Source organism: Cupressus sempervirens, chromosome 4 (assembly GCF_028749045.1).
Source record: "Cupressus sempervirens isolate cs-2001-9-10 chromosome 4, ASM2874904v1, whole genome shotgun sequence".
Taxonomy (NCBI): Eukaryota; Viridiplantae; Streptophyta; class Pinopsida; order Cupressales; family Cupressaceae; genus Cupressus; species Cupressus sempervirens.
Window position 1 is genome coordinate 188,239,290 of NC_143121.1, and position 72,089 is coordinate 188,311,378.

Below are 72,089 nucleotides of genomic sequence, written 5' to 3' on the forward strand. Positions count from 1 at the left end.
CGATTTCCAATGGATAACTACAACAAGCTAAAGATGAAGAAATTTGGCCCCTGCAAAATTTTGAAGAAACGTGATTCAAGGAATGCATATGAGGTGGAGTTGACAAATGGGATTCACATTTCTCATACTTTCAATATTGCAGACTTAACAGAATATCATGATGATGGTGCAAATGAGGAGTTGATGCTGGAGCCATGTCCAATTCCTACTTCTAAGAAAGAAGTGATAAAAGAAATTATGGATAGTCGTGTGGGCCAGAGTACCAGAAACAGGCAGTATGAAGAATACCTAGTGAAGTGGAAAAGATGATCAATAGAAGATTCAACTTGGATATCCATAATGGAGGTTGCCCATTTGGGTTTTCCTCTACTAGCTATAAAGTGGCAGGATCACTTTTCAATCTACCTTGGGTGTCTGATGTAGGAGCATGCAGTAGTGTAAGGGCAATCTTGTATCACCCAAAAATATGCTTAGTGTTAATTTCTATTTAAAGTGTTTTCATTTCTGGATACCCATTTGGGTCAAATAAAGATTCCAACTCTCATAGTTCCTCTACTAGCTATAAAGTGGCAGGATCACATTTCAATCTACCCTGGGTGTCTGATGTAGGAGCATGCAGTAGTGTAAGGGCAATCTTGTATCACCCAAAAATGTGCTTAGTGTTAATTTATATTTAAAGTGTTTTCATTTCTGGATACCCATTTGGGTCAAATAAAGATTCCAACTCTCATAGTTCCACCATTGGTTTTCTAAGTTAGAATTTTTGAGCACCTTGGGATGTGCAAATGCAGAAAATAGATTATTTTGTAATTGAGTCATAATTATGATGAGTTCGAGGGTGTAAGTTGGAGGGATGATTATAATTGTAATTTAAAGAACTAAAAAAAAAGAATCAGGTCAAAAGGCTTTACAGTTTGAAAGTTATTGCAATTTCAAGTTGCCTGGAGACCCCTAAAAGCACTTCAAAGTCATATTTGAGGCACTAAACAGCCTCATACGAGCCCAAAAAATGAGGGACGAAAAAAGCTAGTCCACAGGCCTATAGAGCGCTTGGAGAGCTTTTCGAAAATGTAAACGATTCATCAATCTAAGTCCCGGATCAAAAGTTATGCCTCCCGGAAGTTGGACTACCATTTCTGGATTCTTCTAATTTTACATCAACTTCTAACATGATTTCTAGAACCTTCTATTTTGGCGATGGATGCCAAATGGCATATTCTAAAATGTATTCCTAACCCTAAACCTAATTGGGGGTTATTTAAGAACATTTTTGGCATTGTAAAGGCAGTTTTTGGTGGAGTTTGGGAGAAGGTACTAGAGGAAGATTTTTCTCCAGGATCAGACTACATTGTAAGCCCATAGGGCACGTCTTTGAGTTTATCCTCATTGTACTGAATGTAATAGCATATCACTTATGATAATAGTATTCTCATTTTCCTGTTGTGTTCATTTTGGTCTTGGATTGTGCCCTCATCAACAAGAGGGAAATTTTAAAGAAAAAAGAAGACAGTGTAACCATAGAGCCTAATTTTTCCGCTATTACAATTAGTGCAACCAAGCTTTAAGGTCTGTCTTAAATTTATAATTTGTTTTAGATGTTCTTATTGCCTAACATTGGATAACATCACTAGTTGATGATGTCACAATGTCATAAATGGTATGATAGCTAATACTCTTGTTGCAAGTTGTCTCCATCTTTATCTTTAATTTTCACATTTTCCATTTACAATTGGATATATGATAATCTTAGACCATCTTAGGATATCAATTAAACGCAGCTCATTGTAGACCATCTGAGGATTGTCACTTAATTTATTTTGTGTATTCAGATCTAAGAATTAATTTCCATGGGTTTTGTTTTATGTTTTAGTGTTAGGATAAAGACATATATGAAAGTACTATCTCTTCAAAGAGACAATAAAGTAGGTTCTGAACATACAAATTAGTAAATAGCAAAAGTTTGTTTGTTGAATATCAAAATCCATAAGATTAAGAAAAACATCAACAATCCACTCAGAATCTTGATGAATTCCATCAATGATGATTGGCTAATCTTCTCAATGATACCTAATTTTCTCCATACATTTTAAGAAATTAAAATTGTAAACAAATTGTAAGAAACAAGAGAGTAAAGAAAACTGAAATACTGACCACAGTATCCTTCATTCTTGACAGCAGTGACAACACCCTTTTTCCTCCTTGATCGTTTAATGGATCTCGCTAATGATATAGAAGTTCAAGGTAACATTGTTAGGAAGATCATGCTCTTGTTTGTACTTACTATTTTGCTTGCCAGCCAAGCAGTATTCACAGTTCGTGCTCCGAGGACCCATGTGTAGGGGTACATTGTTACAGTTGTGTGTACCATTGCCTTAGTGGTCAAGCACATTCAAGACACTAGTTATTCATATAAGGTCCATCACCAACACCGGCCTCTGGTGTTTTGGTGTTTGGGTAATACTTTACCACTGATAAGTCTCAAGTTCAAAGCTCATTAGTTAAAGATGCTACAATACATAGACGCAAGCAAAGAAGAGTTGCATGTCCTTTCTATAAAGTATTATACATTCCAATGAGATGGGTTGCCATGATCAAATACGCATATGTAGAGGAGCTTTCTTCAAACTTGCCAATATTCTGAGGGAGAAAGGGAGCATTAAACATACAATAAACATGAAATTGGTATAACAACTAGTCATGTTCCTCCATACCCTTGCCAACAATGTAAGGAATCGTAAGATTGGCCATAACTTTAGTCACTCATGAGAGACAATTAATCGCTACTTCCAAAAGGTCGAAGGCTATAATATCACCTCATACCAATTACTTTTTGCCCCCTTCTCTAGCTACTCCTCCAGAAAATGTTGTGAAGGACCATTTTGTTCCATACTTCAAGGTAAATCTCTTAATGACACATATTTTGTTGCTTCAATCTATTCCTACATATTTGACAATAATATCTCTTGTGCTAGGACTATATTGGAGCAATTGATGGAGCCCATATACTAGTTACCATTGATGTGGACAACCAAGCAAAATATTGTAATAGAAAAGGAAACTTGTCTTTGAAACCTGCTCAACTGTCCCTGTGTCCATACTGACTATCGACCCTTCCAATACTGTTGAGAAAAACGAGTGTAGTTCTAGCAAGGATGGATGTAGAACATATTCCAAAGAACCAACTGTCTCCTCGAATAACAAAGGGACCTCCTACAACTGTTGTACATAAGGATCCACAATCATATCAACCTAGTAAGATTGATCATGTAGAGAATGAACAAGAGGGTGAGAGTGAGCCCTTGTAACAACTGAAGAAGGATCTTCTTCATCAAAGAGAAGATGTATATCATCAATAATGTCTCCCAAATCTGCTATGTGTGACTCCACAAACAGACCTGAAATATCTACTATGTAGTCATCCCCTGATGCTGGAGCTGGAAGACAAGGTGTACCCAACTATACTGAATTACACGGACCTATCACTGTAGCAATGTATGCATGTGGAATGTGTTCATGTTGTGACCTCATTTTGCATCTGTCAATAGGATCCCACATTTCTAAATCTATTGAATCACTATCACTGTTGTCACTATCAGTTTCCACAATGTATGAAGTATGGAGAGGATTAGAGGATAAGCTTGGTGAACTTTCCTCAAAGTGAACATTCCTCTCTATAAATATCTCATGAGTCTCAGGATTCATAAGTCTATATGCCTTAACACTGTCTTCATATCTAATGAAAGTACAAGGCCTTGGTGATAGTGCATTGTATTCCCTTGAAGATATGTTTGCCCATGTTGGATAGCCAAAAACTTTGAAGTGTTTCACAACTAGTTTTTGTCCGCACCATGCCTCAACAGGAGTCATTCCATCTAAGACATAATGAGGAGACCGATTAAGTATGTGATTGGCATTGCTTATAGCTTCGACTTCAAGTGATGGATCAAGAGACTTAGCTTTTATCATGCAACTTGCCATTGAGTTAAGAGTTCTAATCCTCATTGTTGCAACATTTATCTTTTGCGGACTAAATGCTATTGGATTCTGAAGATGAATACCCTCAAGTGCACAAAAGTCTCTAAGTCTTGAGTTCACATAATTGCTTTTATTGTCCATACGAAGAACCTTGATGGCTTTCCTTGATTGCTTCTCAACATGACTCTTGAAGGCTAGAAACTTATCAAACACTTCATTCTTGTGATCAAGAAAGTAGACCCATGTGTAGCGCGAAAAGTCATCAATGAAAGTGAGAATATAGCGACCTTTGCTAACTGATGTCACTACAAAAGGACCTTCTAGAACTGTGTGAACTAACTCAAGAACAATTGATGCTCTCCAAGACCCACCTTTGTCAATCTTCTCTTCGAGATGCATATCCATTGAACAAGTTGAACATTTACCCTTAGAAAAGTTGATTGTAGGTAGACCTTTGACTATTTTTTTTAGCTAAGTTGATGAAGATAGCAAAAGGCAACATGTCCATATCGCTCATGCCATAATTTTCTCTGTGATTGAGAATATTCAACAAGGCATGTGAAGGAAACTTAGGCACAAAGTGGGAGAAGGAATAAAGCCTTGTGTCAAGATTGACTTTACCCACTGCAACCAATGAATCATCTTTATGATTTCGCACCATTACTGAATCAGGAAGGAACTCAACTTTATTGCCACCTCCATAGTGAGTGATTTGGTAAATTGAAAGGAGATTACAGCTAAGATTAGGAATGTAGAGAATGTCTTTGAACTCTCAATTTTCCATCTCAACTTGTCCTTTCCCTTCAACTTCCATTTTTGTATCATCTCCTACAAAGATGTGAGGTACCTTAGACTGCTTCAATGAAGAAAAGTGTACTTTTGAAGAACCCATATGATATAAGGCCCCTAAGTCAAGAATCCATTCCCCTGAAGAACTTGAACTTGCCATAAATGCTTACCCTTTTTCCTTTGAAGTGGATGGATTTGAATGCTTGGAAGCATTTGGCACATTGATTTTGTTCTTCCTAAGTAAGTCTTCCAACTCATCTATTCTCTTAGTCTTGCAATGATGCTCATCATGATCCGGTTTCTTGCAATATGCACAAAATAGTTTGTCCTTCTCATTGTTGTTTCCCTTCTTGTTGGAAGAAGAATTGCCTTGTTGTGAGGAGGAAGATTGTTGTGTCTCAGATTGTGATTTTTGTGTCCACTACTTTTTCTTGTCGTTTGTAGAACTTTTTCCGCCTTTATGTAATTGGTTCTCATTACTCGCCACCAATGCTTTGGTCTTTGATGACGTTAGAATTCTCATATCTATCAACTTGGATAGTTCCAACATCAACATTTCTACAAATGCATCAAATGACAGCTTAGTGAAGGCACTTCCCGTGGTCAACTTGTGATTGTTGTAACTCAAAACAAAAGATGCATACTCTAAAGGTAGCCTCTTCAAGATGTGATAAATCAATCTATCATCCTTCATGGGATTACCACAATCTTTAAATAGTGCTCTCAATTCATTGGCTTTGTTGACATAGTCTTGAATTGTGTCAAAAATTTTAGGATCCAATAGAAGTAGGTCATCCTCAATTTGGAATCCCTTTTCCTTGTCCACTTTACCATACAACTCTTCAAATTTGTCCCAAGCACCCTTGGAATCCTTAAAGCTGAGAATGTGGAAGAAGAGATCTCTATGAACACAACTCCAAATGATTCCTAAAGCCTAATTGTCTATAATTTGCCAATCTACTAGTGATGTAGCATCAATGGGTTTCGTAATTGTAACATCAACATATAGATTTAAACCTTTTTCCATTAGTCTACTCCATACAATATATTTCCATGTAGTATAATTGTGTGAAGTTAGAAATGGAGTTTTAAGTGAGCCCATGATGCAGAAAATTAACATGATGCAGAAAATTAAAAAGAGCACAAGAGAGAAAGAGAGACACAAGAACACAAGACACACACCCCCTATTCATTCAATCAAAGAACCCCCCAAAAATGATGCTTTTGGCACTTTATATGTAGTGCGTTTACAATGGGCCACTTGTCAAAATGGACAAAAGTGGACTTTTGATTATGCTATTTACAACCTCCTTTTGGAGTTCAAATCTGGTACTTAGCAATGTAGCTCAGATGTACAACAATTTTGAAGTTTCATCAAAGCAATACAATGCAAAAAAAGACCTATTTCTGAAGGTGGTATTTCTATCCACAAAAGCCTATAATCTGATTGTTGATCTAGAAAGTAGACGAAAAATTAAGCACTTCCAAAAAAAATGGAACCTGATTATATGTCCAAATGAGCCCGTACTAAGCCTTTGAAGTTGCAAAAATCAGAAATTGTAATTTGCAGAAAAATTTAGGAACAGAGATCTCAAACATCCTACACCAATGTGTAGATCATGAAATTCTACCCCAAAACAAAAAAAATTGCTCGAAAAAAAGAGTTTGTATGAGGGGGATATCATTGTTTGTAAATCATCTCTATAATTATTTTTCCTAAATCACCGTCGTTGCACCTCCAAAAATCAAATGACTCTAGATTTCACCTCAGACGTCCAATTTTGATGAAACAAAAGTCAATTTGGGGGTTTTTTGACCTTCTGAATTGGATGTCAATAACTGATTTGCACTAGCAAGCTCCAATTTTTTCCTGCAAAAAATCTCTCTTACTAGCCTAAAAGGCCAATTTGTTCGCAGAATTTTGGAAATAAACTGCAAATCCGAAAAGAACAAATGTGGAAATGCAAAAAAAATTCAAATCTGAAAAATGAAATGCACAAATCTGAAGAGATCATACCAATTTCACAAATTGGGTCTTCGGGTGTCAGTTTACAAACAAAAATTGCTTCAATTTTGACTATGGCCTAGCGTAGGCAAATTTATAGTCAAAATTCACTGAATCGATGCTTCGGACGCAATGGTGAGGTCCGCTTTGGCTCTAGACGCTCCCAATGAATGCAATACTTTAGATCTGAATCATGGTCCTCCGAGAGGTGAAGCAAAAATGGTCTCCAATGGCTATGTGAAGAGAAATTCCCTCAGCTCTGATAGCATGTAAGAATTTGCCTTGGGACAAAATCACCCAAGATCAAGGAACTCAAGCACAAGCACAAAATGGACGAATAAAGTATGATCAGAATAACAATATCAAATTGAATTGATGTGTTGTATGTCATGTACATACACACTAGGAGTGCATGTATATAAAGGCCTCTAAGATGCATCTAGAATGTCTCTAGAATGAGCTAGGAGATAAGCATTACAACTAAAGCACACGTCCACCAGAAGTGGATTATCCTCCATTGAGCATGAATGTACATGCATCAATGAGAGGATAAATATGAAAAGGTGTATCTCATGTAGAGATGTTATAGACACCATGTGCATAAATTAGATGTTAACTCATGTGTTGTCAACAAGACAACTCATAAGAGTACGCATACTATTAGGTGTCTAACTAATAAATAATAAAATAATGCATTAACCTAAGTAAACTTAAGTAAAGTGTAAATAGTAAATACTAGTTTACACCAACAGTATGCTTGACATTTGGTTACTCTATTTGAACATTTGTATTTAATCTTTGAAGTAGTATATGATTCATCAATTGTAAACCAATAGTATTACAAAATTAACGTTTACCAATAGTTTGCTGGAATTTCTTCGAGCTGTTGGAAATTTTATGTTGTCTAATAGTGTTTATACATTAACCTAGAAACGAACTAGTCATACAAATAAAAAGAGACAAAGGATTAACTAAATCGTTAGCAGCATATATTTAGACAGTCATCCATATCTCATTCCTCCCTTGCTTTAGATGGCTATTCAAGCTTGACAAGCTCACTGTTTCTCCTCTCCCAACATTTTGTATAAAATGCATACCCACAGGAAAAACAAAGAGATCCCCTTCACTAAGAATCTCTACAAACAATTTGTTTTGGGTATCAATGAATCCTGCCTGAAGAGTCCCCTTCAATACAAACAAGACCTCAGATTCCCTAGGATGGTAATGGGGTTGCATTGTTCCTCCCTGGTCATAATCTATTCTTGCAAATAAGAGGTCTTCAGTGATGATGCCATGAAAGCTTCAAGTTGTACCAGTTGTGATTAATAACAACTGAGTCATGTCATTTTTTCAAAAAAATAGATATCATATGCCCCATTACTGTCATTTCATAATGTGGATTGATGGTTTCCACTCATTTTGTTGTCATTCCTTGATTTCTAGTCACCACCCACTAAAACAAAGTAGATGTGGATAATGTAAACAATTTAGCTAATTCTATTTTTATTCTACTAGTACCCAAACAAGAAATCTTCTTTTCTAAACATGGTTTAAACACATCAATACAACTAGCAAAAACAGATTCAGTTTGGCATTACAATGCATTCAAAACATGAATAAATTATGATATTTAAGCATGTCGTTGAGTTTATGGCAAGACACAACATTGATCTTTCTAGGAAAAGAGAAGCGAATATGACAACCAACTATAGTTTTTTTTTTTGTTAAGCTTAGTTGATATACTATGAATCAATCATCTATCGTGTACTTCATCTTATTAGGATTTATTTAGCACATGCATGAGTTTCAAGAATATGATGTCATGGAAGATCAAAATTCTGACACAAGCTAAATTCAATAAAATGTTTCACTTGTTTTGGACCAATATAACAACTACATATCTCAAGACCAACTCCGACTCCTGTGTCCAGTTTCCGCGTCCCGCTTTGGCTCCCACATTCGACTCCTAAATAACATAGGTGTCTGGCTTTGGCTCCTATGTCTGGCTCCCACATCTTCTACGTCCAACTTTGGCTCCCACGTTCGGCTTTTGCATCCGACTTCAACTCTTGCATTGAGCTCTGGCTCCTGCGTCTAGCTTCGGCTCTTGTGTCTGGCTCCCACTCCTGCGTCCGGCTTTGGCTCCTGCGTCCGACTTTATGGCGACCACTCTGGCTTCTACTTTTCAAGCTAGGGCTTCTCCTGATCCTGGTGGGGATATTCGTTCCCCAGGAGCTATTGGTGGTTTGACCATTTCCTATGTTGATGTGGTTGCCTATGAGGCTGGTCTTGGTGGTCAAGGTGTGCGTCCAGGGCCCCATGTTGCTAGACTTTTTGCAAAAAGTAACCCTTTGATCAATCTTGACTCTAATCTTGTCGATGAGATTTCTACTCTAGTGGAGGACTTCTCCTCTACTACTACCATTTTTTGTTTTAGGGGTTTCTAGCCCTTTCTTTTGAATTTGCATGCCTAGATTTTCAAATTTTGAGAGCCTATAGTTTTAGATATTATCCAGATTTTCCCTGTGGCAAGGGGCTTTTTCATTATGAAATTTTCTTCTAAGGAGGATTGAAATGCCATCCTAAGGCGTGAATTCTCTTGGGAGGAAAGGTTCCCCTTGATGGCCAAACCTTGGTATGTGGATTTTGATATGTCTATTGAATCCTTTAACAAGATTCCTCTGTGGGTAAGGTTGCCTAACCTTTCCCTTCACTTATGGCTGGATTTGGTCTTGGAGGCCGTGGGGAGGCCCTAGGGTATTTTTTGTTGGTTGACTCCATATCTTCCAATGTGTTTCGGACGACGTATGCATGCATTCTTGCGGAGATAGACATCTATAAAGGGCTTCCATAAATGATTAAATTGGCCTCTCCCAATGGCTCTTGGATTCAACTTCTTGATTATGAGGGCATTCCATTCAGATGTTGGAAATGCCAAAAGACTAGCCATCTCATTAGGCATGTAGTGTCTGCCCCTAGGTCGCATTTTTGTTATCATTGTCGAACTCTTTTAGGGCTAGTTTTATGTTGATGGTTAGCAGCATTGTTTTAAGACTATCAGATATTGTGCTATGGATTCAATTGATATGTGATGAGATTACTTAGACTCTACATTTCATGTATGCATGATGATTATTACATTATTTTCAATTGTTGTTTAGTTAGATGGTTTATTATCACATGTGTTTTCTTATGGATACTTACCCCATACTTGCATGTGTATGGTGTGCGTATTTGTTTTCTTTTTGTATGGCGTTTCTAATGTGGTTAAGAAAGGGAGTCATAGTCACCTGCTAGTCGGGATCTACACGATGCACCACTTCCTGCCATTACCTATTTAGCTTAGCATATATATATATATATATATATGTACATGCATGGATTTTATGCAGATTGCAGGTACCGAGTATCCACTTCCCTGAATTGCCAGGATGAGCGTACCCTATCGCATTATCTCCTCAACACGGTGGGAGTGGACCATTTAGGTTCCACGCGGTCGGGCGGTAGTGTTTTATCACTCTTATCATTTGAGATCCGTCTGTGACACCGTGGCTGATGTATTCTTTGTTGGCATCTATCTTCATGGATTATGATGGTGGACATGTATCCTCACATTGATGATTTGCATATGTTAGATGATGTTATCTTATACTTTGCATGTTAGATTATTTTCTGCATATGATGTAGTATGATTTAGGAGTGACATTCCTACTATGTTAATACCAATGATCTCTTCGGTGATTTGGAATGTTACGCACGGAGGGATGGCTAGGATCCATGATGGTCTAATGATGCTAGTTACGATTGGGAGGAACCATGCACTTAGTTAATTATGTTTGTAATTTATAGTTATCTCCTATGATGGTGTATCATGTATGATTTGTGGTTTCATTTATGTTATTGCATCATGGATTAGAATTAGTAAGATGATGTACTTTATTTACATGGATGTATATTCTTTTAAGCCTTTCATACCCTATGACATGTGCATTAGATGATTGAGCATTCGGAAATGTAATTATTGAACATTGGACTTTTCATTATTATTTCATGAGGATGTGATGTTAGATGAATAGATAATTTAAATGTGATTCAACGTTAAAGGATCCTTAAGAATGTAACTAGTTATGTATGTATGTTTATGTTTACTTTCAATTGGATATTGTCATTGCTTTCGCTACTATGTTATGAATGGTTTTACTTTCATGTTTTAAAAAAAAAAATGCTACCAAACTTAGTGAAACTTTAGGTTAATTCTTTGGATCTCTTGGCAGGGCATTACAAGGCAATGCTCCTTTGGAAAGGTTAGATGGAAAAAGTCACCTACTTGGTGGAAGGGGGTTTTGGATGATCACTACACTGATCAAAGAGCTTCCTTAAGGGGGTGGGTTGGTTGATTCTTCTCACGATTCTTTGGATGTGGATTTTGTTGCTGCTCCACATGATTTAAATGTTTCTCCTGCAGTGATGGCCAATATTGTTGTCCCTCCTTCGAATGCTACTATTTCTAATTTGGTTGATGCTCCTCATGTAGTCCAAAGCCAAAGTTTGAAATGCACAGGCAGGAGCAGAAGTTTGAAACGCACGGGCAAGAGCCATCGGGCTGAATGATCCTACTTTGTTGTCATATCCCCATTTTAAGATAGAATTTTAATAATAATTAGACAATACAATGTTATTAAATAAATAATGATAATAAAGTTATATTAAAACTAATACTAAAATATAAAACTAAGAAATTATTATTATTTAATTTATATTGTTAATGAAATAATATTTAGTATGATATTTTAAATAATGAAAAAATAATAAAATTTCAATGATTAAATAATGAAATAAAATTAAATACAAGAGATAATATTGTAGAAAGTATGCCAACTTTCTAAATAAAATTTAATAATGAATGATGATAAAGACAAATAAGTAAGTAAATAAATAATATAACATAAAATAATATAAATTAACTAAATCCAATGAAAATTCAAGAGATGTTTAACAAATATAAATGACTCCTTAAAATTAAGATATAAAAGAGAAGAGAGTTTATTTTAGAGAGGAGAAAAAGAAGAGGAGAATAAAGGAGTTCAAAAAGGAAAAATGAAAGAGGAAAGTAATATGAAGAAAATAAGGAAGTGACTTTCTAAAATGGTATCAATGATGTTGAAAGGATGTAAACCTTCGAAAGGGTCATAACTATGAATAGTTGTGCGACTCTTCAAAAATATTGTGATTATAAAGTATTGGGACTTTTGCAAATGATTTTATTTATAAAGTGTTGTGACTTTTTGAAAGAATTATAACTATGAAGTGTTGTGACTTTTCAAAAGATTTGTATTATGAATGGTTGCGACTCTTGGAAAAGAAGAAACAAAAAAGTATATTTTGTTCTTTCCTTATAATTAAAAAAGGAAGAATTTTAGAAAGTAAGTAAAGAGTTTAGATAATTCTAGAAGGAATAATTCATTGAAGGCCAACTAAGGATAGAGCCACATGGACCAAGAAAAGAAGAAAAGAAGAAAGGTATGTTTATAGATTATATTTGTTTAAATATATTTTTGAATTTATTTATATTAATGAATCATACTATTGTTTATTCTTATATTATTTTGAATCTATCAAATCCTAACATAGAGTTGTTCATCAATAATCATGATCTCCTCAATAGTTATATGTTTGAACTTACCCTACTTCTCATTGACAATAAAGACATCTTTCCCTTTCGTTGACCATCTTTGTGTGCTTGATGTCAATGTTGTATTTCATTATCTTAATTGTCTAGATTTTTTGTTCAAATAATTCCTTGATATGTTTGTTTTCAATAAGAGATTTTTTTGATTCAATTTTGAGTTCTAAAATGTGACTTCAAAAGCAAAAGTCAAAATGGTCATATAAAAGATTTAGTTGAGATCATTATCATTTTAAAAATTAGATTCTTCTATAATGAATGTATGTAAAAATAATATCTTGCTAATTGAATGTTTTATTTGTGGTGTATTCGTTCATATTTTATATAGGGTTGATGACTATTTTAATGTGTATTCATGTTCATGCTTGTGTCTAAATTTTAGAAATAAAAAAGATTCCGATAATTTAACTTCACTCAAAAAAAAAGGAAAAAAAAAAAACTATCTACGAAAAAAACTAGAAAAAGCATATTTCCTATCAAATTTCAGGTGAACCAAACAGAGAAGAGGAATATGTATTCCCATTTTCTAGTAATCCTATTCCTGTTGCCAAATGGGGCCTTAGGGAATACCATCATTGGTGCAATCTTATGGTTCTCTCTCTCTCTCTCTCTCTCTCTCTCTCTCTCTCTCTCTCTCTCACACACACACACACAAATCATGAAGTTATGTTATTAATGATGTTTCTCTTTCATTTCTTATGTCATCACTTACTGTAATGCCCCGCCCGGAGATCCTTGGAACAAGGATGAAAAACAAGCCAGAATATTTTTTTTTTTTACAAGTGTAAGTGCACATGACAACAACATACACGGATTATACAGATCGCAACGGAAAACTTAACGATCATCCTAACACCCAACAGATCTCCAAACGTCTCCACTAACCAAAACACAAACAAAAAAACATAAGAGATTGACCAAGCTTAAAAGATCAAAACAGACTCCTGAAAAATGGCTAAGTCTAAATTCTGAAGCCCTGAAATTTCCTAGAATCTTTATCTAAGCCCGTAGAGGTCTGAAACCCATCTCAAATGAATCGTCACATATATTAAAATATATCTTTAGTTAAACGATATATTTTAAACCCCTAAGGACTAAAACAAAAATCCGAAAACTGGATTTCAAGAGAAACCATCTGAAATCAAAATGCAACAACATAGGGTCGAAGAACGCCCAAAAGGGTATCCAGATCAACTCTTAAAAAGTTCGAATCACAACGAAAAGTGCCCGATGTCCGCCCGCGCAAGTTTTTACAAAAACTGTGCGATACTTTAATGCAGCATAGATAAGTGTTGCGCGACATTTCTCAAGGAGGAGTGCGACACTTTCAGGGACTGGGCGATACTTTTCCTTAAGACGTGCGACACTTTAACAGTGTTGTACGACATTTCTCTAAGACGCGTGCGATACTGGAAAGTGTCGCGCGACACTTCTCTAAGAGGTGTGCGATACTTTACAGTATCGTACGATACAATTTTGTATGGGCATGCGATACATTTTTAATGTCGCACATTGCTGAACAAATGTCGCCCATAGAAAACAAAGACACTAAGGAGAACACAAAAAGGGAAAAACAAAGAATAAAACCTCCACACCGGGGAGTACCGGATCCACATCTCGAGGCATGAACACTCGAACTATAACTGAATAATTAAAAGACAAAAAGCCGAAATCTAACCATCTATCAAACAATGAAGGGAAAGTACGAAAAGGGAAAACATCACAAAGAGCAAAACAACCACTAAGTACGCGGTTCCTCCCAACCATCAATGGCATCATAAGACCATCGTGGGCCCTAGCCATCCCCCGCGCGTAACATCCCAAGCCACCGATCAGATCATTGGTGCTATTGTGATAGGGACATCACTACTAAACATGCTACAATATAAGTAAATGAAATCTAACATGCTAGTAGTAGCATAAGATAACCCTGTAATCAGATAACATCATCTACTATATGCTAAACATCATAATAAGGAATGCGTAAAACCAACATCATGTAAACATGGAACACAACATCCCAATGAAAGCATAAATCACTAGAAAGTATACTCCGCAAATCAAAATACCAAATGACACATCTAGCAATGATCACGCTAGAACAATAGACCGTCTCTGTACACCGGTCCCTAGCAGTGGTGAAGGTAGCTACGCCTCCCAACCACATGGCACCCGTAGGTCCACACCCGCCGTGCTGATGGGGACAATGATCCAACCACACACACACAAAACAACCACCATGGCTAACACACACGCCAAGCAATATGATGACTGAATCCAAGACATAGACAATGCATAAACTACAGGTCCTAGTCAGACACCTCAATGGGATACTATGTAGGGACTGACATCATGGAGAGTCGCTTGGCATCAACAAGCCCAAGCTCAAATCATGCATTTCAACTCCTCAACGGAGGGCCCCGCATATACTTTTTATTATCTTAAATTTTATTACCACCCAATGTTTTATTTAATTATCTTTTACTTAAAACTTCCTCTGCCAACCCTGTGGAACTAAGGTCACCAGGTTGCGAGATAGAAGCCCCCTCCATATGCTACCCTACCCTACCCATGCTCATCCAGCGATGAGTGCCCGTAGGCATGCAAACTCCCAACCCAACCCCAATGATCACAACTTTCGGAAGTACCACGGAAGATCGGGCCCCGCAAGTCACCCGACAGATGTACATGTGTGTGGCGCACCACCATCACAGAGATCATACACAAGGACAGGATGAGAATGCAAACAGAAGTCAATCAACCGAACCAAAATCGGGATGACGAATGCTACACGCATCCCAATGCAACAAAAGATGCAAAAGTGTTCCGATTGGTATCCAAATGGATCATCCAGGTCCACGAACCACAATGTGCCGAGAAAACTCGAGAAAACAGGGTGGCATGCAAAACGAGGTAAAAACCCCAAATTTTGAAAAGATTCCAAAATTAAAACCCATTTGGCCTTTGGGTTCAAAAACCCCAAAAGTCCAAAAATAAAAGAAATCGGACACCGTATGCAAAAACGACCAACATAACGGCCCAAAAACCCAAACCCCCACTCCAAAAATAGGGAAAACGTCCATACCCGACTAACCGGGCAGAACTAGCAAACAGAAACGAAAGGAAACACTAGTTCACAGCCTCCTAACATATTGCTACAAGAAACGGAAGCAGAAACAGAGCAAAAACATTAAAACGGGAAGGCCCTACCTGACAGCAAAAAGGGCCGAAACTGAAACCCGTAGAATAAAATAAATACTCCGTCGAAACTGCTGAAACTGACGGCAAAGCGAGAACTCCTCGAGCTGAATCCAACGAGACCAACTTCGCACAGATCCCACGCTCACAGCTCCCACAACGAGCAAAACAATAATCCTTCAGAAGAGGATTTCCAAATTTGCTCTCCAAATTCAATTTTCCAAAATGTGAGAAGTGAATAATGAATTCACTTTTCCAATACTTATTCATTTTGAGTGAATAGTTGATTATGGAAATTAGCTAGCTGGAGTAGTTAAACTCCGAATCGACCCAAACGAAAACAGGTTATTATCCGTAATGGAATTTCACCTAAGGCAAAGCTGCCAGAAATTAAATCCAAAAAGATTGAAAACCAGAAAACCCAAAATTACAGAAAATCACTTAACACTTTCGCGACGAATGCGAACTTCTAAATGCACAGACATGCTCACTGGTCTAATCACATAATGCAAATGAGTTCGGATTTACTAATCACCGAAAGATTTTAATTTAAAACAACTAAATAAGGATACGTCGACCATACCGGAGCGACATTGGCAAAATATGAACAGCTAGATCACTAACTCCATAGGCCACTGCCAGGGATATAATTCCTACACACTAAAACACGATCAAGTGCAATTGCATATAACATAATAGCCGAAGCAATTAAAGCATTAAATAACTCATTAATCCATTTACACCACTCACATTCGCATTAATCATAAAAGACGAGAATGAAGTAAATAACCAAAGCATAAGATCCATCACATCACAAAAACCACAGATGTGACCAATACATCATATAACTAGATAATCAGATATCATAGATCTACTGTCATTTCAAAATAGCATCAACATGCAAGAATGATAAACTGAACAGCATAGCAACAAAGCATCTATGGTACGGAAATCAAAGTATAACATTCGACCCTTAGGTCGTCTCAAGGTACAAATATCAAAAAGAGTAACAAGTATCTCTCAAATCAAAAATAGACAAGGTATAGACTGCAAACACGAAGGCACTACACTTACTCTCTTCTAATACCTTTCCAAACATGATATTAGTGGGTGATATGTTGGTCAAGGTCTCTCCACTAGTTGATTTGGGTTTTAGTACTAGTTGATTTGGGTATTAGTACTAACCCCTTTTGTATCTTTGTCTTTTTGTCTTTTGTTTTGTGTTGCACCAATGTACATGGATGTGGAGCTAGGACCCTTTGTCTTCGCGGCTTACTCCATTTGACCAAGTGATGTTCTATCTCACTGCAATTCGTCAAAGTCTTTATCACAAGTTTCGCTTGAGCCCATACTCTCGCTAAAGTGAGGGCTAGATTTACCATCTTAAATTAAAAGCACTTTAATTTAATGATGGTTTAGCACTTATTTAGAGAGGGGATTGCATTTAATTTGCATTCTCCTATTTCTTCTCAGCTCTCTTTGTTTCTTCTAAGCAGAATTAGGGTTGCACCTAATGGATCCTCCTTGGTATTCTTCTTTCATGGTGCAAAGCTCAAGGTAGGACCTATTTACTTGGATCCTCCCTTCCCTTTCTCCAATCACTTGGAATCTCTTTTCTGTACCAAAACTGAGTTTTCTTGAAATCTGAATCTGATTTCCCAAAACCCAAAACTTGTTTTGGAACCTCGAGGGATTCTTAGACATTACGGGACCTACTTAGCACAGACACACTACATCCCTGCCAGGGAACCATTTTTTGGTCTCCCTCTTGGGCCCTCTAGCGAGATTTGATCAACGAATTAATTAACAGTCCAATCGGCCACCGAAAATCACGACTTCAATCATAATATAATTTATAGAAAATCATGTAAAACTGTAAGCCCATTATCAGCAGACTAAAATCATCTAGACTTGTTTATATTTCCACTCTCCCTCCCTCTAGATTTCAGAACTATATAATAGCTTCCGATAAGAGGAAGGAAAACAATACATCATTACCCAACATAACAGGTCAATCCATAATTGAGAAGGAACACATAGGTAGTTCAATACACTTCAGATTTGGACTACAATTGAAATCCAAGAAGATCAATAAAATAATCTTTCAAATATGATAACTAAATATTGAACACAGTAAAGTGCTAGAAACATGTACTCAATTCTTTTTAAAACCTCAAATTCCCTCCATCTTCAAAATGATTGCAGAAATAAATGAAAGAACTAATAACATATGTTAGCTTCTTATATTAGATTATTATTAGCTTTCAACTGTAATATTTTACTATTGAAACTAAATTGATGGTTGTGGTATCTAGCACATAGCCATATAAATGCAACTACTAAATTTGTTTTAGTCATCTCTTTGAAAGCATTTGCATCCTTATTTCTTATTTTTCAATTTCAACCAAAACACAGGGGAGAAACAAAAGAAATAGGAGTGATGAATACCAATTAATTTCAATCTGAATTTATATGGGTTTGTGCTAGTATACTACCGATACAAGAGAAAGGCTGATTGAAGCAAAAACCCATGGTTTTCTTAGATAAACGTGTATGCTTTAGAAAATATATAGGCTTAAGCATAAAAAGAGTCTACATGCAAGTAGTGTAAATTTGAAGTTGACAGAGGTAGGATAGGAATGGGCATAAGAACAAAAAATTCACCTAAATTCTAATGTCAGTGATCTTGCATCAAAGCAAACCATATATCAATTTTTCCATGGGGACAATAACTAAAGCAAATTGATAAATAGTATTAGGCCTCGGTGATTCTTATAATATTAATCATCCTTTCCTTAGAGAATGTTTTATTGATGGTACAGTTTATCTTTTAATTACCATAATTCAAAGATTGGATGCATTGAAATCACAAAGCTAGGATAGGTCCTAAAGGTAATATTCAAACAGACTTTATGACCTCTAGATATTTTTTCTGTTGCTGCAAATACACACATAAGTAGCAGCCATGGTTTTTGAAGCCCAAATGGATCACAAAAGGGATTGCTTCTAACAAGCGATGGTGAACATACAAAGTAACATCAGTTTGCAACTGGATTATCATAGCAAGATACAAGCAGCTATTCCATTTAGATAAAAAGAAACAAAGAAACATCCAATGGCCATTGCATTTAATAGACCTTCTCATGGTAAAGAATACAAGAACCATCCTTCAAAAAAAATTGTAGCAAGTTTATCAAACCTAGAATCATGAATGGTTGAATGGAGCAATAAAAATCGGAAAACCTGGTCAATTTACCAAAATGTTGTTCTATTTGTGGATTGATTTATTATTTTATACACTTGTTCTTCTATTTGTGTTAAATCAACCACATTGAAATTCAGTCTGTCAATTTTTGGTCTCCCTGTTGCACATTCGTGGTATGAGATTAACAATAACCAAATAAAGTACAATATCCGCTTATGAATCCAAGACAAAGGACACTATGATGTTTTGAATATTCTTGATTAATTTGTGTCCATGCCATACCTGAAATCACAGTCCTGTACCATCAAGCTGTCCATTTGTAAGAAGATGCACCATATATTGCTGTTGCCATGTCACAAATTGTGTTTAAAGATACATACCAACTAAATTGAAGAGATCTTAAGCCACTCAAAAGAGTAATACATAAATATCATTCTTGATGGGTGGTTTGTTCTCCCAATATTTTTAAATTTTAGTATGAACTTCAAAATTATGTTTTTCTCTAAAATAGTGATGTAATTTCAGACAGCACTGCCTGTGAAATAAGACTGAAAAAAATATTGTATTGCCATTTAGAAAATAAAATAATACACCACTCCCTATCAATCTATGTTACCAGGTTCATCTGAACCAAGGGCAATAAGGACTGGATACAGATCCGGCCTAGGTACTGTTGATGTGTGTTATATGACCGACCAACAGTAGAACAAAATATCTAGATATCTTATCCTCTTTTGATCAAGATCGTTAGTCTGCTAAGATTGTGATAGATCACACAACAGATTCCAAAGTTCTTTCATGTTAGGTAAGCTCAATGGTAAATTTTATTTGCTGCTAATCATGAGGGGCCTTACATTTGCATTGCTCAGATTGATTTCTGATGACACAAGATGTGGGAGCTATTGGAAGGTATTGCAAGGAGATACTTCTTTGGGGGGGGTAATGAGAAGGGTTAGGTATTCTAAACTACTCCTGAGGGTAATGACTACAACAGATCCTGCTTTGATGGAAAAATTCCAAAACAACCAAGCTCCACTTTGCGAGCAGTGGGTCGTGCAAATGATTTTCATACCAAAATGAACACCATCAAATGGAGCAACAAGGGTCATTTAAAGATCTCTAAACAAACATATAGCAAGTGCACTACAGGGGAAACACATCACAACAGGCAAACAGACAAAAGACTACCATGCTAGAGCAATCACTCAAGCACATTGCCCACCTCCCCAATCACAATCCGTATCATTTAGGGAAGGTGGACAACACACAAGAGGAGTGGCATCCAACACAGTAGGAACAATAGCTAAGTCTCAAACAAGGACCCTCTTGAGAGTCACTATGCTCAAGACTAGATGCAAGTGAAAGTTCTGAAAGCGTGTTAGGCAAATCATGATCAAGATCAATAGTGTCATACTCATCATCAGCAGGATCACCTAATGTATCTTCTTCATCAAGATTAATAGCAATAGAATACAAAATATGAATATCATGTTTATCTATCTCATCATTAATATTAACTTCCTTCATAGACATAGGCTGGTCAAAGGAGGGAGAAGAAGAATGAGAAGCATGCAAACGGGCTTTATCTCTAGTTTGACACTTCTTTCAACAATCGTGGGCATGTCAATTGCATTTAGTCTTGCTAGAAATTGGTTGAGAAGAAGAAAGATCAATAGACATAGGTTCCTTTTCATCTTCAGACGGGAGAGTAGAAGGAATCATGGCAGGTTGAGATGCAGGAGGAGGAACCACACTAGGTAGTGCATTGGTTGCAAGAGGTGGTTTCTCATTAGAAATGAAAGAGATTGAAGAAGGCGGCGTAGGTAAAAGACCACGAGTAAGATCCTCAGACATATTCAACTCAACAATCTTTCAAGTTTTTATAAGCTTGATATGATTGGAAAAGAAAATTAGGTGTAGTAGGAATAGAAGGCCAAAATAAGTGAAACACAATTTTGAGGCCTAGAAGGATGATAAAGTCTAGATTGATCATTTTAATCTCACCATCAAGAGGAAATTCTATGTATTTATGAATAGGAGAAGCAATGGCTTACATGAAAATCAACCAAGGTAAACCAAGCTTCACTTGAAATTGATCAGAAGTAGGAATGACAACAAAGGTAGTATTCACCACTTTACCACAAAGTTCAACAGACAATGAAATGGAACCATGAGGTGGATACAAGATACAATTAGAAGTTTGAATCCAAGTATTAGTTGAATCATAAAAGTCACAGTGCAATTGTTTGGCAAAAAGATGTTCCTTAGTGATGACATTAACCATGGAAGTAGAATCAACAAAACAACCATAAGAAGGATAGTTAGCAACCCTAGCAGCAACGTAAAAAGGACCATCAGCAACATTAATAGTTTCAGAATCATCAAAGATGACGGCAAGGTCTCTAATATGCTTAAGAGACAGTTTAGGCTTAGGTTGAACTTGAGGCTAAGATTGAATCTTAGGTTTAGGTTGAGGTGGAGGTTGGGGTACATTCTCTACAGTGTTAATGGTATGGTCATCCTCTTTGTGTTATTGATCATAAGCAATATTCATAACAAAGGAATAAAAAGATTGAGCAATCATGTTAGTAGTGTGCTGAGGCAAAGGATTGGGGTAGAATTAAAAATTTGATTAGGAGGTGCCACATGTTTGTTCCCACTATCATGATTATCAATAGACAAGGCATTGGAATCAATCCAGTCTTGAATATTATGTTTCAGGTATGACATTGTTCAGTATCATGGCCAAGTTGACAATTATCTTGATAAGAGGCTTTGGAATCAAAGTGCAGACTTGATGTTGTGGAGGGAAGAAGTGGTCTAACAGAAGGAAGTGTAAGAATATTAGCACTTACTAACCTTCCCATAATTGAACAAAGACTCTGAGAGAGGCGTAAACTTACAGTTCACCCGAAAAACAGAGGAAGAAGCAGTGACACTTTTGGATGTAGCGGCTACTTGTTCATCTACTGTATCCATGGCTTGTCGATCTTGACATAGCTGTTACGCTTCTGAGATTTGTTGTTAGGTGCAGCACTACTCTTATCAACCGGTATAGGAGCCATCAGAGTGGAGCTCTCAAACTGACTCACGTGTAATTGATAATGATGAAGCACCGCACAAAGTTGTGAGAAAAAGGTAAAATTAGAAAGCAGAATCTTATATTTAATGTCTTTGTAAATTAGCAATAGACATGTGTTGAATATCAATATCAGGCACAGGATAAGAAATCTAAGCATACAGATGCTTAAATCTACCAATGAAATCAGTCACTTTTTTAGGACCTTGTTCACAGTGCATTACCAATGTGCAGACTTGATGTAGTGGAGGGAAGAAGTGTTCTAATAGAAGGGAGTGTAATAATATTAGCACTTACTAACCTTCCCATAAATGAATGCAAAGAATCAGAGACATGCGCAAACTTACACTTCATCCGAAAAATAGAGGAAGAAGCACTGACAATTTTGGATGCAGTGGCTACTTGTTCATCTACTGTGTTCATGGCTTGTTGATCTTGACATAGTTGTTAGGTTTCTGAGATTTGTTGTTAGGTGCAGCATCACTCTTATCAACTGGTAAAGGAGCCATTGGAGTGGTGCACTCAAACTAACTCACTTGTAATTGATAATGATGAAGCACTGCACAAGTTGTGAAAAAAAGGTAAAATTAGAAAGTAGAATCTTATCCCTACTATCTTTTTGTAAATTAGCAATAAACATATGTTGAATATCAATATGGACTAAGTTAAGGAAGCAAGTTGTTGTTGCAAGAAAGAAATAGTCTGGGCAAGGCTAATGATAGTGGAATCATTAAAAGAAATAGTTGGCAATGACACATTCAAATCTGTAGGAAAAGTGTATGAATTAGCAAGAATAGAAGGCGCTATAGGAACCACAGTAGTAGGAGGATTAGGATAAAAGTAAGGAACACTATGGTATGAAGGTTGTGAGGTAGGCAATGAAGCAGGGGGAACACTCACAACAAGAGATGGGCTAGGAAGACTCACAATAGGAGGATTGGATGGTTGGATAGAGGTAGCCACAACAGGTTGAACATATGTCGGAATACTAGATACAGGAGTGGAAATAGGCAAGGAGGTCTCAACACTAGTGACAGGTGGAACCATTCCTATTTTGGATGCAACTTGAGCCAAAGGCTTAACATGGGCATAGACAAGGTGTGTAGTGCCTACCCCTAGCTCGCATTTCTATTATCAATGCCAAACTCTTTTAGGCCAATTTATGCTTGATGTTTAGTAGCATTACTTTCGAATTATCAGATATGGTTTTACATTCAGTTGATTATATGATGAAGTTACGTGATACTCCTTACTTCATGTATGTATGATGATTATTACAGTGCTTTCAGTTATTGATGATGATTAGTTAGATGGTTTATCATCATATGTGTTTCCTTATGAATACTTACCCCATACTGCATGTGTATGGTGTGCGTGTTTGTTTTCTTTATGTATGGCGTTTCTGATGTGGTTAAGAGAGTTGTAGTCACCTACTAATCAAGATCTACACGATGCACCACTTCCTGCCATTGCCTGTTTAGCTTAGAATATTGTGTTTGTACATGCGTGAATTTTATGCAGGTTGCAGGTATCGGGTATCGACTTCCCTGAATTGCCAGGATGAGCATACCCTATCGCATTATCTCAATGGTAAGAGAGCGGAGATAAATTCTTAAGTCCAAATCCTAAACCCTTAAGCCATTTGTCCTAATTGATAATTAGGACAATTTTCTAAGTCGTGTACCCTCCGAATGTGTTGGATGACGTTAATTCATGATTATTAACCCTTTAGTTGAATTTGTATGTGTTTTTCTAATATGGGTTTTCGTATGTTGTTTTATGAGTCTTTAGTGTATTTTCTATTAATTAAGTCAAATTAAAAGATTAAATTAATGATTTAATTTAATGAAAAATTATTATGATATTTTAATATTTAATTATATTTAATTAATTGGAGAATTAATTAAATAAAAAGAATTAAATTTGAAGATAAAAGTTATAAGGATAAATTTGGAACGTGATACTATTTATTTAATTTAATAATAATATATTTAGAGTTCATTTTTAAATAAATGCTAAATATTATTATTATTTAAGTTAATAAATATTTTATCAATTAAGTTTCGAAAATAAATTTTAAAAAGTGAAAAGATATTAAATTATTAAAAAAGTTTTATGTTCACGTGCATGAGATTAAAATATGAGAAATTAATTAAAAAGATAAAATATGTGAATTTAATAAAGATATTTTAATTGCATAAAGTGCGCATGAGATTAAAATTAATAAATTAATTAATTGAAAAAAAGAAGTCAAGTGGAAATTTAATAAAGTTATTTAATAATTCTTTTAACGTGCAGCATTGTTGTACGCAGCAGTAGTACGCTGTCTGCGACAACAAGGCTACTACAACAGCCAAGCTGCCTGAGGCAACTGCCATTATTGTAAGGTCGGCAAGCCTTTAAACAATACGCCCTTTTTTTATTTTATTTTTTTAATATAACTTTTGGAATTAATTCAATATTGTAAATTGTTATTTTTAAAAAATAATAATAATATTAATTAATAATATATATAATTTGAAATTAATATTTATTTAATAAATGATATTAATAAATTTATTAATATTTATTATTTTAAATAAATAGCTATTGTGGGATTAAGAAGATAATTATATATAGTTTAATAATTGAGTTATTATAATTTAATTATGTTTAATTGTTAGTGAAGGGTAAATTGATAGGGTGGTCAATTTTATGTAATTATTATTATAAACCCTGATTTTATAATAAAATTGTAAATCATTTTATTAAGAAATCAATAAGGATCATTTTAATAACTTAAGTAAATAAGTAATTATCCTTAGATTATTTTTAGGAAAATTGACTTTAATATTGGGGGTAATTTTATATAATTGAGTCGAATAAATGGATGGGTTATATGTAGAGCAAATTGGGAATCTCATACACTTGAAAAGTACATTGATAACACAAACTGAAACCTTACTTTTAAGTTTTAATTCAATAGTGTGTTTTTTCCTAAATCAAATAGGGGTAACTTTGTGAATTATTTAAAAGTATGAATGGGTTAATTGTAAGGGTTAACTACGAAAACTTATTGCTTGGAACATATTTGAAACTGGAACTGAAACCCTACCTTCTAACTTATCTATGTGTTTAAAAACTCAAGTCAAACTATAAGACTATTTACTTGAACCCAATCACTGGAAACTGAAACCTTATTGTTTAACTCAAAACAATGTGCTTTCAAACCAAACTAAACTATGTGACTATTTTGTCTTCCATGTCTTGTCTATGTTTTGGGTTGGGGATTGATTCAGCGTTGACCAGTCCTGGATTGTTACCAAAGGCTCGGGAGTTATGTGATTGTGATGTTATGATGTTTTGGTCTCAATTCTTTTAACCTAACCATGGTAATGTAATAGTATGCTCTATGATAGATGTATTTACTGATTGTTATTGCTTTCCAGTCTTCTTGTGTGAAGCTGAGGTGTATGTATATGAGATACCTGACTTAACCACTTTTGAGTCATCGATCAGTTATATTTGATTTGCTTTCCAGTTGCCTTGATGGGACTAAATTGTTGCTTTGTTTTGATGATGTCATATTGTGACATGTTTGATTTGACCATTTTTGGAGTCTTCGATCAGTATTATTTTGGGATGCTTTCTGGTTGCTCGTTGAGAACCAATGGATATTGTGATTTACTTTGGGATACTTTCCAATTGCTCGTTGAGAACCAATAGATATTATGACTTATCATTTGATGCTTTTTAGTTGCTCGTGGAGAACTGATGTGATTATTGTGGATTATCTTATGATGTTTTCCAATCGCTTGTATAGGACTGAGGTGATTTCACTATGATTATTGATTTGTGATTTTATGAGCCTAGGGTAGGTTATCTACTTGTAGTGTCGGGAAGTGGCTTGCAATGGGGGCCGGGGCCCTAAAGTGGCTGCCAGGGTAACTCATTGTAAGTAGTTTTAATAAGTGAAAACACTACACTAAATGGGGATTAAAATGAACCTAATAAAATAATTGTATGTTCTCGCCCATGCCTCGAGTGCTAGTACAGACTAGGATGGGAGTAGAGAAAATGCTTAGTTGCGACCTTGCATTCCATAGTATGCCTTGTCAATACGAGAGGATACTAGTGGCTGCATAGGGATCAGTAGGGACCCTGGAGTCCTAAGTTAACTACCAGGGTAACTTCTACATGATTCATGCGATGACACTTGCCTGCTTACAGAGTAGGTTTCCTACGTGTCTTCTGTGCTTGTGGGATTTAGATATCGATCTGTCTTAGAACCTTTTAGTTAGTATACTTTTAGGATTTTCTAGACTTAGAGAGTACTTGTGTTATGTGATTTGATATCTTATTTGGGACTTGAGACTTGGGATTTGATAGCCATTTAGGTTCCACGCAGTCAGGTGGTAGTGCTTGTTCACTCTTACCATTGAGATCCGTCTATCATCACCATGGCTAGAGCTTCTTGGGATGCTTGTTTATCAAGTTCAAATGATGTTATTTACTGATGCATTTCCTTGTATTGATGATTAGCATGTTAGATTTCCTTATGCTTATGTTGTAGTATGTTTAGAAGTGACGTCCCTATTACTATAGTACTGATGATCTTATCGGTTGCTTGGGATGTTACGCACGGGGGATGGCTAGGGCCCACAATGGTCTAATGATGCTAGTGACGGTTGGGAGGAACCGCGCACTTAGTTATGTTTTATGATGGATAGTTGTATTTCATGTTGGATGTTTATATCTTTTATGATGGATGGATGTATCATGTATGGTGGATGGTTTCAATTATTTTACTGTACTTTGTATCATGGATTCGTGGAGGATGATGTATCTTTATTTCTATTTCTACATATGTATATTCTTTTAGCCTTTCATAGCCTATGACATGTACAGTGGATGATTGAGCATTCCGAATTAATTTGCCAAGAGGCATTCGGAACAAATGTATAATATGGACTTTGGACTTTTCATTATTCTTTCATGTGGATGTGGTGGTTGTTAGACTTAGTATTAGATTAGATTTAAATGTAATTCAACGTCATGGGATCCTTAAGAAATGTAACTTGTTATGTATGCTTTAGTTGATTGTATGTTATTGCTTCCGCTACTATGTGTTTGATGAACATGTTATTCTTTTTTAATTCAAAAAAAAAAAGGTTGGCAAACTTAGTAAAACTTTAGGTCATTTCTTTTGGGTCCCTTGGCGGGGCGTTACATGGTGAGTAAGAACAGGCAAGTGATTAAAACCATGTTCATCGTTATGGATCACTTTCTTAAGAGCTTCAAAAGCAACAATAGTTCTATATAGATAAATAAATATGTGTGTGTGCACGCGCGTAGTTAGATAATAAATTATTATATTAATGAATAGACATTTGTCTATCCTTATCTCATCCACAATATAAAGAGAGATCGCAGCACTTGGAACACACATACCAAGAAGGCAGTGCTATTACATCTGCAAGCGATCCTCATAAAATAACATCTTTGAGCAACGTATAAGTTAGCAATAGAATGTCCGACAAGAACAATACTTCCCTGAATTACAACCATGGTTTCAACTGCAGTTGCTAAATGTATAGCCCTTAGAGATGGAGGCTCTCCTCCTAGATGGTACCTTTATCCAAATCCTAGAAGGCAAGGCATAATCAACACTGCACAGCATCTACACATCAAAGTATGTGATGCTAATCAACCAAATACAGCAACTCCTGCCTGTATGGACTGCAGCGGTTTTCGTTCTGTGGTCTCAGGATCTTCAAAAAAAAAATGGACATGAATAAATTTGTTTGTTGTATCTGTTTAATCCATAGTTCTGAGAATCGCAGCGATTCACGCGATTCGACGATTCGATTCAAGCCAAACGATTTTATGTGAATTGGTGAATCAAATCAACGATAAAGGGTTTATGAAATAAGTTACTCAATAAATTTCAAGGGTTTTTTTAACTTGCCAGTTCATCGCCAATTCGATCCCGATTCATGGCCAATTCACAATTCGATTCGGCCTTGCCGATTCCGATTCTCGTTACTTTGGTTTAATCTTTTATGCGCCAGATTGCCATTAATTGTGTAATTCACAACTGTAGTCTGCAGTAATCAGATTTTCTGGTCTGTACAAATCTTCAATGTCATTTTTGAAGTGGAACAAAATGATCTTGAGGAAGATCAAACTTCAAATCAGCTACATAACTTCGAGCAAAGTGGTTTTTGTGATTCAAATGCAATCAAACAAAATTCACTCCACCAATTGTGCAAATGGGCAAGTCTTCAATGCGTCGAAAGAGCTTTCGAACCAGCAGATCACAACCGGGTTGAAACCGGGTTGATGCAGGTCACAAACTAGGCAGACATAATGAATATGAAGTCCAATGAAAACCACAACATTGATAAACCATTGAATACTGATGGAAATGCTACAATCACGAACAGGAAAGTGTAGCAATCATTGTCTTCTTTCTCCACAATGATTCCTCTAAACAAATTGAAGAAAGCGTGATTCACAGAATAGTCTTGCATACAAAAATATTTCTTCCCCCGACTATAGCCTTTTTTGAATAATTCGCTCCAAGGCTAAATCAGGACCCACCAAATATCATTCTTCAAGAACCTGAACATTAATTTTCACTCTGTGCAAATGATTTTATTTCAATCGTTAAACATATATTGAAGCCTTCTCAGAATTTATCTCCCATAGAGAGACGAATGAAGCCAAATGATATTCACAGAGATAAAAAAAATACAAATTCAATATTTGACTTTAGTCCCTCCAAAAGTATTCACACATTTGCGCCCTTTATCAAACTTTAAAAAATTCTGGGTTCAATAAATCTCTCTGTTCCTTCATTGAAAAAACTTAACAGGCTAGCAGGCAGAACCTGGCTCTGATACCATGTGAATTTAGAGAATTGCTGCAAATGTATTAGCACTGCCAGTACGACATGTGTTTTTCAAATAAAGCATCTCCCTCTTATTCATATAGTGGATGAGATATGTGGGACATGTCTACTAATTAACATATACTCTTTTAATTAACATAATGACATTTATATATATATATATATATATATATATATATAGTATTTATTGTCTTATTATATTAATAATAGTACATAGATATATATAAATTTATATATATACACACACACACACAAAATAGTATTGTCTCATAGGTTTATCCAATTGAAGCTATAATCACATTAACAAAATCTTAATTCAAAACTTAAACAAAAGGACAAAAGACTGGGTTTATATATTTCATGTGTCTCCCTCATCTATTATTAATATTATTATTGATTAATTCAATTACCACCATATAGCAACCAAGAAAAGTCAATTGAAATTCCTGTTAACAAATAGGAGCAGATTCTACACAGAACAAATGTAAAGAATTCATAGAATATCTTAAGTTGTTGACAAAATTTTGAAAACCAATTTTGTAAAAAACCAAATTGTGGGACTTACAGCATGATAGGCATATGGAGCTTTGTTTTGGCGCTGGAAATGCTTTGCCATAATGGAAAATTCAATAGGGCCCCATTCCTCCTCTTCAAAAACATTACCCAGAGCTGATTTATACAACTGCTCAAAATCAAAAACCAAAATCAGTGTCAAGAAACATCTCAAACAAGAAATGGCCTTCAACACACCCTTAAGCTACATATCAATAATCAATAAATGTATTTAACAAGCCTTTTAGTAACCTTCGTGGTATCAGAAAGAAGCTCTACACCAGCTGGATAGGAGCTATAAAATTGATCTGCCCGTGAAATACCAGCCCTTGTGCTGTACAACACCAAAAATTACATTTTCATTAATATAATAGATCACAGCAGTTTGAAAAGAGGAAGTATAACATATGATTCTGATATTCTCTTGATTTCATCATCATCATACAATTCCTAAGCAACCCTTCAAAAAGTAAATGGGACAAGAACATATTGAATCCTAAATAAACAAGAAATTTATGGAACTTCCAAAGGTAAGTCATACGTGTTGTTTGTGTAGGCATACACTAGGCCACTGAACAAGCAATATATTCCAAAATAAGAGGCAACTCTTCTGAACTTCTGAATCTCCAGATAAGACTTCCATGTTCTCTCCATTTTCTCACTAGTTACTGTTCCACCTGCACTAATTGTTTGAAAGTAGACAAACAAAATTGGAGATTAATTATAATATGACTAGTTAACTGTAGAATTGACACAGATTTCCTCCTATCTTTCTGATGTCATATAGTTCTATTATTAATAGAAACAGATCTGTAAGCAGAGGTAAATTGAGCCATCAGAATGGGGAAGAAAATTGAAACAAACTCCAAAAAACGAAAGAGACTTGGGTCAGTAAAGGAAAAATATGGTTAGAGCTTAAAATACAAATAATTTATGGAAAAGGGAAATGTAATCTGCAATATCTTTTGAAGAATTCAGATAGGAACTGTTACATCCTTCCTACTGACCACATTATTTTATAACTATAATAACTAAGTCCTGTGAAATGTGACAATGGCTGTTAAAAAGATTTCTGTTATATGTAGTTATGTCAAATTTTTTAATGAGAATGGAAATGTTAAATTCTCTTAATTTTGGCTATGTGGATTTTCGTGTATATTCTTCCATGAAAGAAATTACATTTTTCTTATATGGAAAATAGGAAATGAATTGTTGATACAATTCAAGATTATTTAGTAGTTGAGTTTATTTCAATGGCATGAATATCTAATCCATTTGTGTCAGAGGAAATTAACTTGGAGTGGAGAAATAGTGTCATCAGTGTAAGAGCCCATGAGTAACGGTAAAATTCAGGAATGTCATCTGATAAGGAACCACAACATTGCCATTTCCTTAGGAGGGGATAGTGGTAGCCGAGTGTCTAGGAGGTTAAGTGGTCCCTGGTGTTTGGTTGTTTTATTGATTTGAACAACCTTAGTAATTCACTAATTAACTATCAATCTCTATCATCATTTGATTTCCAAGCAAGCATGTGCATGTTTTTATTTGTTGATGAAAATCTGTTTGCTATATAATGATCAAATGATTTGATCGTTTCCTTATGCAATCAAGCTGTCTAAAAAGATAAATGCATGTCAGCAATTTGAATAATTATATTGTGTGGCATGGAATTATAATTATATGACTTTGAACTACGTATTGATCATTGGATTTTCTATCTGCATCTGAGTCATACGACATGCATTATAATCTTATGCTTTGCATCGAGATTTCATTAGGAAGCATCACAGTCTCATTCTGCTTTTAAATCTGCAACATGATAAGACTAGTCATATTATAGCATCTCACTAAGCATTAAGTTCTTATTAGCTGCATTATGGCATCTCTATCAGCATTGAGATTCTTATCAATTGCATTATGGCATTATAAGCTGCATCATTACAGCTCACTTAGAATCAAGAAATTTAATCTCTGTTGAATGTCATCATGTGAATACTTCTTGAATAATGGCAATATCTCTTATTTGAAGCACAGTTTTTTTATGCAACTTTATTGGATGTTTCTAATCATGTAAACCATTACGCAAGTTGTAATCATTTAAGGAAATAATTATTACAGAAGTAGTTGGTAAAATACTTGCTTGTTATTAACAGAGACCGAGAGGTCATTATATATAAAAGAATGGAACGATGTTTCCTTAGGAAACGATCGTAAAGAATACAAAGCTTCTATTCTAGCTGAAAGAAAGCGAAAAAAGCTACAGCTACCTAAAGCTAACTAAATATTAGAAACATTCTAATATTTACAATAGATTACAAATAGATTACCATTAACTAATAATAGACATTTATCTATTATCGTAATACCCTCCCTTAATGGTTAATCTATCCACAACACCAAGCTGTCCTTTGAATTTGACAAACCTATCAGGACCAAGAGGCTTGGTGAGAATGTCTGCAGTTTGATCTGTGATAGGCACATACTACAAATCTATTGTCCTGTCTTCAACCAGCTGTCGTATTAGTGATAGTGAACATCCACGTGCTTTGTTCGTTCATGGAAGACTAGATTTCGGGCTAACTCAATAATGCCTTTGTTATCAACAAAAAAAGTAGTCGGTCCTGCTAGTGACATCTACATATCACCAAGCATCTGACGAAGCCAAACAGCTTCACATCCTGCCTTAACAGTCCCTCTATATTCAGCCTCTGTAGAGGAGTGAGAAACTGCCTACTACTTTCTTGATGTCAGTTTTGTACCACTACATAACATATAGCGATTGAATACTTGACATGGAATATCAAACACTCAATCCCTCTCTTGAAAAGTAAATACTCGTGAAGACATGAGAAATACTCCAATGTTCCTTACACCTATGGATACTAACTTGCTTATATTAATGTGATTTGTTGGTTAATCACGTAGGCGGCCTTACATTGTCCATTCAAGGATTGTCGAACTCTAGTTGTGATGGTGATGATGGAGGGTGCGTGTTTAAATGACTTATGCCTTCCTAACTTTCTTCTCAATTAAACTCCAACTACTACACTGCTCGCTGCCTTACTTCTTCTCCTATGAATGGAAAGATTAGCAGATGGATGGGGATCAAATATGATGAAAACTTACCAGCGGCTCTACCTCCATAGATGCAATGATTCTAAAGGAAAAAAGACTAGATTACCACACAAGGCTTCCTAACAAGCCGCTAGGATGCTAGTGGCCTAATTATAGATCCTTATCAAACATCCACTAATATCACCCTACAACTATCCATCTATTCTTACTCTTACTTAACAACTTTCTTGAAATAAAATCTACTTTAACAACTTCAAAGGAATCTAAGTTTTAACTATTGGAAGTAGAAACCATGCAATAACACCAAGCGTTCTTATCACCATGCAAGTCACAACAATGAAAAGAGAAGCAATTTTGGTATTATCTAAGCAACAATTTTCTTCAACCCTTTACAAATGAGAGCAAATGGCCTTATATAGGGGCCAAAATTACAACCAACAGTAGAGATTAAGAGGCAAAATCAACGATCCAGATCAAATCCCAAAAACCCTAATTAGGGTTGCCACCCCATCGATCAATGAGAAGATGCCACCTCATCAACGGACCAATGAAAAAAAAGGAAAAGTGGCAACCAATGAGAAGGCACCAAAATGGTAGCCAATCAGAATTAGACACCTTTCCTACCCAAGAAGAAGGAGAATTTGCCACTTGAGCTTACATCAAATGATCCTCTAATATAATTCTACCCTTTTCTTTCATCTTTTTAGCCAAGGCAATGAATTTGGCTAGCCTGTCATTAACTTCCTTCATGGGAGGGCAAGGCATGTGCTTCATCTTGAGCTCAACTGAATTCATCATGTTGCTCACCACTTGTAGTGTCTTCTCATGATCCTTCTCATATTCTTTCGCATATCTGATGAAGGCATTGAGGGAGGCAAGGGTCCCCAAATGCTTCTTCCTGATGGCAACCTTTCCCAACTCATCCAATCTTAATCCAAATTATGTCTCATTGACATTCTCCTCTTGATATTTTCAAAATCAAGTGCAACCCCAACGTCGCTCATCATGGTTGAAATGGAAGTGTCAACGTTTGGGCTGTGCTGTGCAATCTCGTTCTGTATCTCTTCAAGTATCCTCAATCTGATAGTCAAGGCAACAAACAAGGACTCCACCGTACTCATTCCTCCCTCATCTACCAACTTGGTTCTCTCCAAATATCTCTCCAGTAGCTTGATAAATGTCTGTAGCCTAGGAATCACTAAGTCCTTGACTAGAAGGAAATCCTTGCACTCCCCTTCAAATGTTCTGAATTTCTCTCTAATAGCCACCAATGACCTAAATGTTGAGATAAAGGAAGGCAAAAAATTCCACCCATCTTGAATTATATCACTGGTCTAATCTTTGACTTCACGCGGCTGAGCCGATATCTCTTCTATGTTGCTCCCGTTGTCTTGCAGAAGGGCTACCTGATGCAACTGTTGGATTGGTTGGCAATCTCTCCAATACTTGTTTTCGGCCTCCAACTTTACAATCCTCTAATAAGCCTTCCTCAACCTTTCTCTAATTGAAACCATGCCTTCTTGGATCTCCTCACATTCCATGTCATCCGTGATTCTTCCCAAGTTATGCTCTACTATCTCATACTCTTGGGCTACAATCTCATCCATCACCTTGCTAACCTTTGGTATAGTACTATGAACTTTTCGATGACCCTCATCATCACTCCTGATTACATTTGCCATGTTTTTGCAATTTGTTTCTATTTTTCACTATCTTCCTTTTCTACTAACCCTTGAATATCTTCGATTGTTTGAACAATCACCACCTCGCCTCTTGGCATAAGCATTTGCCTTAACCATAGTGGTACAGTGCAACTCCCAAATCTGGATTTGGTTCGACTACCAAAGCATCACCAACAGCCTCAGGTGCCTGGCTTATTTCCTCAATATCAATTAGCATATCCACTTCTCCACCGGTGACTGTCACACCATCTTCATGTTGGTCCTCCAAGAGAGGAGAGTATTCGGTATTGTCACTGTAACCACTAGATTTTGAATCAAAGCTCACCTTTACCGAGACCCTTTGTCCACTTGTATTAACCTCTTGGCTCTTGACCTCAATTATGCTCTCCCTTGACGGTGTTGCATTCTGTCTCTTTGTTGGAGGCTCCTGATGTTCTTTACTTTTCTCAACCTCTAAATTTCTCTCCTTTCTCTTAACTACTCTTCATTGTTGGCTACTGCGTCCACCTTTCTGTCCGACTGACTCTGTTGGAGCTTTTTCCTCTAGTTTCATCCTCTCATAAGTAAGGCATACCTTTGGACTTTGTAATTGCCTTAACTTCTCATTATACCATGACTCAGTGTGTAGATCAACTGTCCTTGTAACTGCCTCTAGGGAAGGATCTTGATGATCATCCAATCCACTGGACCCAATTTTGTTCCATCCATTGTATCATAATCTTCTCTTAGCACATTTTCATCACCTTCCAGTGGATCAAGAATATCAAGGTCTCTCCATCTAATTGCACTCATCATGCCCACTGACAATCTTAAGAAAGCTAGCTTCCTCACATGAAAGTCATCTTGTGCATTGGCCCAAAAATCTTCTATGGTAGGAATATATTTAAATGTGTTCTCGTGAGATGCCTTGATAAGACCATTAGGATCGAATCCCTGTCTTGTTGCATACCATCCTAGATGATACCATTCTAACACTTTCTCCGCAACTGCAAAGGTGATAGGATTGGGGCAAGTATCATTGCCTATTCCAAATGAGAAGGTAATCCTTGTCTCACCTTTAAGTTTCATCATTTTGTCATAATGCTAAAGTTGCCTAGCCAACTCCATCAAAACTATCTTGTCGGGTGGGTACCTTGGAAGTCTCTTGGGACAAACTATACTTCCTGCTACTCTAATATATGTGAATTGCGAAAATTGGATGAACCAACTCCCATACTTCTTAACTTTTACTTCCACTTCCGTTGAGAGCCTTCTAGCAGATTTCCCTTGTAATATCCTTACCGTCTTCATGGCAAAGGTGTCATAAAACATCTTATAATCTTTGGCATTGTGCAAATGAAGCTATGGATAGCACTCATGCAACAAACATTGCCTTGACCCATTGTCAATCACTCCTAAGGCCTTAAGTCCAGGATTTCATATAGTCTCACAATCAGATAGAAAAATAGGGTCCCATATAGAATTGTTTTTGGTTTTGCACTATCCTAAGTTGCAACTCTAGATTTTCACTTATGATTCTAGCCCAATCAAATTTTTTCTTTCCATTTTCAATTTCATCAATAAAGTAGTAAATCCATTTCTCAAATTGCATACCTTGCGTCACGCCCATGATTCTATTGAGAAGCACAATAAGGTCGGCATACTCCGGTTTGAAATTTGACTTGGTGAGCTTTGATGACTTGGAAACTCCCTTCTTGCCTTCGTATAACCAGTTTTGATTTAGATGAATGAAGTAGGCCTCCTAGTTACCTTGAAAGAACTTGGTTGTTGATCCATCGTTACCACTATCAGGCCTCTATGTTGGGGAATATTGAATACTTCTTCGACCACTTGTCCATTGATGTTAGCCAACACTCTCTTCCCTTCATCAAAAATGATGGTCACAATATCAAACCGGGATGCACATTCCGTTACCAATTTCGAACAAGGCAAGGTAAGAGGAAAAGTTGTCGCGTGTATTCTTTGTCATGGGGGATTGCCCTTCTTTCAATCTATCCTTCAACTGTACCATGTTCACTGTGTCGATATTGGTATCACTTATTCGCCTCACTTTCGAAAAGAAGGTGGTCTTAGGCATCATGTCTTCCTTGTCTTTTTTGGTATTCATTCCCTTTGGATTCTTGCTTGCACTAACATCTACAATCCTAAACACTTATTTCTGCCCCTTCATTATAAATAATATGGACTACACTTATCAATCTCCAAACTTCTCTCTATTGAAGGAATCTAGCTTATTTTTGCCTCTCCAATTCCTATCTCTACACTTATTAATCTCCAAACTTCAATCCTAGGGGTGGGACTACCACGTATTTCTGCCTGTTCGTTACCTTAGGATGGACTACACTTATCAATCTCCAAACTTCAATCCTAAGGTGGTTTAGCTTATTTCTACCTCTCCAAATGTCCTATCATGAAATCTACACTTATATCTCTCAACTTCAACCTACCAATGGAAATGACGAAGTGGTGGATGAAAAGTGCAAGAAGAAAAGAAGGGAAACGAACCAAGCAAGAACAAGGAATAGAATCGCCTTTAAAACCAATCCTCACCTCTAAAAATGAATTGGAATTTTACCTTAAATTTGCCTTTACCAATAAACAGGTTTCTTCAAATCCAAATCAGATCTCAGAAATTACAGTCCCTCCACAAAATGTGATGCCCTAGCAAATGAAATACTTGCAAAAATCTGCCCTAAATCAGAATTTTGACTTCTTTGAAATCGCTCACACTTTGCCAAAAATCAGACCTTAAATTGCCTTGCCTCTTCACTAAATAAAAATTGCCAAAGCTAAAGAAGGAAATTGCAGCCCTTGGAGGAAAAATCAGACTTCAAAATTGTTGCCAATCTCGGAAAAAACCGGCCTCTTCACCACAAATTCGACCTAGGGCAGAAATCGCCCAACTTGCCAAAATTTGAATTTGCTCCTCCAAATTGCCCTAGGGCAAAAATTGTCCAACTCAGGAGGAAAAAATCGCTGCCAAACAATGGAAAATCAGACCCCAAAAATCGCCTTAGCTGGAAATTTGCTGTAGAAGAAAATCGCTCCAACTTGCAAGAGGAGGTGGAAAGAATGAATGAGGAAATAAGAGAGGGGAAGCCCCTCTTATACCAAACTTTTTGCCTCTCCAAGTGAGCCGATCTGCCTGAAGGGAAAACAAAATTAAGTTAGTGCCTTAGTTAATGGCCCAAATTTAAATGCAACATTAAAATTGACTTTGCCCTATAGTGAAATTGGCTCATTTAATTGCTAGTTTGATCCAAATTTGCAAAATAGAAACAAGGTAAGCCTAGGAGATGTCAAAATTTTCATTTAACAACATTGGCATTTAAAATATCATTAAAATCGAATCTAGCAAGCTAAAATCAACTTTCAATTCCAAATTACCAATTTCCTTTAAGATTTCTAAAATCCTCTAGGCAAAAATTTCAACCAAATTAATGAGATTTTGCAATTTTAATCCAATTTCAATTTTGCAATACAGTTTCAATTTTTTAACGAAATAAATCATTTTCCTCGCAGTTGAAATTCGAACTCCATTTCAATTTCACTATCAAAAGAAAATTTCCTTTTCACCAAAAAAAATTCAAGATTTTCCAAAACGACTAAATCTAAATATTTCATTTTGAAAATGCTCAAACTTATACAATTATATCAAATTTTCAAAATCCATCCAAGTCCAAAAATTTGCAATTTTATCCTGCCAGATATCGTTTTAACCATCGAAAAAATGTTGTTGAATCCTGCTTGGCCTAAGTACAAAATTACATGTTCCGAAAAATCAAGTTTCACACCAAGTGAAAATAACCAAATCCCTTCCTGACTCAAAGGCATCCAAGGTGTAAAAAATCATTAATCTGAAAACCTCTGGACAACTCCAAATCTTGCTAAGGCAATCGAAATATTTCCAACACTAAAAAAATTGCCAAGGCTTGCCCAAAAAAGGGGATCCTCAAAAAATTTTGGGGCAATGATGTGAAAACCTCACAACATGCTTCTTACTGGTTCATGTGACTACACCGGATCCCAAATTGAACACATGTCCAGAAGTTGACTTTTTATCAGCAACACCCAATCTGAATCTATAAACCAACTAAGTCTAGGATTAGAACTTTGAGAATAAATAAGTCCATACTCTCAAGTGCCCTTCACATAACGAAGCACACACTTTGTTGCCATCCAATGATCAGCCCCAAGAGTTGTCACAAAGCGTGAGATGTAGCTGACTATGAAGCTGATGTCAGGCCTAGTAGCAGAGAGGTAGATGAGGCTGCCTACTAGTTGCCTATATGTAGCATCATCAATGAGAGGAGAATCAGACTTTGCGGATAACTTGAGACTTTTCTCCATAGGTGTAGATATGGGCTTGCAATCCTCCATACTGAATTTGTCTAACAGGGACCTGGCATATTTGGATTCAAAGATGAATATACCAGAAGACTATTGCCAAACCTCAACACTTAGGCAATAATGCATGGGCCCAAGGTCAGTCATATCAAAGGATTGGCATAAATTTTGTTTGGCTAGCTAAATCAAAGCTGTCAAACTGCCTGTGATGATCAAACCATCCACATAAATGACCAGAAGGATGATGTCACTATCAGTAGTCTTAATGTACAAATTTGAGTCTAAAGATCTCCTCTTGAAGCCTTGATCACTGAGGTACTTATCAGTTTAGATGTACCATGCCAGAGGGGCTTGCTTCAACCAATCTGAGAACCTGATGGTCTTTAACAGCACCTCGAAACCAGGAGGTTGCATCATATAGACCTCTTCATGGAGATCACCATTCAAGAAAGCACTCTTGACGTCCATCTGATGGACCTTCCAGCCAAACTGAGCTACCATGGCTAGGACTAATCTAATGGTACTCATCTTTGCAGTAGGAGCAAAGGTTTCCTCATAATCAATGCCCTTTGTTTGATTCCCTAAATCAAAGATGTTGAATTGCCAGTGATGATCAAATCATCCACATAAATGACCAGAAGGATGATGTCACTGTCAGTAGTCTTGATGTACAAATTTGAGTCTGAAGATCTCCTCTTGAAGCCTTGATCACTGAGGTACTTATCAAGTTTGATGTATTATGCCCGAGGGGCCTGCTTCAAGCCATAGAGAGCTTTTACCAATCTGAGAATCTAATGGTCTTTACCAGCACCTTGAAACCAAAAGGCTGCATCATGTAGACCTTTTCATGGAGATCACCATTCAAGAAAGCACTCTTGATGTCCATCTTATGGACCTTCTAACCAAACTGTGTTGCCATGGCTAAGACTAATCTGATGGTGCTCATCTTTGCAGTAGAAGCAAGGATTTCCTCATAATCAATGCCCTAACACTAAAAAAGCCCTTCGCAACTAAACAAGCTTTGTACTTATCCAGAGTACCATTCGATTTGTATTTGATTTTGTAAACCCATTTGCAACCAATGGGTTTCCTCCCTTGTGGAAGGTCAGAAAGTACCCAAGTGTTATTCTTCAGCAAGCTCTGGCATTTAGATGTCACGGCCTGTTCCTACTCTGGAATTCCTTTAGCCTCGGAGTATGTTTGAGGTTCAAACGCATTGTGAATGTTGGCCATCAGAGCTAAGTTAACAGACTCAGTAGGTTTGTTCTTTTCCCAAGCAGTTCTCCCATTAATGAGCTCATCATCACGAAGATTAGCAAATGTCTTAGCCCACCACTTAGGTCAGAGAGGAGAATGACCAACAATAGTATCAAGAGATGCTTCGTGATCAGGTTCCTCATTAGAAGAATCAGGAGCAAACTCAAGTGAAGCATCAAAAAATCAAGGTGATCCTGCAGGAGAAGTTGGAGGTGTCTATATACGAATCACTGGTATAACTGGAGCTGCAAGAGCTACAGGAGCCCTCCCATCTGGTGGACCTAATGGAAGCCTAACTCCCTAATCATGAGCCTTCATAGGCTGGTTTGTTGGATCAAGAACAGGAGAAACAGGCATGAATGGTCCTCACTACACATAAAAGACTACATCATGATTGTAGATGAGACGAGATGTCTCAACATTGATCAAGCGATAGGCTTTGTGAAAACTATTGTATCCAGCAAGCATGAGTTTCTAACTCTTAGCATCCAACTTGGTACGTGACGCATCAGGGATTCAAACAAAAGCAAGGGAGCCAAAAACCTTTAGGTGACTGATTTTGGGCTTGCGACCTAACCATGCCTCTTTCGGAGTTTTACCTTTGACAGCCACTATCGGTGACTGGTTCAAAAGATAAACTGCAATGTTAACTGCTTCTGCCCAAAACTTCTTCGGAATATGTCTGTGTTCAAGCATGGATTGAGCCATCTCGAGGATTGTTCTATTCCGATGTTCAACTACATTGTTCTATTGTGCTGTGTAGGGTGTTGTTAACTACCGTTTGATGCCATGAGTATCCAAGAAGCTAGAGAAATCATTAGAACAAAATCCCCCCCCATTGTCTGATCTAAGAGTAATAATAGATTTCCCAGACTCTTTTTCAACAAAAGGTTTAAACTTATGAAATACAGGAAACGCATCTTATTTCTTTTTAAAGAAATACACCCACATTTTTCTACTCAAATTATCAACAAACAACAGAAAATACCTAGACCCAAGAACAGAAAGAGTGGCCATAGGACCGCAGATATCGGCATGAACAAGCTTAAATACTTGAGAAGCTCGCCATGAATTGCCACTTGTGAAAGGTGTAGGATGTTGCTTCCCAGCATTGCATGCATCACAAACTCCAAGTTGTTGAGTCTGAATCTCTAGCAAACCCTACTACATGAATCTGCAGTTCACTACTATGTCCCTTGATCTGATATTACATAGCATATATATAGATCAACTCTATAACAAGGACAAGCTCGTCCTGAGCAAGCTCTGAGAGGTAATGCACATTTAAGTGTCGATATCATTGATGCTAAAGTGTGCTAACAGAAGACCACTGAGCAACCATAGCACAGTCTCAAAAATCACCAGAATCAGTAAGTCAGAAAAGACCATGATCCTCAAGACCCACTACAACAGTAGATTGGGTCACCTAATTAGTGATAGTGTACTAATGTGAATTGAAGATGACATCCAAGTGTGGAGAATGTCGCAATAACTAACTAAGAGTAGATTTAGTTCCATCCCTGCAACGTAGTACACATTGACGAAAATGAGATTCCTCCCAGCAGACTAAATCTGAATGTTGCCTTTGCCAACAACAATGTCCTCTTCTCCCCCATCAAAAATAACAGAATCTGAATAAGGTCGGTAGTCAGTAAACCAATCTCTAAGGTGAGTAAAATGACGAGAGGCACCTGAATCAATGTACCAAGCAGACAACTTCACATGATCTGCAGGTCTTTTAGCCATGAAGGCATAAAAGGAAGATTTCATCTGCTCAGTGTGCTTTGCACTAATTGCTTATATTGTGCAGCTAAGCATTTCCGACATTCAACCTTCATGTGCCCAAACTTGTGGCAATAGTTGCATTGAATGTTCTTCTTTCGGGAATCACCTAATGGTGGAGCAGAAGACTTCTACTAAGACGACTGTTTAAACTTGCCTTTATCCTTTTGAAAGGATTTAGCATCAAAGGCTTGCTCTGTAGAGGTGGAGATGGAACTGCTACCGAACTGTTATTTCCACCAATCTTACTGAAGCAAAAGTGTGCAGAGATTAATGAACTTCAAATCAACACCAGAAGACGTGATGTCAAGAGTCTTGATGAAATGCTCGTAAGACTTTGGCAAACTCTGAAGAGTGATAACTATAATGTCCTCTTCCTCCATCTTGCGACCGATGGCAAGCATCCATGATAATAAAAGACAGAGTGTTCTTTAAGAAGAAAGCTCTGCTTTTGTTAAAAGTCTCATGAAGACCTTTGAGATGTGGCCTTATCTCAACAATTGTCTTGCCAGAAAGAATTTGAGAGAGTCGATCATTAGCTACGGATAATTTGAGAAGCATCACCGCCTCTTGATTATTCAGATCCCATGTCTCCTGATTAGTACCAGGAGCAATTGGATACTTCATCACGCCTAGAACAATTTGATCGGTATTCCGATATTCAAAAATTGCTATGATTTGCTGCTTTCAAGTGCCATAGTTTCGACCATTGAATTTTGAGTTGTTCTCGAGCAGAATGTTTGTCAGAGATGCCATGGCACATTTTTCAATGAAAAACGTGAAAATCTGTGAAGGCACATTCTTCGAGGAAAAAAAATGAAGACCCAAAAAATTTGAAGGGTGACCAAGCTCAGAGAACCCAAATAGAATATGTTGGTTTCTAGATCCGCTGGCTTGAAAATTGAGACACGAAAATTGAGGCACCCAGAAAAAAAAAAGATGATGACCCAGTTGAGCTCTCAAAAATCCACCACGAATCTGGAATCAAAAAAATTTTGAGCTCAAAAATTAGGGTTTTGAAGAAAACCCTAGTCAGCAGCCATGAAAGGTCGAAGTTGCAGAAAAATGGAGTTTTCTTGGAGAAAATGGTCAATTTTTGCCATGAAGATGGACGTCCTTGAAGAAACGTTGCTAGAGACATCGATTTAGACACCAAAAAAAGGCATTTACAGGCACCTTTTTGAAAAATAGAATGCAGAAAAATGTCTACAAAAAATTAGCGGTTGAATCAACAAGAATAGCTCCAAGAACGATAGTTATAGATGCAATTTTTAGCAATTGTGGGCAGGAGAAAATGACCAAATGAAAAAAAATGACCTCCATTTTTGTGATGCTGCAATCTACAGACATTTCCAACTCGCGATTTTGCTCGTGCTTGAAAAAAGGCGATATTCAGATCCTCAAACCCTTGCCAAGAACCTGTTGAAGAATAGAGGAATTTCTTGAAGAAAAACGGAAACCCTAGACGGCATCAGAAATAATTTTGAAAACTTTGGAGCAAATAATTTCAAAAGAAATTATAAAAATTTCAAAAAAAAATTAAGTGTTGGCTCTAATACCATAATACGGAAATAATTGGTAAAATACTTGCTTGTTATTAACAGAGATCGAGAGGTCATTATACACAACAGAACGGAACGATGTTTCCTTAAGAAAAGATCATAAAGAATAGAAACCTTCTATTCTAGCCGAAAGAAAGCTAAAAAAGCTACAACTAACTAAAGTTAACTAAATATTAGAAACATTCTAATATTTACAATAGATTACAAATAGATTACTATTAACTAATAATAGACGTTTATCTATTATCGTAATAATAATGGCTTTGATAAGTAAGTGAAACCTATGAAAAAATTGTTAGGACAGATTCTTAAGGATTAAAATAACATGCATATGGTTCTAGCTATGGTCTGCCTGTTGGGTCCCTTTTGTATTGTTCCTCTGGGCCCAATCTGATTGCTATGAGAATCTGCAACTTGAGTTTAGATTGAACCTCTGAAACTCTTATCCATATTGATCTAAGACCAACCCTGGATGGATAGAATATTGTCTTTCTAGAGTCTTACCAGCATAGAGGTTTATGCCATCTGGATCGTATTATCCAATGAAATAGACAAGGAGGTCCACGGGACAGGATTGGTGGTGACATTGACCACACAGGGCATGTACTTGCACTTGAAAAAAATTGGCCAAAGTAATATCATACAAACTGTTGTCTCCAAATTTTTCTAGGTGCCTATGGGGCCAGTAGAATTTTTCTAGAAAAACATCATATTTGGCATCAAGTAGGGTTTTAAGGTGGCATTTCATAAACTGTGCGTACTCCCTCCCTTGTCAGGTTCAGTGGCAAATTAAAATGATTGTGGCAAATGTGGTTGGCAATGCAAATGGACAGAGTGAATTACTTATATGGTGTGTGCCTAGGGTTTATAAGGGGCATGGGAGGACCTCCTACACTTTTTTCCATTATTTTGGGAAAAATACTGTTGATGTTATTGTAGTTTCAGTCGGATATAAATATAATTATATTATTACTATTATGCTATATTAGAAAAATCAATATATATGTATATATATATCATTGTCATTTACTAAATCACATTTTGTAATAACAGATTGCATAATAATAATAATATTATTTACTGATTAGTCGGTGGTCTGACCGATTACATATAACTGATGGCATAATTATTATCGACTGATGGTATTGACTGTCGTGGAGGTCACGACCATGACACAGCCCATCATGGACGTGACTCACGATGAGATGTCATTAATATACATGCAGAGAAACCTGTGTTTAAACAGCATGGCAAACACATTAATAAACCAGTCTTCGGTGCTGATAGATTTCCAGGAAACGGGAATCTAAAACTATTTTAAATTACAGTCAGAAACAAATAACTGCTATCAAAGTCCGCAATCAGACTTAACAAACATATCAATGATCAAAGTCTACAATCAGACTTAATTAAATATTAAATTTTAAGTTGATAAGTATATCAGCATTATACATATAAAAATAATATATATCTATAATCAATCTGATCCTTTGTAAATTTTAACATGGTATCAGAGCAGGCTTAAGAGATGATCGGATCAGATTTCCATTGACAAGAAATACTTACATATTTTATACTTATCAAAATGGTGAATGGAATCAAACTTGAAGACTGACTTGAAGGTACTTCAAATTTGGAAGCCTGGAAACTGCAAATGATGCTAATACTAAGAAAGCATGAGTTAAAAACAATCGTAGAATATCCTCCTAAATCTATTGTGAATGACGAAAAGAGTCAATGACAACACTAGAGCAAAGGAATTATTAGTAGATAGAGTAAAAGATCATCTACTAACTATTATCACAAAGTTAGACTCTGTGTATGATATGTTCAAAGCCCTGGAAAACATGTTTGAGATCAACAACACTAACAGGATTCTTACTCTTAAAAATAAGCTCTCTAATATTAAAATGACTAAAGGAGAAACCATCACCTCATACTTTACAAGGATAACAGAATTAAGAAACCAACTCTCAACAATTGGTCACATCTATGATAGAAAGAGCTAGCTATGATAACCTTAAATGGACTCATAGGAAAACTTTGGACAAGGAATAAGTGCTCGCTCCAAGCTCCCCAAATTTGATCGACTAAAAGCTACTGTACTCAAGAAAAGTGTAATCTAATATCTAGAGAATCACTGTGGAATCCACAAATGAAAGTTTTCAACATGCACTTTGTCTTATTCACTTCTATGATTGCTCTTATTCCAGCGCAGTCTTGCCAAAATGATCTACAGTCTACTAAGAATTTTGTACCAGTTCAGAAATGTTCAATCTTATTCATTGCACCAGAGTTCAATTAGTTTCAATTCCACACATGAAATGCAGAGATATTTCACTCAAATGTTTACGTATTTTGTAGGTTGTTCATGCTTCCCAGCATTCATTCAACTTGTGCAACTGCAACACTCCAGGTAAGTCCTCACCTGCTATAACCTTGCAACATTTCCAAAAATAACATATATCTATTTATGCTTCTACACAATCGCACCGTAATCTTCTTCATATAAATATATTGTTCATAGTTAACACCACTTGTAAATACAAATGAAAACATAAGCATAAAAGCAACTCTTTTGTAATCGTGATCATTCTCTTTGCAATAGTCCTCTATTTACTTAAACCTAGTTATTATAAGCCCATGTTAGATCCAACAAACAATATGACACCAAGGAGTTGCTGCCATACAAAAGAAGACCCGCAAAATCCTATTGTAGAAGAGACATATAAATTGTCCATATTAGATGGTCAACCACAGATACTATCAATTGATAAAGCTCTAGCCAATGACCACTGCTTCCGGATTGATTCATTCAACTACACAATCGGTGACTGCTTATTCGACACAATATGTGCTGCTTTGTTGCCAAATACACCTGTCAAGCTTTGCAATGGACTCGTTAATGGGCCAAAAAAAAACCCCAAAATGAGACATCAAAATGGAATAACACATTTTAAAACAACATAATTTCATGTTTACCACCTTTCCCTAATGTATTTCCCTCCATTCCAATAATGATTGTTTGTGGAAATTAAAAATAAACAATTTATTTACTTAAAGAAGCATAGTAAAGTTTATTAACATCTTGAAAAGATATATGTAAAGAGCATAGATATATATAATCATATTTATCAACATTACATACACTAAGCATACATATGAAAAATATTCTAATGCGTACCGCAATATTTACTAGATCCAAATATGCCCATATTCTAAATTGCACATCTCTTTTTTCAATTACTAATTTGTTTCTATCTTCCTTCGTGCTCTCCTTCAACATGGTCTTCTATCTTTATGTCTCTATAAAGAGAGAACCCTTGGAGGTTGCTGATATTTAAGAACAGTCATAACCTTTCTTAATGATGTCTATATGGTTTCTTTTGCCTTCATACTAATCATCACTCCTAAAATAATAGTATCACTGTTTAATATATTGCTGCTCATATCAATTCCTGTCCTCCAAGTGATCGTTACAGCCCACCATCATCCTTATTCAATCACTGCATGATCACTGCCTTTCATCCTTCTTATAATCATTGACTGAGATTATTACTTCCAACAGAAAATTGTGCAGTCCTGTAAAAAAAAAATTCCTTGAGCATTGATATCTTTCTCTATGGCAAGGGCATTGACAGTCCGCCCCATGATTGCTTGTCCTCAAGCAATTGATAGTTTAAACATTTTTTTCAATGTGAGGGTCCATAAACTAGCTCATGGAGGCTTGTAATCTTTAAATTCTTCTTAGCTTGATTAGGTTCAACGTTTGCATAATATCATATATATCTCTAACAGTAAGGCAAGAACTTATATACTGAGATGAGGATTTGAAACATGACATATATTTATGCTATATTCTATGAAGTTGTTTCCCTTCACTGGTCAAAGGAATCTTAGGGTTTCTCTAGAGTGATTAAAGTGACATATTACAATCTTTACTATTGAGATTGGTTGGATTATTTGTTTCCTGATCTTGAGGATATAAGGGTGTGGCAACTACTTTAACCATCTTGATTCCAATTGTCTAGTCAATTGTCAACACTTGATTATCATCCTTGCTTCTTTAACTGAATGTTGCTGAGATTTTCTTCACTGCACCTTTTTCTTTTGCTTGGATTTTCTTTTCTTCTTCCATGCTTCCTCGTCAAACAATGCCTCTATATCATGCACTTGGCTTCTTTTTCCGTGTATATGTCCCAGGTCCCATTTTTCCTTGCACTTCAAACACAGATTTTTATTTTTAAGTTATTTTCAATGTCATATGCACCCATTTATCCTTGCATTTGAAGCACATTTTTTTCTCTTGAACCTTTTGTTCACATTGAACAAACATGTCCATACTCCTATTCATCCTTACAGTTGAAGCATACAGTTTTCCTATGAATCTTTTCCTATTCACCTCTAGAAAGAAATGTTCTCTTATGCCCATCTTCCTTGTAGAAGGGTTTATCTTTTGACGATATATTTATAGAGTGACTTTTATCTTTTGTTTTGGTGGTATCAAGTCATATGGCTTTTAGGATTGCACCTTGGATTGGTAAGATCCAAGGCACTTAGTAGGCCCCAAGTAGATTCTAATATTCCCTCTACACATAGGTAGTGAGTCTCTTTTTGGTTATTCCAAAACCATGACGAAGAGTTTTTGGGTTTCTATCATGTAGTCCTCAATGGTCCCCTCTTGCCTTAGTTGGGTTAATTCTTTGGAATACCTCTTCAGGTGTTTTTATCAAATCGTTCAATGAGTTTGTTAGATATTCATGTCTGCACTTGTCTACATTGAGCTTCTCAGAAATCTATGTGTGACTGTGGATGGCATTGTTTCTCTTGCTCTCTGTTTTCTCTATGGTTCTCTTGTGCATCATATATTTTATTCAGTGCATCCATGTGTGTTCGTGTTTCATCTTCTTGCTCACTTGGTGCCATGTAATCGCTGACCTGACATTTAGCATATGTCATCGTCCTTGCTCGCAGCTTTGGCTTTGAGTGTGTTATCATTTTAACATCATGTGTGTGCTAATTATTGTGTTGTAGTTGACAATTTCTACTTGCCTTCAACAGTTCACATAATAACGACGTTGGTTCTCTCTATATGGCATCAAGTTATGTTTTATTAGGCTGTTTCTGTATTGATGTGCCAACCTTGTCTTTTCGAATAGTTTGCGGGAGTTAATACTTGTATCATAACTATTCATGATACGGTGGACTACTAATCAGGCATCAAGATGCCTCTCATGTGATGGAAAAAAAATAAATCATCTAATGTTTTTGGTTCAGGCCTCTGGAATGCAGCATTATGAGATGCTACAGCTTTGAGCCTTCAGATATTGGTGTGTTCTTCAGCTACAGGGATTTTGTAGTTTTGATACTTCCAGTCTCTGATTGTGTATAGTAGAGACATATTTATATTGTACCCTTCTTATGATGATGCTATATGGTCATTATATGAAAACTGCAGATCAGTCCTTATTTATGCTCTGTGAGAGCTAGCGTGAGATTATTTTGCAGTTGTTTTGAAGAACAACTGAATATATTTGGGTGCTCTTTATAAAGTTTCCCAACCCCCTACACTGGAAATCCAATGTCGCTCAAAGTTGACAAGTTTAGATTTCCTTAACAAACAATCAATGCGGAGGCAACAAGTTATGTATATGACAAGGTTTTCTACAAGTGCATTCAAAGAAGGGCAAAAGCCAAAATATAGATCCATAGGATCATGAAATTGATGACTAAATATCAATTGTAACTAGAAGCTAAGCTCATTTTCCAATGCTATAAAATTATGAGGTCTGGCTAGATGAAAATAAAAAGGGTTTGAAACCAGTTAAGCCCAAGCAATTTTTCAGATTTCTTAGTTTAATGTGTATGCAGCTGCCAGCAGACCAGTTGACAAGGCCAAGGGCTTTGTCTCTGCCAACAATAGAGCTCATGGTTCCATCCTTTTTGTTCTTTGGTTCCCCTAATAAAGCCTTCCACTAATCACGTGAGATCAAGAAATGCATATATATATTAAAAAAACTTTCACTAATTTTAACTGAAAACAACAACAGTCAAAATCATTTTTTATTAAATTAGATATCATTAGTTATGCACTCCTATTAGAATCCATATTGAGAGAACTATTCCGCTGAAATCTCAACCGTGTACATATACAGGGTACACGTGATTCATGGGATTTTAACGTAAGAATCGTGAGGGAGGAAGGGTAGTTTAAAATTTATTCCGTCAATACCATTGACGAAATTTAAGAAAAAACCCTTGCAAGTAACCGAGTACCGTGGAAGCTTAAAAAATTATAGTTCGCTGCATAATTATTTCAAACCTCAAAAGAGGATCAGGACAAGTTTTTTAATGATCCAACTGTCCTTTGGCGCCATAGAATTGTAAGGAAACACAAATTTGGAACATTGCCAAAAAAATTGACAAGGTAAATAGAAAATGGTATGCCAACTTCAGCCAAAAGATGGCACCGGCTGCCAATGCAAGAAAATGTAACTTCTACTAATGATCAGAGAAGATTTAGACTCGACTAAGAGTGTAAAAATACATCAGCCCCAATAATAGTAGCTAAAGAGAAACCAGGGGATGAAAGGAACACAAGAGAATGTCCAAATATGTAAATTGATGAATCCTGCGGATCCTTATACCCTTGACTGTGTTAGCGTGTATGTCCTAGGGAGCCGTCAAAGCGTCTTCTCCTATTCCGACCAATGAGGGAGTTAAACTGTTGACTCTCATGAGCGGAAATGCGGTTAAGAAATTTGTGTTAACAAACAAGGTTTTGGGGGGTCTCAATTTTTTTTATTTGCGAGGCGGTAAAAATCAGAATGCCCTCGAGAATTCAAGTCCATTGATGTCCTACTATTTTCTTGCCGCAGGCCTCTCAATTTTTTTTATTCCGTAAACCTGATTTTACAGTGTTTTTTTGCCATATCCGTTATATCATTATTTGCAGGCTTTGATAATAAAACAAGAAAAGTTTCGATTTATATGCCAAGGTATTCCGATGAACTGTTTAAGGGAATGCATGATCTGATGCACAGTAAAAACAGAGGAACTAAAAATAAAATGTCCATCTAGAGACGTCAGAAATGCATACGTGATGTCCAGCAGCTGGGAAGCGAAGTAATTTTGTGCACTGGTACAGCCGAGCCTTTGCTAATAAAGGAACCCCCATTACGAAAACGTATTTCGAGGAAACAAGCAGGGCCGCGGAAAAATATGAAAAATGTTTTAGTTAGAACCATGACAAAATTGGTTTTGTCTTTGTCTTGTTTTAGAGTTCAATGAAAGTTTTTGAACTTCTTCGATTTGTCTATGTTTGGTTAAGTGTTATTATCATCATTTGCACCCAAAGAAGGTGCAAGGGATATGTTGATAGATGTTTAATTTGGAAGTATAAGCAAAGTTTCAGATAATAAATGGAAGTGCATATAAGTGTTGATCTATTATAGAAGGTGGACTTGTATGAAGGAGAGCACAAGAAGTCAATGCTTAGATAACAACCATATGGACACTATAGTGACCCATAACAACATTGACGAATCATATGAGAACTTATACAAAGCAATGACACAAAGCATAATATAAGCCAAGAAATAATGTGTAACCATAAAAAGCAAATGGAGTATAGTCTCATGGATTATGCTTGATGAATTTCAAGCCAATCAATAGGATTCTACATCTTTTCAATGTGGACCACACAAAAATCATAAGAACATTACCAATGAAACAAATTCCTATCACATGGCATTTTCATGGAATCAATACCACCAAACCAGCATATGAATGCACATCCTAAAGAGCTTTGTATTTATTTAAACAAAACCAAAGAGAAAGGGAAGTTTAGTACTCTTTAAGCTTAATGACTTCTTACAATGACATTAACTTTAGTTGCAAACAATTTCTTTTAAAAAAATTGACCATCTCTTCCATGTCTATTAAAAGACAAAATTATTTGATGCTCTTAAGTCTAATGAATTTGAAAGGACTAATCAAATGTATTATTTAAAGTTGTCATTATTTTAAGAATTTAAAATCAAATTAGAAATAAAAGGAAAGGAAGAATAAAAGTACAAAAATATCAATGGGCCCTTGGTCCACTAGTGAAGTTGAAAGGTTCTTAAAGATCCAGTCAAAGATCAAGTCATGTTGAATGTAAGGCTCCATTATCAAAAAAAGGGATGAGGTCAGGATCGTGCCTCAGGAAAATTTGGTGGAATGGATATCCCCTAGTTCTTGGCTCTTTGCCAAACAAGGCCAGGCATTGGCTCGTGCTTCCATATTGGGTCGTTAAAGATTTTGTGGATGGTCTTCATTAAAAAAGTACAAAGAATATCAATGATTCTTGGTTTGATTGTGAAGTTGAATGGTTATTAATGAGTCTACCAAAGATCGAGTGAGACCCTATGAAATGAGACCAAGATTGTGCCCCGAATGAATACTTATTGTTGTTGCAATGTCTCCCTTGATGAACTCTATATAGATGAAATGAATAAAGAATATGATAACCCATTTATTTGCTTGGCACCCCAAGATAGACAACACAAAGGGATCTTCTCTTGCATGTAAACTTGTGGCTTTTTACTTATCCATTTTTAATATGCAAAGGAGTTTATTGTTAATAACTCCCATGAAAGGCTTTTAAACCTTAAAATTGTAAATTCATAAATTTTATCCAAAAGAAAAATAATGAAATTCTTTGAAAGGATGAAATTATGCATTTTATTCTTTTTAAATTATAAATACATGATTTTTTCTAGTTGTCACATCACAAGATGTTAACAAATAAAATCCTATTATTATTTTTCTATATAAAATGTTATTATATTTGTTAGTCTTAATTACATATTAACTTTCTCTATAATGACCGGAAACAAATTTATACAATTAAAACAAGTAAAGTAATTAAATAAATAAATAATTTTTTTTCTATTTTTTTTAAATAGATAAATAATCTAAACACTAAAATTTGCAACATTAAATTTGAGCAATTTCAGTCAAATGCAATTCTTAATTGTCCGATAAAGTCTATAGAAACTCAAGATTTTATAAACAAACAAACTTCCTGTCTTAGTCTAATGCTTTTAGGAAAATTATATGATGGAATAGAAATGTAAGTAAGAGAAAATGAACAAATTCCAACATGTACAAGTTGTAGAGCGTATTGTTTGAAACCTAAATTTGTATCTATCTTGTTGCATATTTTTGGGATACCTAGTAGTAAATGTGCAAAGAGATAAATATGGAAAAGTTGAGAAGGCTATGCTTTTGTTTTTTTTATTGGTTTTCAATTGCATGTGTGTCATATTTCATATTTTTTCATAAATTCTACAACATGGTTTAAATTTGTTCAATTAATTCATTGAATTCAATCACAACGAATTTGCTAATAAATTTTGTATGAGTTTACGAATTACTTAAAAATAAATAATATTTACAAGACATTTAGAAAAGCCTGAATACAAGTATATGTGCAGCATAGGTTAATGTAGACTTAAAATTTTAATAAATTCTCCTTACACTTTTGAGAATTTCCATCTCTATCTTTAAAATAAAGATATTGTCTATTATTTTTCTAGATTAATACATTTCTTAAATGTTTTCCCACAATTACTACCATGACCTCTCTTTTAGAGCAAAGAACATTCCTCCTTTTTCTAATCACAATTTTCAACTTTGATATCCTCCCGGGCTTATCTTAAATTTTTATTATTACAAATTATTTTATCTTTCTAAAATTATTATCGCTTGAAATTTTAGTACAATTGGTTTTAAAAGAGGGCAAAAAATTCAACAACACGTCATTTCCATAAAATTTAGGTAAAAAATTATCAATGATAGAATTACCCCTCATCATTATTATTCTTGAATTAACTAAAAGTAAAACAAGTATGGATGGGACTAACTTTACATGGCGATGCCCAATAAAAATAAGTTAGTAAAGACTAAATTTTAAGTTTTCTTTCATTGTAATAGCTTAAAATCATTTGTTTTAATTATATAACTTTCTACATTACACATACAATCTAGCATCATAAAGAGAAAGTGGAAAATAGAAAGGAAATGATAAATATGCCAAATCATACTTTTGGTAAATTGTTGAGAAAGCTAAAGCATTGTAAATTCATTGCCTTGAAAGTGATATTAGTGTTATCTTTTAAAACAAAATAATTCATTTATCTACCAATTCTACTGCATGACAATTGTTGTTGCGTTGGCATCTACCATGATATTTCATGAAAAGTGCAAAATGCATGTGTCTTTATGCATGCTTATACATCTTGCACTATCTTTTGAAACATTGGCCAATGGTAATTATGAGTGTTTATGTTGTTTCCCAGTCTAGATCTATTGTAACCCACATTTCTAGTTTCTTCTACATTCTGTTGGCAGCCATAAAAGAAGTCGATCACGAGGATGCATTTCCCAGCTATTGTCATTGGTGGGATATCTTCAACTAATATCATATGTTTTTTCAGGCACCACAATTCTCATATTTAGTAATAGTTCAAATAAACTTAACATGAATGTTACTTGGGTTTTCGACCTTATAATTTAAGTTTGTTCCTTTTTGTTAGATCTAGTTCCAAGAGGCATGGTAAATATGTATCCAAAGTGCAAAAACATACACAAACCATCTTACATGTTTGATTAGATGTCTCAATGATATGCTTTCATGGATGCAATGATCAGAGGATGTGCACAAACACCTTGTGGAATTCAATTAATTGTCGAATAAGCACAAAATGCTTTCATTGACAAGTCCTTGGAGGCATTTAAGAAAATGCAGTTGAGTGTAAAGTGAAATTATGGAACTTTTGTTAGCATCATTTCTTGCTATGCTAAAAAAATCATTCTCTGAAAAAATGTGCAAGTATTGGCGCCTTGAAGATTGCTTGCATTGATCTCATAAAACCTTATACTTATTGGAAGAGTGGTATTTTTTTTGTATTAATCTCATTAGATCTTGTGGCCATTGTATAATACATTCAACTGTGCTAGACAATGTGATGTTAAGAGCATTGTAGATGCCTTAAGTTTTTAGCACTTATCTCACCAGCGTGTGTGATTGTTTCAAGTTTTCCATTGTATACTCTTATGAAATGTACCTAGACATTAATTTTATATTTATGCATAGACAGTAACATTAATGTTTGATCATGTTATTTTTTAAATGATGTTGCAAGATCCTTTGAATTTTTGATATTTATATTATTAGCATTGTGCATTGCAAGATGTGTCATTGGAATCTTCTTCTGTAATGCACATTATCATCCATCAACAGAAGCTTGTTCCTATATTTATTATAAATGGCATAGCAGGGATTCAGTGATAATTCTCAAACAAATTGTGGATTCACTTGCTCAAAGTTGCCTTAGTTGCACCCTAAAAGAAAACCATTTATGGGTTCCAGTGGTCAAGATAGTAATAATATGTACATGGGTTGGCATAATTTCTCTTTCCAGGGGCATAGCTTGAAACATCAATGCACACCCTTAGTAGACTATCTCTCACAATGCCAACCATCATGGATAGATGATCTGCAGGATACTCTTTGTGAGACACTAGCAAATAAGAGTGTCCATCATAGGCAATCAACGAGTGATTCACTTACATTTCTAGAAGCCCCCATAAATTCTAATCAAATAGAGGGAATTACAGAGGAAGATGGATTTGATTGTAAAAGTGCAACATGTATACCTTCCAAAGGATCTCGGGACTTTGATAGATTGGATGAGCAACAACTTCTGTCCATGTTTAATGATGTTGAGCCTTTCAACAAAAGTAATTCAAACCAATCTTCTAATCCTCCTAATCATCATACATCTTCTCTGGATAATAAATGTTCAGATCACCATCCCCTCATCACATCACATAAGGTACAAAGTACTTACATAGATGAAAACCAACTTTCTTTATGAACCAGTAACATGTCTCCATGAAAATGCTAAGGAACAGATCCTTAAATAAATGTATTCAATCCCTTGATCATAATGATTCAAAATATCTCAAAACCTACAAAAAAAAATTAATTAGAAGAGATTGCAAAAAAAGCTGAGAAAATGAATTGCCAAAGTAAGGGGAAGCAAAAGGCTATGGAAACTATGGCTTTAGACATGAGCAATACTTAGATCGAAAGATCTTGAATCGAATTCATACCCATCAATGATCTATTTATTCATACAGTCATCATCACCAACACCATCCATGAGTATGCTTCTCCCTCTTCCACAAATTACAAAAATTTAGCCATGATATGTAGCACAACATTTGTGTCGTACAAAGTTTCCCCTTCATCTTTGTAGCAAGAATTCACCAGAATGAGTAGATCATCGATGTTGTCCTGGTCCAAGTGGCTTCAAAATCATTTTTCTAGTTTTGTTCTGAAAGAGGCTTTGACATTGAGCATCATGGTCATGCAACAACGAATTATGTCATTTTGTATTGCACCTATGGTTACACAGAATAATCAAGCAATTACACCTTCTCATAGAAAATAATGGATTGGGTGACAACCATAAGAAAATCCCATAAATCTATTTAGATATTGAATGATAGGCTCCATCATATCTATAAACAAGATTTCTTTAAGATTTTCCCATTATGGGAGTAGTTGATAGATGTTAGAAGTTGATAGCCAATCATTCCTTTAATGTTGTCCTTTGATTCAAGCATCTTTTGTGATTGTTGAAAGATCATAATAATTGTACAAAGATATGATCGCAAAATCAAATATACCGCATGTATAAAGATATGATTGCATCTTGTACAAAGATATGATCACAAAATCAAATATACAACCTGGATTTTTTTCTATTGTCTTATTTGTCATTATGAGGCAAATTCTGGTTGCAAGCAACCTCATAGGAAAAGCCTATTAGCTAATTCTTATTTTAAGAGGTTCTAAAATTCCAATTGGCAGCTAATAATTTTTTTGGTATCTTACTAGTACTTGTGTTATAAAAGGTGAAAAGGAAGTGTTGATAGGCAACTTTGAATGTGACGATTTTGATCATTGTTAACTTATTAAAGGTTTTAAGCATCAATAATGGTGCATTGAAGCTCCTTAAAAATCCAGATCAATTAATAATCCACAATGCAATGCCTTGAAGTAAGTGAGTTAACCTACATGCCTATATTGTTTCTTTTCCAAACCTTACTATTTGTCTAAGTCTGAAGGAGGGAAATGTCTAATCGACATGGTGGAGCAGGATGTTATACTGTTGAATGACTTTGTCGTACAAAGGAATGGACATGCCTGGAATATGAATGTCATATAGAGGAATATGTATGCCCATATAGAGGAATGGAATATCGTACGGGGGATTTGGAGGATGGCAGATGGAAGACGAAAGATGGAAGATGGTGGATGGAAGTTGGCAGATGGAAGATGGAAGTTGGAAGAGGGAAGATGGTTGGTGGAAGTTGGAAGCAAGATGGCAGATGAAAGTTGGTGGATGGAATATGGTAATGAATGGAGGAATACGATGGAAGTGGAGGTAGTATGGTGATGGAGGGAGAAATACGAAGGGATGGAGGGGGGAGTACAAAGGGAGTTAGCAAAGTGGATGGAGGGAGGAGTACAGAGAGAGGTGGAGGGAGGGAGGTAGTATGATGGAGGGAGGGAGGAGTATGGATGGAGGAGTACAAGTGGAGGGAGGAGTATGGAAAATGGAGAGAGGAGTACGAATGGAGGGAGAGGGATGGAGGGAGGTGGATGGAGGAGTACATCGAATATTATACAAAAATTGGAAAGAGCACACAAACTCATATGCAAATAATATTAGAATACAACTCCATCAAATATATGTTGAGCATGAATAGATATTGAATATTGATATTCTCCAATTAATACTCACAGACAAAGATGGTGCTCCAATTTTCTAGATCCAAGAAAAGTATTACAGGTGATGAAATAGGGTGAGGGTTGAATCCCACCAAAATTGGAAAGCCAAGTAGGGAAGATCTTTCACTTTTGAAATTGTGAACAATAGAGAATTCCAACAGGAATTCACAGTACAAAGAAAATAATCCAAATTGCATACTAACAACTACCTACATGTCGCACATAAGTACCCCTATGAAGAAAAGTCTTGAGGGTTTACAAAAGAGTGTCAACACAGTATAGACCTACAGATAATTAATATGATTTGGTCTCCTTTATTAATTAAATCAATCAATTAAATAATTCCTTGTGATATTATTTAATTTTTAGGATCATTCAATTAATTAACCTAATTAAAATATTCTATTAAAATTGGGGAATTACAGTGCCAAGGTGGAGGCCAATTAAATGCATACGTTGAACAAACTCACAATACTTTATATGACCAATTATACACTAGTACAAGGGTGCTTAGATGATAATTAATTCAATGGAGATTTTTTCCTTTATCATTATAGTGAACATTTGCATGAATAGGCTATTTGTTAGTAGAGTTTTCCTTATGACTTGTCTCATTTAGATAGGTAACTTACTCATTAGCAGATGATTTCTCAAGTTATAGATCTAGAGGAATAGTTCATTAATATGCAAATATTGCCTAACTACATTTGTGCATGGCATATCTGAAACTATTTGTTGTCCATGACACCACAACTTGTATGGATTATTTGTCAAACATGTTACATGCATCTCTTATGATTCCACATTTAGCATATATAGTGACCATCATTTCCTACAAGCCCATACAATGTGAAAGAATATCTCAAAATTTGTACATGTGCTTCTAAGAAAACATCTAAGAAGTAGTTCATGACTATGCAAAATGATACAATAGTAGCTTTATAAAGACAAAAAAAACTAATATCTATTTTAATCATCTTGTAGTCTACCTTGGCTTTAACATCATGATTCACAATTCGAGTGCAATGCCCTGCAAGGATAAGAGTATCTAAGGCTTTAGAGAAGAAACCCAAATTGAAGCATACAATCTTCAAAGTATGACTTTTTCCTCTCATTGAGTCCTACAATATATGACTAGCTTCTTGTACATTAATGCACATTATACCCATAGAGATCAAACTTTTATTTTGTTGCACCTTCCTAAAATTAACCTATAATTATTGCACTTGATGAGAAAATTTGAGCCTTACCCATTTCATCAAATATTTGGTGTATATTCTCAATTTTATTGCATGATGCAAACATGTCTATAAGGGAATTCTTAATGAAAATATTAAACTCAAAAAGATTATAAGTCTTGATTACCAAACTGTGAATTTGCATTCCCTCACTTAGAGTTGAAGTGTAGGCACTTGCATGAATCGGACTTATAAATATGTACATGTCCATCATCACTCCTTGTATTTTTCAGCTGTAAGAAGTAATCAAAACATATTTACATTAAAGCTCATGATCTCCTTCACTTCTTGAGCACTCCTCAACATGTTGTTTTGATATTACTTCCTCTATTAACCAACAATCCTTAACTTCTATGAGCCCACAGACTATCTAAAATCCACGATTCTTCCCAACTAGAATCATTAAGATTAAGTCAACATTTGTGCTTTGGTAATAATTGAATGTTCAATCCTTCGGACACCACTCAATGGAATTCTCTGCGCACTTTTCCCCAATGCACACAAAATTCACATTTCCTTACACAACTCAATATAATAAAGTCTAATTGGTTTTGGGGTTAGTATGATATCGTCACAGAGATGTTTCATTCATTTTCCTTACCACACAAATGCTTGTGCACTCATTGCTCAGATCATGCACCCCACCTTGCATCATTTCTTTTGCTTTATACATCAAAAGGAATATGTAAAATAAGAGGTGAACAAAGAGAAATTGGAGAGCACTGAATAACAAACAATGTAAATATTCTAGAACATGTAAAGGACATCATTGAAATAACAAATTGACAAAAGAAATATTTGTTTTAAAGATTGAATGAAAAATACTTGCTTCTTTGTGTTTGTAACTCCTCTACTTTGAAACAATAAATGCAAACCATTTATATAGAAAAGTTAACAAAGAAAGTAGTCAATATATTAAATAAACAATTGAAACTTAAAATTATACAAAATAGACAACTACCAAAATTCAAATAATTGAAAATCTAATTTGAATGTCATTCATATGAATATGTCAAATACCTTTCGTTGTGTGAGTCTTCTCAAACTTGTAGTTCTTTGAAATATGCTAGCCCTATACTTATAGGTAGAAGTTCAACACGCAAGAAGTTTTATGCAGAGTTTTTTAGACAATTTTAAAAAACTCATAAAACAAACAATTAATTTATTTTATTTATTATTATAAAGATTTATGAATCTTATTACTATTTATTCTAATTTAGATATTTGTATTTAATAAAATAGATAATTTATATTGATTGATTTAATTATTAAAAAATATAAAAAATAGATTTTATCCCCAAAATCAAATTAAAATTTATTTTTTTCAATTAATACAAATATTTTTAATTTATTATTCAAGAGATTTAGATATCTTATTATTGTTTATTTTAATTTTGATATTTTTATTTAATAAAAAAGATAATTTATATTGATTATTTTAATTATTAAAAATAGATGATAAACTTATTTTTGGTTTTATTGCCAAAATTAAAGAAATTTGTTTTTTTCAATTATTACAAATCTATTTTATTGAATATAAATTTATTTAATTTATTATTGTAGAGAATTAGGAATCATATTATGGTTTATTTAAACTTAAATATTTTTATTTAATGACAATTTTTTTTTACTAATTTAGTTAATGAAAAAATTAATTTTGACTTGAATTTGACTCAAGTCATTGTAACTCTGAAAGCAGGACATAATACCTTTGCTTCCATTAGTGCGTGACTTTCTTTTCCTCATAAGAGTAGAATTTTACCTCTACAACGTGATTGGAGTTCTTCTTGACTTTGATTCACAACTTTGTAGATCATTCCATTATGAAAAAATCATGTGTATAGCTTGTTAGTTATCACCATGGCTTCGCTCTTCATATACATACTTGATTAAGTTTGCTAAAGGGGAAAACCAGCTCAAAAGCTCAGAATCTGTGGGAAATCGAATTTTGGGGCAATATAGTAGATGATGAAACACAAGACACTTACTTCTCATTAGGAAGATGCCCAAACAACTCCAAACCACACTTAAATCACCTAGACCCCGAAAGCATTAGAAAAATAGAAAACCCACATAAAAGAATTAGTAAAGGCAATGCAAAGGAGATTCAAAAAATATGGAAAGTAAGGGAGACTCGAGAATTGATGAGAAGTAAGTAACCTAAAGGATACTTATACTTCAACTTTGGACAGGACTCATTTAAATACCAATCACTTGAACTGACAAGGGAAGAACTAAAATTTTGTAATAGTTGGCTCTAACTGGGGACTTAGGTATTGCAAATGCCTTAGAAGGGGACCAAAATATCTAGTTTAGCACAGTCAAAATGACAAACTAAACTATGCATGCAATAAAAAGGAAAACTAACCTAGGAAAGTAGGAAAACAAAGCAAGGAACAACACAAAAAGAAACCTACCTAGACTAATAGAAACTACAAGTGTTACCTGCTTTGAATTATGAACTTAATACAACTTTAGATCCTAGACATTATAAGAAAATGGCAGAATATCTCTAGAGGGATATGCCAGAATGAAAGAATTATTTTGGTTCACTTGCATAACTTTGAAAGGTCCTTTCCATAGAGAGTCAAATTTGTGATGCATACCTTTAGGCTCATACCTCTTATCCCATAACAGGACTAGATCACCCTCCGTGAACTTTCTTGGTCTATATTTCTTATCAAAGAATGTCTTTATGCACTTCTGATGCTCTGTAATGTGGTCGACCATTCTCTTGCATTCCTCTTCCACCTTAGTTAGGTACATGATACACTTCTCTAAACCATTGTGAAATATTGGATCCTTGATCACTTGTTACACTTTACAAATGGATAGTTCCACTAGGAGTGGACGGCTAGCTTCAACTCTATATACTAGCTCAAACGGAGAAATCTCGATTGCCTTCTTGGGTGTCACTCTATCTGCCCAAAGAGCTTCATGTAGCCTTTTGTGCTAGTCCTTCTACTTCTCGGAAACCAATTTCTTCATTATGTTGATCAAGTTTTTATTACTTGATTCTGCTTGACCATTCCCTTGAGGAAAGTAATCTGATGAATGACTGAGGTGAATGTTGTTGTCATAGTAGTACTCTATAATCCCCATAGAAGAGAAGTAAGTAGCATTATCTATATCAAGCTTTAATGGCACCCTGAATCTTACCAGAATGTTCTCTTTGAAGAACTCACAGATGACTTTGGAAGTATTTTTCTTGGTAGGCTTGGCTTCCACTCATTTATTGAAGTATTATGTAGCATTGATGATATATAATTGACTAGTAGAAGAAGGAGGATTGATTGGTCCAATAAAGTCAATTCCCCATTGCTGAAAGGGACCTTCTATTACAACTAACTTGAGTGACATGACAACTAATTGAGGCTTGCTGGAAAACATTCTACATTTATCGCATTTGGCTACCCACTTATAAGCATCCTTGAACATGCCAAGCCAGTAGTATCATTGCCTCAAACTTTTATATGTTGTAACTATAGATGAGAAATGCCCACCACATACCTCATTGTGGAAAGTATGGAGCAATCCTTCTTGTTGAGCTTTATCCACCCATCTTAAGAAGGTTCCATAAATTGTTCTTTTGTATAATTGATCATCATATATGACATACTTAGTTGATTTAATCCCAAGATCTCTTTTTTGCTTGTATGTCAATCCATCAAGGCAATCTCCATAAGTGAGAAAATAGGCAATGTTTGAGAACCAAGGGTCTTGGAGACTGACCATTAGTGCTCTTGAAGATCCCTCTTCTTGAATTGAGTCCTAATTTTCTACAATCATCCTGCACAAGCCATTTCCTCACACCAACTTCATTGTCTTTAGCTCAATATTGTATTCTTGAACTTTTTCTATCGATGCACCTCTTGTGTTACATCCTATCTCTTGTTGGGTCAATATGCTTTTGACAACTGAATTAGGTATAAGTACAATAGAATGAAAGTGTAAGACATAGAATCTAAAATTCTTGAGTGCTCTCACCATAGCATTGACAGGCTTTTCTATTTGAGAGTATCTCAATTCATGTTCCTTAAGAGGAGTACACATGAAAGTGATTGGTGCTTGGATGCCTTCCTTATTTTCTTGCATGAGTATTGCAGAAAGCATGTGGGCCAAGGCATAGCAATACAATATGAACTCTTTTGTGTAATTCGAATGGACCAAAATGGGTGCCTTGGCTATGGCATCCTTGATTTGGTTGAAAGTATTTCTCCCAGGGTCATTATATTTGAATCTTTGGCCACCCTTTGCCATGTCAACTATGCATTTAGCAATTTTAGAAAAAAATAGGGATGAAGCGCCTCACAGAGTGCACTTGTCAAAAGAATGACTTAACTCCATATTTACTTCTTGGAAAATTCAATTGCTAGATGGCTTTAACATGTTCTAGGTCAATCCTAATGCCTTCTTGGGAGACTATATGACCTAGCAATTTTCTTTTCGTAACATAGAAAATGGACTTCTTGGGATTGAGTGAAATCTCATGCTCCCTACATGTTTTCAACACTTTCTCTGAGTACTTTAGGTGATCTTCTCTTTTCTTGGAGTAGACTATCAGATTGTCCAAGTATATGATGATGATCTTATCCTTGAGATCAACACAGGAGGAGTTCATGGCCCTTTGAAAGGTGTCTCCAACATTAATGAGCCCAAAGGGCATTTTGTTATATGCAAAAATTCCCCAAGGGGTGGTGAACATTGTCTTAAACTAATCTTTTGGGCCTACTTCAATTTAGTTGAAACTCAAAAATCCATCTAACATGGACATCATTTTAGAGCTAGCCACTGTTTACAGTAAATAATCCATATTAGGCAAGGCATAGTTGTCATTCAAAGGTGCCTGATTCAAATTCCTGAAATGCACACAAATTCTAATCTCCTCATTCTTTTTCTATACATGAACAATATTGGCTATCCATGTCAAATGGTGCACGGGGTAGATGATTCTTGCTTCCAACATCTTATGTACTTCTTGTTGGAGTTCTTATTGGTAAGGAACATATCAAGTGGGTTTAAATTTAATGCCAAGAAGCATAAGATAGGGACAAGCCTAAGGATTAGCTAAATCCTATAATTAGCAAGGATAAATCTTAGTTCTGGGCCAACATTAATAGAGTCATCGTGACTCACTTCACTTTGGGCTCTGCTAGTCCAAGGCAGACAAACCTTAGGTATTAATCTTGTTAATTTGATATTCTTACCCTTCAAAGATTGTTCCCTACAACAGAAATGGTCAATATTCTTCTATGATTTGCTGAATAAAATTCTTGGACATAGTAGCTAACTATAACCAAAGACTAGATGCAAATAAGTAATGACCAACACTTTTAGTTCTTAGTACATAAAATGGTAAATTGATTTTGTTTGTTTGTTATGTATTTCCTACAATTAGGTGAATCATCAACTTGTTCTTGAACTTTTAAAATGGTCAATGTCTTATCCATGGATATATAGAGTCAATAATTAGCCATGTTTGACCTATCTAATCAACTTGTAATTAAATTTCTCAACAATGAGTTTTGAATTTCATTCTTACCATATCATTTTTATAACCCTAAACCCTATCAATTACAGAAAATAAATATCTGATTGTTTGAATCAACAATAGTTAGTAAGAGATATACATTTTGTGTGAATTGCATTAAACTGAATGGAACTTGTTCATTTCAATCTCAAGATTATAGATATATAAGAAAGGAGACAAAACTCAAAGACAAAGATATATATAGAAAAATCCTTTTTATATTGATTTTCTCTTAAATTTGTTTACAAAAGCTAACAGATACTTAGTGAATACTCAGAAACAAGCCATTGATACTAAATGTTCATTGTATGTATTCAAGTATCCAAGAAATGATTGCATTCACTAGATTATAGAAAATAATGGATGGAACTATAAAAAGACATAAGAATAATCATAATCTATAGATAGCCACCCTCAACTCCACATCTTGGAAATCCACTTATAGGATTGCAACAAGCTATAGATGGGAGGAGGACACATGTCTAAATGAGAATGGATACAAAAGGTGATAAGATAGGAACAAAAGATATATAAAGAAATTATTCAGATGTTTGATCAGAAAAAAAAAGGTGATGTAGTTGAGAAAGTCAGCAGGTGAACATTGAAGTCATGCTCTTTGACTTTACTCCCCTTTGTCTTTTTTTGTTCTCAGCGAGTAATATCTTAGCTACTTCCTGCTAGAAAGGCTTTGATCTCTCCCACTACTTCCCAAACATAAATTTCTCTTTTTACAAGCCACTCCATAGTTTTAAACTCTTCTAATTCCTAAGTGGTCTTAGTCCACCTAGCATCCAATGTGGCTTTAGATTCAACAAAAAACTTACATTCAAGTCTTCTTCTGCCTTAAAAAGGGAATCAATTAATTTATCATATGCGACATCAGAAGTATCTTCAAAAATTGCCATTGTATTTTCTTGAGTAATTATGGCACCAAAGCAATTAGATCATTCTTACCAATCTATCACTGCATTAGTGACATCCAAAATTGATTGTATATAGGGCTATATTCCTTGAGATAAAACTTTCAATTTTCCTTGTATAACTTGTTGTTTTCCAGTGAAGAAACCAATCAATTCTTTGACTATATCCAAGCCCTCCTTCACTGAGATTATTTTATCAAGAAAATCTAGCTTTTTAGCCATCAGTACAATGAGCCTCTCCAAGAATTGTGTATATGACCCATAAAGATTAAATGTGGGTGATAGCCATGTAAGCACCTCATTGCAAAATTGCTCAACACTTTGTAAAGAAACATAAGAAGTATGAGCTTGTTGTGATATACTCTTCAAAATTTCAATCCTATGGCTCATCAAATTCTTAAGGACAGTTGTCCTTATTTCATCTCCCTGCTGAGTAGATGGAGCATCAATGCTCATTCTCCTAGGTTCTATTGTTTCCTCTTCCCCGAAATTATGTGTTTGTGTAGGGACTTTAGTTGTATCCCCGGTTGGTTGTTGTTGATATTCTTGCTTAGGTTATGGTCCTACAACAACTACCTGTTATGTCTGTGTAAGTTGCTCTCTAAGAGATGCAACCTCATTCTTAAGTGCTTGGACCTTGGCCTCAAGCTCTACAATTCTTTTCTTGTACACATGGTTCTTTCTAAGCTCATCTTCATAGTGCTTTGTTACATTAATGTAATCATGTATGGATTTAGAAAGTTTGGTTTCCATCTCCTCTACTTTGGCTTCATTCATAAATAAAAAGTGTTTCATGGCTTTAGAAATCTCTATGCCAGAGGTGCCCTGTAGAGTCCATACAATCATATTACCTTGTTTAGTGCTTTATACATCCATCAATTTTGGCTTGTTTGATGATGGAGCCATACTCCACACTACAAGAGATTTGGTATCAATGTTAAAACCAATTCCTCTCTACAATCCATCAGCACCAAATGCCTCATATGAAATGACATTTTCCTGCCTTCTTATTTGATCAAGCATAAAAGATTGTTCCAAGTCCCATCTAGGCACCAATAACATACCACTCCTTTGTACAAGATCCCTTGCCTCCTCTAGAGTCACGATTTCACTCTTAGGATCATAGGCCTACAACTTCTCCACCAGTTCTAGCTTCTGTTCATCAGATTCTCCTGGCTTCATTTTCAATACTAGCTCACTCTGTTTTATCTTGTACAAAAAGCTCTTGAATTCAGTGGATTTGATGAATTCATCATCTTCCAGGAAGTATTGGGCTTGAATGATTCTATCATCAAGCCTTGTTGCTACTAATTCCATGTCAGTGAGTGTACTCTCAGCTGCATTTATTTGTCTTGGAGGTAATTTTGCCTTAAGTCAGCAAAATATTGACTATTGCTAGGTAAGGTCTACAATGTCCTATGTTTTACCTCAGCAGTGATATGCACAACCTCCTATCTCTTATTTCCCTTTGTGACCCATGATGCTTTAGGGACATCATCTTCTTCTGTCCCTAGGGTCATATCAGGTTCAGGGCTGTCTAGGCATACCCTCTCTTCCTCCCCTATAGGTCCTTCTGGCATCTTGGCCATAATCTCAACATGGTCTATGACCATCTTCCTAATTCTTTGAGGATAGGGGATATCCATATAAAATCCCATAAATTGGGGATCTACTTTCTTAAATTCTCTCTCCAACCTCAAAACATCATCTAGCTTTGCTAGCCTATCAGTTGCCTCACCCTCTACAACTATGTTTGGAATGACATCCTCATGGGGTAATTCCTTGGTGCTAGGTAGTACATAATTTCTCATTTCTTTAAGGGTGACCCTCATCCAATTATCAAGATCATGCATTCTATAAGGACTAGTTGACAAATTGTAATGGTGGAGGAAAGAATGAGTTTGGTCAAGGGCCTCTTTTCCAATAGTAAAATCCCCAATTCTAAAACATCTACACAAGAAAGTGCCCTTATGCACTTTGGGACCTAGATACTCCCTATTGACCATAAATAATTGCTATATGAATTCAATTATACCCAATTTAGGAGGGATAAAATTTGGTAGTATATGGAGTGGTTAAGGACAACCATAGACTCTCATTAAAGAAAAACTTGGAAACAAGAAAATGTCCCCCCCAATTATGGTCTAGTCTTTTTCCTTCAGGAAGCAGGGCTAGTCTCAAAAGGCCTTTTAATATATTTGGTGCCCTAAAGTAACCTGGATCTAACATTCTCATTATTACAACACTAAAATTATTAAATAATAAAACAAAATTAGAAAAATGGTAATTGCTATCCCATACCTATGTCCAGAACTGAACTGGTAGATCTCCATTTGCATCAAAAGTATGGTCAATGAAATCAGGACTTATATACCCTACATTCTTATAGAGGATCAAGTGCATCAACAATGAATAATGATGGAACTTGAAATCCTTTAGTTCTCCACTCTAAGCTCTGGCAATATTTTCTTTCATAACCTCCATAATATAGTTAACATAATTATACTCCCCACTATGATAGGAATCTTGCACATCTCTAGCAATTATGAATTTAGCTCCATATAGCACATCAGTTCCATCCTTGCCAACCACCTTATGGACATCACATACTGTCTTTACAAAATAATTTTTAAACTTGTCCAAAGGTATCATTTTTCTACCTTTTTAGGGTAATCATCCACATTCTTTAAATCCATGGGAATATGTTGTAGCATAGTTTTCCCAGTGTAGGCTTTGGTATTCTCCTCAAACTTTCTCTGCAAATCCTTTAAATCCATAGGCTGGCCCATAGCTCCATCCAGTCCAAAAGCCTCAATGAATGATTCACAATGAAGTGTGCACAGAATAGTTCCACCTTTCCTATGAAAAGATTTGGTGGCCGGATTATAGCAATGAAATAGGGCCTTCATCAAATCTACATCTACAAAAACCTCTAGAAATATCAATTTGGGTAAGTTCTTTCTCCATGGGTTACACATAGGAATCTTCTTCTCCCTATTATAATAGAAGTACTTAAAAAGTTCAGAACCAGTAACACCAGGGCACACAACATCTTTGCAAAGAGCATATGGGTCAATAAAGGCATGATAACCTACAACATTGGCATTAGAAGAACTAGGAAAAATTTTTATCCATTCTTCTACAAATGTATTTGGTTTCTTCTGTCTTGTTTTCCCACCTTTAGAAGTTGAAGTCTCTGCAACTCCCATGTCTGATGCTTGAATTTCTTCCACCTCTTTATCAGACATCTTGATAATATGTTAGCAAACAAGGTATGGAATCTACTCTCAAGGCTTCGAAACATCTATTTGTATATACTAAAAGCTCTATAACTAATTAGATTCTTTTTCTTTACAAATGTTGAATTGTAGCTGGTAAATATGAAAGCCTTTATAACTCAATGTATTCTATCAACATTCACTTTGCATTAATTTTTAGCATGCTTGAAACATAAGATCAGTTGATTCTTTCACCTTAAGGGAGTGTCGCCATTACTATCCAATAATGCACTTCTTGTATTGTATTTAAATCTCATTGGTCGAGAAGCTTATTGTCGTTTCCAGCTCAGAAAAGTGACTAGCACATTTTATGTCAAAATATGGTCTACGATCTTACGATCATTACTAAAGAAAATGACTCTTCATAATATCTTATTAAAGAAAAATGGCTCTCCGATGTTATGGAATCCTTTTGAAAAAAAAACCTTATCGAACAATTAAAAACCATGGCAAGATCCTCTATGATCTTACGACACATTAGTTACCATGGCATCGATGCTGACTTTTTCTTCCTCTACGATCTTATGATAGACAACTTGTGTTGAAATGGTGTAGCATCTTATTACAATCCATTTTAGCTTATGATCTTACAATCACAGTCATCATTATTACTTTGTAACATCGCTAGTTACCTTTCCAATTCATATGATTCTATGAGAAATTGTTACCTTTCTCTACCATAGCATCATGGGCCTTGCCCTTTTCATTTACAATCTTACAATCACGACTTATTTGTAGCATCAGAGCACCCTTTCTATTATCCCGAGATCTTATGATAAACTATATATCATAAGATCAAAGATCACCAAATGCCATTCAAAACTTAATATAAAAATCTTTTTTGGTCCCACTGATCCAACTAAACATCCACCTAGTGTACGCTTCTCTATTTAATTAATAAAAAATGGACAATTGTTGCCTTTCTGACAGCATACTATTACTTTTTCTTGTCTTTTATCACCTTATGATCTTATGATCATAGGTATCCCGTAGCATTGCAACATACTAATATTTCCTTCATGATCCTACAATACCCATAGCTTTGTAACATCATAACACCTTCTTTCTTGATCTCTGATGTCCCACTCAACTTTGTTGTCATAGCATCATAGAAGATAAGCTGGGAACTATTAAACCCAATGGACGATCATATGATACAAAGAAAATCATAAGATCAGGGATCTTAATTTTCTCATCCACGATGTTACAACACACAATTTATCTTAAGATCAAGAAGCTAAAAACACTTCAACACAATCCTTTGCTAACCCCTTCGTCGTAACATCATAGAAGATGATGTAAAAGATAAGTAAGCTCCTGCTCAGCTATAAAACCTAGGGTTAGGGCCTAAAATCTAATTTTTATGAAGATTTCTTGTAATGTAGGATGGAAACAAAGCCCTAGGGCATCACATTTCACACTTGGAGTAGAAAATGAAAAATAACCAGATTAGGGCAAAAACATGTTAGGGTTTCTCTCTACAGATGAAAACAAAAAACATATAAACCCTAACTTCTCAATATTCTTTTTTTAGAACATTCTCACCATAGATTTTGAAAAATTTAAACTTAGTGAAACTAAGGGCTATCACTTCTCTAAAGATGATATTTGAGACCATAGGGTTCTAATTACACCACTTCTATCTAAAGGGCAGAACTTCAGGCTTGAGGGGAATTTTTGTGTTTGAATTATCCATTTCTAAAGGTTTTTAAGTCCTCATACCCCCAAGAAAATACATCTTGGTATTCTGATAATAGTTGCTTAACCCTAGCCCTTTCTTCATTTGAGTAGCTGCTACCAATATTAACTATTTTAGGCTTATATTTGGTGCCAATGTTCGTTCCTTCATATTCTCTAGAAGCTCCACCATTCCTCCCCCTTTCCCTTATGATAAATGCATCATCTCTATCAAACAATTTTTCAAGGGAAATGAGGTGTCTAGGAATCTTATTACCTTTGAGTTGTCCAGCTCCAAGCTCCAAATCTTTCTTGATGTCAGTGGATAAATCTTTATAGGAATTTTCACTTCCTTCAAAGTATTGATCACTAAAAGGTTCATATCCTTCTAGAAAATATTGGATCTGCTTATCATTTTTGAAGACCTACCATGTCTCTACATTCTTAGGAACATAGGGCCTAAATAAGACTTCAATTTTGTATTGATTATCTAGTAGAAGGGAGGATGAGGCAACTAAAAAATCTACCCTTGCATTTTGCTCCCTTGGAACAACTTGTATTGATAAGGCATCTAGGTCCTTGGTCTCATCCCAGACCCTATTTCTATAATTCTTGAGCCTTGCATTCTTCATAGTATAATGAGCTCAAACTTGCTTTACTATAAGCTCAACATCTCCTTGATCTCTCAAGACTTTCACCCCTCTCTACTTTGCAGCAGTTATACCTAACAACAAGGCTTCATACTCTATTATATTATTGGTTTTCTTGAATTGCAACTTCTATGCAAGTTGTGTTATCTCTCCATTTGAGTAAACAAGCACCATGCCAACTCCTGACCCAGTGCTAGCACAACTACCATCAAACTCTATGGTCCAAATCTCTGGGTCATTAGGAGGATTTGATTGTTATTCTAAGTTGCCAGGATAAAAAAATAACATGTAGTTTTTGAATTCCATTTCTTGGTAGAGGATTTGTACCCTAGGATCATCATACTTCGGGACATTGAATTTGGCCTTCCCCTTAGGTTCTAACTTGATCTTCATATTACTCATGGGAATGATGTCATGAGACCAATCCATCTTGATTTCCCCTCCCATGTACCTATAGAATCTCCTACTCAAAATCATGTCATAGCTAGCTAGAATATCTACTACCAAGATGGTTAACTTTATTCTCTTTGTAGGGTGTGTGACTAATGCTACTTGTGCATCTTTCACTTTTCCTAGGAGGGGGACCTTTTTTTGTATCCATGGAGTAGCAACATCCAAATGTCTTGGTTAGGGTCAAGCCAAGGGCATGAACAACAAAAGAGGGCATGACATTATGAGAGGCTTCATAATCAATTATGCAATTACTAAGCTTATGACCATTTACGTATAAGGACATGTAAAATGGATTAAGTTTCTAACTAGGGCAGGTGGCCAATACTGATGCTTCTTCTTCTTTGAAGAGAAAAGGCAAGATAATTTCTTCATTGGCTAGTAGGCCACTATTCAATTGGGGTTGGTCATTACTAATGGTAAAATTGACATTAGCTAGAGTTTTAACATTGACATCACCTTTGCAATAGTCTACTAACTTTTGTAATTTAGTAGGATGGGTTTTAAGATAATCAAGGGGGGACACTTGGATATGAGCATCTTTACAATATTGTATTATGTCAAATGAGGAGTGAGGCTTACCATTTGGCTCAAACTTTGTTTGCTCTTTCCTCTAGGATGAGGAAGTAGATGCTCCAACTACAACTGGTGAAGGGGTAGTGGTTGTGTTCCAGGTAGGAACAAAGCTTACTGGGCTCTTCTCTCTTTGACTTTTTGTTTCCATGGTCATCTATATTCCATCCAAGGTGATGAATCAATCACCTCCAAGCTCTAAATCTGATTTATACTCCAAAAATAATGTTCTAGAGTCGCCATTGGGAGTAGAATCATCTTCACTTTCAAGGTACTCAATTGTTAGCTCATTACTAGTAGTGACTGTAGACACCTGAAAACCTTTAGAAAATAAAGTATTTTTATTTTCTGAAAAAGTCTTGATGACATCATCATTTATTAATTAAATAATTATTTAATTAATTTATTTATTTTTATGCCATTAAATCCTTTTATCTTAATTAAAAATATTTAATTAAGGAATCCCTCCCAAAAATGTTTAAATCTTATTTAAACATTATTTCCTTATTTATTAATTATTTAATTAATAAATTGACCAACAAACCTAAAATAAATAAAAAATTTATTTTTTGCCCAAAACTTGGCCAATTTCCTTAAGACCACTAACCTCTTCCAAAATCTTCTAATCCTTCTTTAATTTTAATTAAAGGCTAATCCCATCATTTCCTACCCCTAATCCCAACTCAAAATATTTAATTAAGATTAAATATTAATCCTCATGTTTATTAAAAAAGTTTTAATAAATATCTCCTCAACCCAAACCCTTGAAATAAATAAAACTTTATTTATTTCCTAAAAATCTAATTTATCCTCATCCTAAGAAGTTCTAGACTCTTCT

General features: G+C 35.5%; 1 protein-coding gene across 2 annotated transcripts; it reads right to left on the reverse strand.

The window, feature by feature from the left end:
• Positions 1 to 18,752: 18,752 nt before the first annotated feature.
• Positions 18,753 to 50,391, reverse strand: LOC149560625 (uncharacterized). 2 transcript variants are annotated; one of them, XM_089824752.1, is made up of 7 exons: positions 50,186 to 50,391; positions 42,842 to 42,943; positions 29,923 to 30,058; positions 29,634 to 29,715; positions 29,395 to 29,511; positions 19,141 to 19,154; positions 18,753 to 19,015 (listed from the first exon to the last, which is right to left on the reverse strand). In XM_089824752.1, exons 1-7 carry the CDS (start codon positions 50,331 to 50,333, stop codon positions 19,000 to 19,002), a joined length of 615 nt encoding a protein of 204 aa, XP_089680878.1. In that variant the 5' UTR covers positions 50,334 to 50,391; the 3' UTR covers positions 18,753 to 18,999. The 2 variants fall into 2 exon arrangements, with proteins under 2 accessions (XP_089680878.1, XP_089680879.1); XM_089824753.1 differs by lacking the exon at positions 42,842 to 42,943 and having other exon boundaries at positions 18,753 to 19,200; positions 50,186 to 50,370.
• Between the last annotated feature and the right edge of the window lie 21,698 nt (positions 50,392 to 72,089).

Coding starts and splice junctions, on each gene's coding strand:
- LOC149560625 (XM_089824752.1), bottom strand. CDS start 50,333: ATGGTTCTAACTAAAACATTTTTCATATTTTTCCGCGGCCCTGCTTGT. Junction 30,059..42,841: donor GCAGCATCACAAAAATGGAG/GTCATTTTTTTT, acceptor CAATTAGTGCAG/GTGGAACAGTAACTAGTGAG. Junction 29,716..29,922: donor TATGCCTACACAAACAACAC/GTATGACTTACC, acceptor GGTGTTGTACAG/CACAAGGGCTGGTATTTCAC.